Genomic DNA, 60,948 nt, shown 5'->3' with positions numbered 1-60,948 from the left:
GTAATATATGTGGATAGTTTAAATTGATAAATCATAAACAAAAGGCCTGAAAGCTGCAGCTAGCACATCTCACCTTCCGTTTCCCTACTACTGCACTGTTTATTTTCTAGTATTAGTACAATGCAGGTTAATACTCAATACCAGCAAACATATCTGCACGTGCACACACACAAACAGATAGATAGTAACTTGGTAACAGATGGTAACATCTAGTGGCAGTTGACAAAACTGCATCACTCAGTGTGTCACATGCTCAGTATGTAGCTTTCAGTAACTGATACAGTCCATTGAAGACTTTACAGAAAACACTGGTAGCAGCAGTGTTATTAACTGTTAACCCCTTCATATCAAACACCACCAATCTGTTTATGGTTAGTATAGGGTTAGTTAGCAGCCATTACTTTATTTAAGAGAATTAAGCTATGTAAGGTAGACTTTCAAAATATCATCACCACTACTTTGCTTTGACTAACAGATGGTGTCAGAATGGCACAGATACTTGTTTTTTTTCTGCTTTATCTTTATTTATATTAATAATATCATTATCATTTAACATGGACTCCTAGACATATCATCATTTAATTTTTATACCATTTTAATTAGACGCTTCAGAATGAAATGTTGGATTTCATGTTACACATATGATTTAAATTAAACAATGTCTTCTTGGTCGGAGTCAGGAAGCACAAAAGCTGCAATCTCATAATGTGGTTGAACACTGCAGCCTTCAGGAAGACATTTGTATTGCATATGCATTACAGTAAACTTGATGATATCTGTGTACTGTAAAAGTTTTAGTCTACAAGTGCAGGTATAATCAGATATTAGATTTCCTGGGAACCCAAATTATCCAAGAGTGAATCCTGAGTGTTGTAATTTACCACAAAAAGTAAGGTATGTTGTTGTAAATCTCCAATGCAAGGAATATCCTCAGCACTTTATTTTTTCCCAATTATGATAAGAGGCAAACAGCAACAAATGCAATCATCTACAATAAATGTGAATCCCAAATAAATAACTGACGATCTGGGTAACATGGCCCTAATGTTACAAATTAATGGTTATTCTCCCTAAAGAAAGGAAGCACTAATGATGAACCAAGGATGTGATACCTTATCTATCCTAAGGAAACTGAAGGGTAGTAAAAGTTACTTTCTTTCAGGGTTACATGCATGTTCTGATAAATGACAGACATTACAGCAAACCATATTAAACACGATTTATCCCTGCACTCCTTTTATTTCTTTTTTTTTAAATTTCTTAATTCAAGTTTAATAGTTTGTTTCTGTCCTGTAAGGGATTTTTTCTGAAATAGTGTGCAAGCTAAATGCTGATGTAAATCACAAAGTATGCTTGGCTTTGTACATCCCTCGAATTTGTCTTGTAAAGTTTAAGCTATGTCAAAGTGTCTCATATGCCACGTAAATAAAATGCAAATAACACAAGAAAGAATAAACTGAGAAGCACATGTTTTTATTTGTAGGAGGTTTTGTTTTTTCAAGCCTGACTCTCTGAGGGTGTGAGTAGCAAGATGTTTGCGAAAGCTCCCAGACCCAAGCAAATTAGGTACAGAGATGGTCTGTTTAGTCAGTGAGTGAGAAAATCAGTATGGCTGTCAGACTTATGGTATTCTACCGCTACGTTAGCTACGTTAGCTACATTAGCTACATTTCAAATTTATACAGCATAATAATAATAACAGGCCTAACTGATGGTGTTAACATGACATGTACTGTTGTAATATAGCACAGCTAGTACAGTAACATACAACTAATAAAACTTAAACACACCTAGAAATAATTGCTTGTGAAAGAGCATTACTTTAGCAGTCACTGCATTCAGGTTTAATTAAAAATATATTTTTCTTTAGCAGTTAAAATAGCAAGCTAGGGCCCTAAAAGACACAATGATACAGATCAATATGCTAAGCTAATAAGCTAATATGCTATGCTACCGTTAACTTTCTAGACACAATAAAATGGAATTAAGAAAAAGCACGGATAATAACTCGATACATATAGCGTTGTCTGTTTTAGCGTTGCTCACTTCATTGGATCAGTGGTCCTTCTTCCCTTCATTGTTTTGGTTCTCAGGCTTATCGAAATCTTCGGTGACCGAACCCAGATCTTTTTCCTGAAATACATTCATTTGTTAGAAACAGCTGGGCTAAGAGCTGATCTGACTGAGATTAAAAGTGACAGGACTCGATGTTTTTCACAAGACTTACCTCAGCTGCCTCTTTTCCAATAGAGCATGTCAGCCATTTAATGTATTCCTCTCGCACCTGGTAAAGACAGTTTCAGTACAGTATAATAGCTCCATACTGAAGAGTCCATGTAAAGCTTTACAACCATAATCATTGTTACACTGTGAACATTGTACTTCTTAAAATTTGTAAAACACAGTAAAGGAGAAACCAGCAGATCTTTTTTTTTTAGCGAATAACCACAAACTTACTTTATGCTCCCTTCATTGTGTTACTATTGGCCTAGTGTGAACATTTAAATGAGAGGTTGTGAAAGAGCAAAATGTAATAAGAGCATAGCTCAAGATAAGGTCTACCTCCTTGTTTAGCAGACAGTGTACGATGTACAGGAATGTGCCCTGCTGGGAGTTGAGGATGATGAAGAGGACCTGGAAGAAAAGGTTTGACTGGTACAGGCCCAGAATCCATGTACAGCCCAGTATGACAAACTGTGCCACGATTTTGAAAATAATCAACCTGAAAAACAAAGAGCACAATATATTTTTTTTACCATTATTTGTGTTTACATTCATACACAGAAAACATGTCCTTATTTTCTGTGTTTCATCTTATTTCAGCTCATTTATCCAAAGCCATCCTTCACCTTAACATTACAATGAGTTCCACTATAAAGACATGTACGTAAGTCACAAATTGTGCATTAGCACTTACATGCAGGTGCCACTTTCATTGTCACCTCAGTGAAAACAGTACATGAATGTTCAAACCTGGTGTCTTTGGATTGAGAAACATCACTCTTCATGTTGGCCAAAGTGGGTCTCAGACTCCAGAGAGTAGCAAGGAACAATAACCAGTTGATCTTTGAAAAATAAACAAACAGCAATATTTGCTAGGTGTACAAAGTAAAAAGAAGCCTGCCACAGACTAGATAACACAGACTTTTAATTATAGATTATTGCTTCAGTTCCATTACAATAAGTTGTCAATCCAATTTGGCACGACAGTGCTTTAAATATAATCCTATACCCAATCCTACATTTCATGGGCCAAATACAAACCATTTGTCCAACAGAAGTTAAATGTCCAAGGCCTAACATGACAGCTAACTACAGTCATGTAGTTATACATATACACATGAGGATGTTAAACACTCAATACGCAGCTGCAAATACTCAATGTACTCACTGCTAGGATAGCAATAATAGGTCCCGTTAAAGCCCAGTTGAAATTCCGCTTTGTAGAGAGAAAGCATCTGCAAAAGAATCATGTAAACAAGTAAATAAATAATCAATCAAGCAAACCTGTTCTAGAAAAACATTGATCACATGGGAAAATGTGAAAATAATTATGTGTTACGCACACATTTGAGGTAACACCATATCCATCAGAGTAAATTAGTGCAGAAACACCCACTATTACAAATGGAACACCATAGCCAACAAGGTAGAGAATTGGCCTGGGGAGGCCATCTCGTCGGATGACTTGCACCTGGGAGAGCTTCCGTACTAACAAGTGGAGCTGTAGTGCCTCCAGCAACATCCACACAAAACTGGCAACAATTAAGAAGTGGAGAAGCCCTGCCATGACAGTGCAGGCCAGCTGTAGAGACAGATAAATACATTTAAGCTTTATGGACAATTGGAACACAATAGATAATCTTTTGATAATTCTTGGAGTTTAGCCACATTGTACCTTATTATCAGTGTATTTGTCATTCCACAACAAGAGCAGTTGTGAAAAAAACAGGTTGAGGCAGAGGTGGAGACGGGCTGTGTTGTTAATTTTGGGATTCCAGCTGCACAGAAGGAAGGTAAAGATGGCCAAAGCCAAGAAGAATAGTCCAATAATCACACATACCCGGTTCAGCCACTCTAAAAAAGGATTTGATGGTGTAGGCTGAAAATGAGACATATGAAGATTGTGATTAAAATGACCTTACTGCATATTTTTCTTAGTATGCAAGTAACTATTCAGGTCCCTTCACAGTTGGCTTTGGGACAAACCGCTGACAACCCTTTAGCTCCCAGACACACAGATTTACTAGACCACAATTACTTCTGGAAAGAATGTTATAAACTGGCTAAATCAACCTGTACCAAGTTTTTATACACTAGCTAAGGAGATTGTTTGTGGCCAAGGGAGTTTCCACAAAGTACCGTATTCAATTTCTAAAATTTTTATAACAGTTTTTGGGTTTACAAGAATTTTTCCCTACGTATTGCCATTCTGAGTCACTCAGTGTTTGCTAATAGAAAAAAAGAGTTATTTTATCAAATTAAATTACTTCTACAACACAATGAAGTGAAGAAAAGACAAAGTCTGTGCATCCACCACTCAAAATCAAATTAATAATAAGTTCATCAAAAAAGAAGAAGAAAAAAATATATACCTCCCCAATCTGCATGATCAGGGCGAATGTAGAAAGGTGAGAACAGCTGCAGATTGTATAGTTTTCATTAGAGAATGCAACCCAGCAGCCTTCCTCTGACCAGCTCATAGACTTTCCTTCTACAGTTTCTGTGGTTTTCCAGTAAACACAACTGACTGTTCCTGTTTCTGGTACTTCCTGAAAAAGCAAAGAAATGGTAAATGGTAAATGGCCTGTATTTATATAGCGCTTTACTAGTCCCTAAGGACCCCAAAGCGCTTTACATATCCAGTCATCCACCCATTCACACACAAAGAAGAAACATTAAAAGTCTGTATCCCTCTGCATTAATAGATGTAGAGTTGAGATTCTGCAGCTGTACCTTCCTATGGTAGATAGTAAAGTTGACAGGCTCTGTGAGGTTAGTGTTATTAACTGGTATTATGGCTGTGATAACATCCGAACACATATCTGTCTTTTTCTCTGTTTGGAAATACTGATGACTGAGAAGACTCTCCATCCCATTCAGTGTCATAAAAGCAGCTGTTGCAGATCCTGGGAGTTTTCGCATCACAAAAGAAATTGAAAACCATTTGTTAAATAAAAACAGTTTGGATTTGTCAATATATTTAATTTTTAAAATACTCTCTCACCATTGTTAGCACGAGCTATAGCCTGCAAGTTGAAGTCCATGGTATTTCCATTAGCAGAGAGGGAGGTATTCCAGTTATCCTTACTCCCTGGACCAATGGCCAGCAGGCTCAGATCTTACAAATAGATAACAATCAGTCAATTCATACCAACAGTAATTTTAAATATAGTCAAGCTACAAAATATTAGAATTTAACTTACCCACTGTCGAAGAGTGCACTTCCTTTTTGGTTTGGTTTTCGGTATGTGGAGTCATTGCAACAACGATATACTCTGAAAGGTCAAGAATTGCGTTGCCCGTCTCCCGATCTCCTTCACTACTCACCTTGCTTTGTGCGGCTCGTGGTCCAACACCGGACACGGCCTGCAAAAATGTAAATCATTTTAATCAGTGAAACACATAAATGTAAATACAGACATGGAATATGGTATGTTTTCTTTGGCTGGACATTAAGTACCATAGATGCAGCAAAGCTGTTGGCTACCGTCTGCAAACACATTATGAAGAAAAGAGAGAAAGGCGTTAGATAAAATGTACTGTGGTTTACTCAGTACATCACATAACATATTATTTTTAGTTACAAATATCTGAATATATAACAAAGCACACTCTGGCTTACAAGCATTACTTTTGAACTACATACCGCTTCTGGTATGAAGGCACCTGTATTGTTTTTCAGGTCATCTTGCATATTGCTGATGAACGATATTTCTTTTGTCAGACCCTGCATTGAATGTGCAGTATTAGTATTCATTTATTACAAAGCACTGTCTGGTAATTGTCATGGTTTAATTTCCTGTTGCTTTATTTGAATGGAGCTAAACATTGGTTTAAACATTGTTATGCATTGGTGACAAAAAAATAAGGCACCTTTAAAAGGTAAATATTTCGATGGGTCTCACCTCTTTGACTGGAACTTTATTTAGAGCATCTTCAACGCCTGTCAGTAAATTAAAAATGTGAACATCAAATGCTCCCTCAAACCAAATAAATAACCTTAAAACAATTCAAAATTATGGTTGAAACTGACTCACTTTGACAATATGTGACATTCAATATCCAGGCAACGATTCCAGTTGTGGGGAACAATCCATCGGGGCAGGAACAGTAAAAGGTACCCGGTACATTAGTGCACACAGTCATTTTACCACATATACCGGGTGTCTCAGTGCATTCGTCAATATCTGCAGTATAGAGAGCACACACACACACACACACACACACACACACACATGCAAGGCAATCTGTTTTTAATTGATCATTTGATCAAACTGCTGCATTTAATCATATTTGAGCTGCTATATGTCAAAACACCAAACAAGAGCACAAACCTCTGCATGGGTTATCATAGCTGGCTATAAAGCCTGGGTTGTTAATCCGATAACCAGGGATACAGGTGCACAAGTAAGATCCAATTGAATTTGAGCAGTTACAATCTGGTCCGCAGATGTCTATACATGTACGACACACTGGTAGGATACACTCATTAATATCTGTTGAAGTACATGAATTAAAAAAATATATGTTATCAACAAAAGAAGCCATATATTCTTTTCTGAGAAACAAAAATTACATCAGCGGATGCCTGGACATGTTTCTATGACAACAATAAACGCATATTTGGAGGAATCTTGGCTAGTCTGTCCGATTAGGTAATAATGGAAAAGAGGCTATGCTGTTAGTTTCAAATCTAACAAGGACAGGTTGTGCAGTTAAATTGTGCTAGCAATGCCAAATCTGGATAGTATGTTTTCATGTTTTATTTATAATAGATTAAATTTAATCTTTGCATAGTTTCCACATTTTGTGACAATGTGTTCCGTCTTTCCTTTTTAAAAAAAAAAAAAAAAAAAAAAAAAGTCTGTATGATTTTAGCCAAGCCATGACATTGCCAGTGCTTCATTGAACACTTTGATAATTCATCATTAATTCATCCTTCTGACACTAAAACAGCAATGACCCTGTGATTTAATGTATTTTGTCAGCCTAGGCCTTTCTTTACTCAGTATAACAATCTTGTGACATTGTAGTGGTCACATAAATACTTTTGAAATAGCAGGGAGACACAGAGACAGAGAGAGAGAGCAAACACAAGTGACTTCAAATATAAATAAATCAATTTTCACATACCAATACAGACGTTGGTCTCATTGGGTTGCTTAGTTTTATCCTTTGGTTCAAAACCCACCTTACAGCTACAGGAGTAATTTCCAGGCAGGTTTTCGCAGATAGAATATGGACCACATATCATTGAGTTGTAACACTCATCAACATCTGAAGTTAGAAAGTTACAGCTAGTTCTTATCACACTGCATTTTAAAGTTGTAAAAGTACAAACCACCCTTTCACAGAAACTCATACAACTCTTAATATATTATGCATACAAATATTCTGTTGTCACATTCAGTAATTAACAGTAATATGAACAGTCCAATGAAGTTCACTTGATAGAATATTGTAACGTGCAATACAGACCTTGGCAAATAGGGGACATCTTATAATCAGCCCTAAATCCTTTAGAGCAGTTGCACACAAAACTTCCTATGGTGTTGTAGCAGGTCCCGTATGGCCCACAGACACCACTAAGACATTCATCAATATCTACACAAAGAACAATTAAAAAGTGAATATAAAACAAACTAAACAGGATTATTTCTGTGTTTGTTTGTTTGATTTGTACCTTCACAGCTAGTGGCCAGTTTAAGTTTTGGTATTGGCTTTGATAGTTGAAATCCTTCCCAACAGTTACAACTGTATGACCCAACTGTATTGTAACAGTTGGTATTATGACCACAAATTTCTTTAGTCCTTGTGCACTCATCGATATCTGGTAAGATGATATACAATTAGCAAATTGCAAACTTTAAAAACATATTAGTCCAGATGATGCACTTGCTTCTGAGTGTCTGTTTATAAATAACAGCTTTTACAATTACTGGTGTAAACATTATAGGTCTAGATTTCTGTAACGATCTTGAAAATTATGTATTTTCATATTGATCGTAATATAAAAAATATATATAAATATTGCTGTTTTGAAAATAACATCTTGTTTTTAATGTACTATAATTTCTTACCAATACAGCCATATGATGTTGAAGTAGGCGGGTTGTCTGGAGGCATTTCATATCCATCATTGCAAATGCATCCCCCACCTGCTGTGCAATTACCCAATGGTCCACAAGACTTTTCAGTACACTTACTATGATCTAAATAGATATAAAATCATGGTACATGTTCAATATTATGAATAACATAATATTCCCAATAAATAATATATTTTTTATTTTATATATTAGGATAAATAATAATATTATATATATTATTTATATTAAGAAAAAAATCATGAATGCAGCATGCATTGCTCATAAAAATGAATGAGTATGATATTGTAACAGACATGTTACTTGCTTGTGCGAAGCACAAAACAGTTCATAGCTGGCAAGTTGTTTCACATCTTTACTAGTTTTCAAAATACTGCGGCCTAATCAAATGAAGTTTAGTGTAGCCATCTTTTTAAGAATGCAAATGATGTTTTTTCCCATACAGCACCAATACAAACACCTACATCAAAGAATACGTCTGTTTTAATCTAATATTTGATTTTTCTGTTCTATTCTGTGTAACTTGTTTTTTTTATTTATTGTTATTTCAGTATTATATTTGCTTAAAAAATATTGTGTAACTGCATCTCAGTGGAAAGATGCCTATTACTTTGTCAATGTAGTTTACTCCCAGACTCTTTTAGGTTGTATCCATCACAAAATATTTTTTGTGAGTGAAGAAATTCATCAACACAAGGCATACACTCACAAGACAAAGATAATAAGTAATTGAATAAGTCTTTGAAAATGCTTAAATCTTTTTGGAGCATCAAACAAGTTAATAAAAGTAAAAACTTATTTTAACACAGATTAATAAAATATAAAATTCTGAAATAATCAGTTAATTTATTAAGAGAAAAAAAAGTAATCCAAACCTTCCTGGCCCTATTTGAAGCATTTCCTCCCTTTATTAAGTCATGAATTCACAGGTATTAACAGTTAACCGGATCTTTTGTAAAAGCTAAGTTCAGTTCCATTAGCTATGCCTGGATCCAATTACTGCCAGAACTCTTGAACCATAAAATCACTTGTCTTACAAAGTGAAATAGGCTAAAAACTCTCTAAAAGCTACATATCATGCAGCTAAGAAACAATGTAATTGACATGTATCAGCCTGGAAAGGTTTACAAAGACATTTCTAAGACTTTGGAACTTAAGTGACAGCCATTATCTAGAAACCTTCCCTGGAAAAATCCAGGGTGCCAAAATTACTCCAAGAGAGCATCAACAGCTCATCGTGGGGTTCACAAGTGAAAACACAACAACATCTAAAGACCTGCACTACACACTTAATTTCAGTTAAGGTCCCAGTCATGATCCAACAATAAGAAAGAGACTGAGCAAAAATGTGAGAGTTTCAAGGAGAAAACCACTACTGAGCAAAACAGAAAGGTTCGTCTTACATTTGTTAAAAACATTTTTGATTAACCCTCGAAGTCTTTGAGGAAATATTCTGTTGACTGATGAGACAAATGTTGAACGTTTTGTAAGGTTTGAGGCTTATTCTAGCATAAAACTAACACAGAATTCAGAAAATGTGATCCTAGTTTGAGTCAAATACAGTGGTGGTAGTGTGGTGGTCCGGGAGTTGCAGCAGGACAATAATCCAAAAAACACCACCAAAATCACCTCTGAATGGCTCAAAACATACCAAAACCAATGGAATGGGTGAATCAAAGTCCAGAATCAGACTGAGATGCTTTTGGTGACCTAAACAGGTTTTAGCTGAAAACCATCTACAGTGTAGCTGAATTAAAACTTGCAGTTCTTGATGCCAAAGGGGGCAAAACCAGTTATTACATTTAGGAGGCATTGGCTTTTTTACACACGGCCATGCTGGTTTTGACAGCATTATTTTGTAATTTAAATCATCATCATCATTTTCAGATGCATTTTGGGCTTATATTATCATTATCATTATTATTATTATTATTATTATTATTATTATTATTATTATTATTATTATTATAAAGACGTTTTGCATTATTTGCCTATCAAATATCACTAATGGCAGTTCTGGCGTTACATAAAGTTTGAAAATGTTTCTTAATTGTCCAAATGAGAATTGATGTTTCGAAACTTTTATTTCGTATTTTGTGTATTTTGTAAGTAACGTTTGCTCGTAAGATGTTGCCTGTAAAATACAAATTTAAACACATCATGTACATTTCACACAATTCTTTAAACCAATAAAACTTCAAATTAAAATTATACACACAAAAAATGTTTATACTCACAAGTTACATATACCATGTCGGGAGCTGGGAGTTTATCCTCTGGTTTATACACATAGAATTCTCCTGGACAGAGGGCCACACTCACTAAAAAACTTTTTTGATTACACCCTTTTGCAGTCCCATTTGTCGGATACAGAGACAAATTAGTTGGTAAGGGAAATGGTATAAAAATGGGGACAAGTGTAGCACCAGTTTGGACTGTTAGACAGGATGTAATAACTGTGTCTCCACCGATCCCCGTAAAGCGCAACCATTTGCCAAGAAAATCGGTATCTTTTTGGGAATAACCAGTAAAAGGGGTAGATGCAAAGGCTCGGTTCCGCCATGGTTCATTTATCTCAATGTATCCATCACAAGAACCTGCAAATAACAAGCAAGCATTGGTATCATAGTAGTTATTTTACACGTTTTTGGAGGATTTGCTGTGGGTTTTTTAGTATTTGCTGTAGCAGAAAATCTTACATACCAGGAGGAAAATCACAAGAGACAGGTATGATAAACAAACCTACCAAAGGGAAAAATACTGGTGAATGAACTAGTTTTCATTGCTTTAAAAGGTGATTTTTCAACAGCTAAAACCAAAAACTAAAACTTTTGCGATTAAAGTATTGTAAACATTGACTGAAATTTACACATATCTTTGTGAAATGCTACCTAAAGTCATAGTAACTGTTTATAATTTACCATTATTTGATTAGAAATATGTGTCTTTGAATCCAGAATCTAAACTAAAAATTTGTTCCATCTTAATAATCTAGTTTTCTCATTAAAATTAGCACTGACATCAATTTAATACCTTTAAAATTATTTTCTCTGTCAAATTCACTTACCCAGAAAAAGTGACAAGACACAGTCCATAGTGACAAGTCAAGTCTCCAGATCTGTTCTGAATGTTCACATTGTAAAACATGAACAACACCCAAATATTGCTTTTAAAAGCATTATGTGAATGCAAAAACCAATGCAAATTCACCAACTTGTGTTGACTATGTTAAGGACCTAGGAAAGAAACATACACTGTTGACTGCGAGATTTTTATGTTGTCTTTTTCACGTTTGTGAAAAAGTGTTTTCAGGTTTGTGAAGCATTTATTCTTTTCTTTAGTTCCTTTCTCAGATCTCAAAGACAATGAACACAGTTATACTTAAAATTCCCAAAACGAATCCTGTAAAATCTGGACCAAATCAATTTAGAGACTAAGGACTTTTAAAGGACACTTCAAAATTGATCAAATAGCTATTTCATTTGTGAAATTAAAAAAATAGGGGCTGTCCTGCTTGTCCTACTTTTTTTTCTGTAGGCCATCTCGTATTTCTGATCTATTGAATATTTGTCCTTTCACACAAAAAAAAACATTTCAAGCTTTCAGTCAAAACCTGCATCAGAGCTCACTCCTACTTCGAAACGAACCGTTTCAGTGTTTTGTGTATTCTAATTCATATGTACACGATCAGTGCCTGCATTTGCTTTACATTACCAACTACTCCTCCTTCAGGCTGCCCTCCACCAGTGCCCTACTGTTTGCTCTCATCAAGCTGCAGTAATCATGGCACCTGCATGAAAAATGTAGCCATACTGTGCTTCAGGGGGGCTGTATTTCAGGCCTGTAAAAAGGGCAAGACTCCTTCCTTTCCTCATGCCAAAAAGGCACCCATTTGTAAACCTTATTATGAGACATTGATAATTAGTGACCAACTTTCTTCCTCCTAAATTCTAAATTAAAGTAAATAATGTATTTACTTTAAAGTCATTTAAACAGTGACAAAAAAACAGAACTTTGGGTGTCAGGTGACTTTATTGAGTCAAATTAAGCAGTATGTAAATCCCACAAGCAACCACTTTAATAGCATTAACAGCAGTTTATTGTGTCTTGTAAAACTGTGCATTACAAGCCACTTGTACAATAGTTGACTCCAACCACTGAATCAATCATTGGTCAATTGCTGATCAATCGTCATCAAGCAACTTTAAATAAGCAAAACTAAAACTTAAGTAAGCAAATGTTTTCTTAACAACTAGATTTATTAAGGAAAAAATGCTGTCCTGACCCTGTGTGGAAAAAGTTATTGTCCTCTAGCCCTAATAACTGGTTGTGAAACCCAAGATCTGATGTATGATTTGGGCGCACCTATATCTGGCCATAACCTTTTCAAAGTAAAGTTGAAAATTTGGGAGAAACACTTGGGACATTTAATCAGCAAGTAGTAGTTTAAAACACTTTCTAAATAAGTTTAAACAAGTATTACATAAAATGCACTATTTTTTCATGACAGAAAGAACTTATAAGGTTGATTCACAGTACAAATTCAAATATTTGACAAGAAAGTAAACAGTTGCCAGCAGAAAAGTATATAAATCTTCCATTTCCATCTTTTCCTTCACTTATTTATCAACATCACCCTCTGTGCTCTTGAGGGATGTCCAAGTCCTCGGACACTGATGGTGCATTTCTCTGTCAAAAAGTAGTGCAGATACTTTAGAAAAACTAAAAAAATTGTTACAAAAGGTTTAAATCTATTACAAGCAAAGCAACGCTTTATGCGGTCACATTTGCAACACAGGTTAGCTTTTAAATTTAAAAAGTCTTATTGGTCAAGTGACTGCTATGCGAAACTTACCACTGAGCCGCCTTCTCTGGTCTTGTTGAAAGAACAGGTCAGCCATTTGACATACTCATCTCTAATCTAGAATATGAAATAAATGCACATTTTGAAAAATAAATGAAATAACTCTCACTATAAAACTCATAAAAAATACTACCAATATGTTTTAACTAGAGATGATGTTAAATCACAGAGCTGGTCATTATTAAACAGGTGTTTAATGTGGTGCATTCCCTATAGATAGATCCATAAAGCCACAGAGCCATTGCTAGTGGGGCAGAGATTAGCTTTTATTTAACTACATTTTAACTTAATTTTTTTTCTCTTATAAAGAATACATCTATTCGCTTCCGCTTATCCTTTTCAAGGTCGCGGGGTGCGCTGGAGACTATCCCAGCTGTCGTAGGGCCAGAGGCAGGGGTACACCCTGGACAGGTCGCAGGCTGTCGCAGGGCACAAAGAGACAGACAACCATTCACACTCACATTCACTCCCGCATTCACACCTATGGGCAATTTAGATTACTCAATTAACCTATTCCCACTAAGTGCATGTCTTTGGATGGTGGGAGGAAGCCGGAGTACCCGGAGAGAACCCACGCAAACAGGGGGAGAACATGCAAACTCCACACAGAAAGACCCCGGCCTGATGGTAGAATTGAACTCAGGAATAATATAAAGAATGAATTATAAAAAGTTTGACATACAGTATGTAAGAAAAGTGTTAAGAAACACTGGTATAACGAGTCTACCTCCTTGTTGAGGACACAGTGGACAATGTAGAGAAAAGTACCCTGCTGGGAGTTCAGAACTATAAAAGCAACCTGAAAGAACAGGTTCGTCTGGTACAGGCCAAGAATCCAGGTACAGCCAAGTATAACAAACTGGGCCAGTATCTTGAACAAAATCAACCTGCAAACAGAACAACAGAAGGTTTTTACAGTTCTTTACAAAACATTGGAGCAGGATGTTAAATAAAAAAGTCAGTATGCTAAATGAATTCATTTCTCTACTGTAACTGCACTTATAGTCAAACAGGAAGACATGTTTAGTCTCTAGAGATGAACTGATTGTCTGGCAAGGGAAAGGTATCTCCCGATTTCCAGTCTTCTCTGGTCCAGAAGGGGGACTGGCTGGTCGGCGTCTTGCGCATACATTTCATGAGCAAATTGTTACAAACTACTACTTCTACACACTCACAGTGCACAAATAAAAAATGATTTACTTGCACATGGAAACGCATGCAAATAGTTGTGCGCACACTCACAGGCGCATGCCAACAAGTTGTCAGCATGGAAACTCCCCACCACGAGTGAAGACACAAAGTTCGCCAAAGTAAACGACCACAGAAAATGTTTGTTATGACAAACCTGATCAAACACTTAACTCTGTACTTTTTAAAAATTAGCCAACAAATGAAAAGTGAGTCAAGCTAAACTATTCAGAGCTCAGAACCAACCACAAGTAAGAGAGTCAGGCAAGAGCTGTGAAAGGAAAATTACAGACAGGTGAGAAAAAAGGGGAAAGGGTTGATGTCCTCTCATCCGGGGAATTCATAAGTATACGGGAAAATGATGCAAGTGTCTGATATAAAGGTATACAGCAGCTCATTTCTATTCAATTATTAGCATGCTTGAAAGAGAAAATCCTGTAACTTACTGAGTTTGGAGCAAAAGTTTATTTATCTATTTATTTATTTTTTATTATGCAAATAATATTTTGCATTGAAAAAAGTTGATTATTCTTTTTATATAATGTCAGTTGTAGTTGAAATAGGGAAAAATCTGTGTTGTCATTTAGCAAATAATCAGAATCAGAATGGAAATCGCACTTAGTCTGGAGTCTCTACTGAGTGACATTTTTTTTTAAAAGCTGCACAAAAATCTTAATGATTACTCAGAATTTGAACTTGCTTTTTAAACAAACCTCAAACTTACTTTGTATCTTTGGACTGAGAGATATCACTTTTTATGTTAGCCAAGGTGGGCCGCAGACTCCATAAAGTTGCACCAAACAGGTAGCAATTCATCTGATAAAATAATCAGATTTGTAATTTAACTTTGAGACAAATTATCATTATAAGAAAAAAATGTAATGTGTAATACAGTTCTAACACAAAAATAGACACACAGCAAGGATCGCTATCACTGGCCCTGTTAAAGCCCATTTGAAGTTTCGTTTTTCTGACAGCCAGCATCTGCAATTCAAACGCACATCAGAGACCATTATCCAGTCTTGTACATTTAGTAATAAAAGGATTTAATGCATAAATCGGTGCATTGCACTGTGTCTGACTTACACATTAGCCTCAGTACGTCCATATCCACCAGAATACATCAGTGCCGAAACACCCACAATCACAAATGGAACACCATAGCCAATCAGATAGAGAAGAGGCCTGGGGAGGCCATCTCTTTGAATGACTTTCACCTGGGAGAGCTTCCGTACCAACAAGTGGAGCTGTAGTGCCTCCAGCAACATCCACACAAAACTGGCAACAATAAAGAAGTGGAGAAGCCCTGCCATGACAGTGCAGGCCAGCTGTAGAGACAGATAAATATGTTTAAGCTTTATGGACAATTGGAACACAATAGATAATCTTTTGATAATTCTTGGAGTTTAGCCACATTGTACCTTATTATCAGTGTATTTGTCATTCCACAACAAGAGCAGTTGTGAAAAAAACAGGTTGAGGCAGAGGTGGAGACGGGCTGTGTTGTTAATTTTGGGATTCCAGCTGCACAGAAGGAAGGTAAAGATGGCCAAAGCCAAGAAGAATAGTCCAATAATCACACATATCCGGTTCAGCCACTCTAAGAAGTCATTCTGTGGCACAGGCTGAAAATGAGATACATGGATACTGATGAAAATGGATGTAAATTTGGCTATAACTGTGCTTGACTTATTGGCTTATTGAAATGCTTTAAAGCTGACAAATGTCTAAGATCCAGGAGATTTTTTAAGAGCAATTTTTGTTGAGATATCATCTGAATTTCAGGAGCGCCCCCTCTGGCCTCAGGCTATAAAAGCCCCCCTTCTCCAATACCTGCTGTTCTCATTTTCATGCCCCCCCCCCCCCCCCTTCCTTTTTTCTTTCCTCTCTTCTCCTGTCCTCTCCTCTCTTCCTTTCCTCCCTTTATTTCTCGTTAGTACAGGGGCCTTCAAGGCCTTCCCCAAACCGCAGCACTAATCACACTCCTTCATCCCTCATTGCTCATCGTTACCAAGGGAGTGGTCCCTGCTAGTGAAATGTTGTGTCTCTTTCTAATTCTGCATATGCCAAGAAGTGTGGGATAAACTGTCTAAAACTGGGTGTGTAAAGTGTACTATACTTGTTGACAAAGCAGTTTGACAGAATACCAAATTAAAGTTCTACAGAAATTTTGACTGATTACAAAAAAAAATTTCTTCCACTTAAAATGTAAAAAGGGATTTAACCGCTTATATACACTGCATGTTTCCATTTGTCAAATTGTGGAGTTTTAATCAAATCTGAAAAATGTACAAGTATGTTAAGTCCTGTAAGTAATAAGACTTCAACCTTACCAACATGTAACTGACATACCTCCCCAATCTGCATTATGAGAGCAAAGGTAGAAAGGTGTGAGCAGCTACAAACAGTGTAGTTTTTGTGAGAGTATGCAACCCAGCAACCCTCTTCTGACCAACGCATCGTCTCTCCATTTTGTCCACCTTCGGCTTCTCCGGCTTCCCAGTACACACAAGTGACCATTCCATTATCTGGTACTTCCTAAAAAAAAAAAAAAAATAGGCAAAGGCAAGAATAAAAAGTCTGATTCTTTTTCAATACATGCAGTGGTGTGAAAAGTGTTTGCCCCCTTCCTGATTTCCTGGTGTCTTGCATATTAAACACAAATGTTAATATTGGACAAAGAGAGAAAGACATCATACCACGATCTAAAGAAACAACGGAGAAACAAAGTCACTGATAGCTATGAGTCTGGAAAGCTTCCTGGCTTCCTCCTGGAGTGACTGGGCTACCAAAATTACTCCAAGAGCACATTCACAACTCATCCAGGATGTCACAAAAGAACCCAGAACAACATTAAAGAACTGCAAGCTTCATGTCTCAGTTAAGGTCAGAGTTCATGCTTCAAGAATAAGAAAGAGACTCGGCAAAAATGTCATCCACAGAGGAGTTCAAGAAATAAAACAGTTCTGACCAAAAGGCCCATCTCACCTTTGCCAAAAGCCCATTTTGATGATCTTGAAGACTTTTTGGAAAATATTTTGTGTACTAATGAGATTTGAGTTCCATTACATCTGGGGTTGTTGTGGTGCCTTAGGATCTGAAAAACCATGAATTCTGCTGTTTACCAAAATATCCTGAAGGAGAATATCGTCCATCTGTTCAAGACCTCACTCTGAGGCACGCTGATGATGATTCAAAATTATCCAAAACACATCAGCAAGTCCACCTCCAGCTTAAGAAAAACTAAATTAAGACTTTGGAGTGGCCAAGTCCAATTCCTGACCTTAATCAGATTGAGACGCTGTCGATCAAAAACCCTCCAATGTGGCTGAATGAAAACAATTCTGCAAAGACGAGTGGGCCAAAATTCCTCCACGGAGCTGTAAAAGACTCATTGCCACGTATTGCAACACTTGACTACAGTTGTTGCTGTTAAGGGTGACCCAGCCAGTTATTAGGGTTAGGGGGCAATTACTTTTTTTTCCCTTAATGACAAATACCTACACTTAGACACTGCATTTTGAGTTTACTTGCATTATCTTTGTCTATTATTTATATTTGTTTGATGATCTGAAACATTTAAGTGACAAACATACTAAAAATCCAGGAAAACAGGAAGGGGGCAAACACTTTCACAACACTCTATATGTACAATCTTGATGCTACACCTTGTGTTGAATTGTAAAGTTGACAGGCTCTGTCAGGTTGGTGGTGTTTATTCCTGGTATTATGGCAGTTAAAACATCTGAGTACATCTCTGTCAAATTCTTGGTTTTGAAGTATTGATGACTGAGAATGCTCTCCATCCCATCTAGCGTCAGAAAGGCGGCTGATACAGAACCTGGAAGTGGTCACATCACAAAAAAACCCAACAACAACAACCACATTCATCTTGATGCACCTGTGTCAGTCAACATTTTAAAAAAAAGCTCTTACCATTGTTGGCCCTAGCTAGATCCTCCAAGTTGATTTTCATTTCGTATTCCTTGGCAGAGAGGGATGAACTCTTGCTATCATAGCTCAATGAACCAATGGCCACTAGACTCAAATCTTGAACACAGATATGCATTCATTATGTTTGTATTTACTAAGAACTCAAATTTGACCTATTAGCGTAAAGTTGAGCTTGGTCTTACCCACTGTTGAAGTGTGCATTTCCTTTTTTATTTTCGTCTCAGTCGACGGAGTCATTGCAACAACGAGCTGCTCTGAGAGGCCAAGAATAACACTACCAGTCTCCCCGTCTCCTTCACTGCTTGTGCTGGTAAGTGTTCCAACACCTGAAACCATCTACAGAAGACTTGAGTTATTGTAATGAACAAATAAACAAGCAAATGAAATGAATAAACTGGAAATATAAAGCTATGACTCTGCTTTTTAGTACCATAGATGTAGAAAAGCAGTTTGCAACTGTCTGCAAAGATGTCAAGAACGGAGAAAATTGCGTTAGATAAAAAATAACTGCCGGGTTTTCTGTGCATCACGTTACATCCTATTTGTTGTGTAGCATTTACAAGTTAACGTTTTTAACTACGTACCACATCCGGTAAAAGGACACCTGTATTGTTCTTCAGGTCTTCACCCAAGTTTTCAAGGAAAGCTCTCTCTTTTGTCTTATCCTGAAATTAACGTTTGGGTTTAGTTTATGTTTGCTACACGATTGCATCTTTAAAAAACGGGGATTTATGTTTTGTATAACTGTCTAATTACAGTCGAATGTATTACTGTGAAAAAGGGATCTTTATCAAAGAACTAACTTACAATCAAAATCATGAAACATAACGGGTTATTAATGAACTTTGTTATGCATTAAAAAGTTAGCCAGTTAGCCTCTAAAACATAAATCACCACGAGTCTTACCTTATTAGGTTTGATTTCATCTAGAATGTCTTCAAGGCCTGTCAGTAAATTAAAAAAATACATTTAAATTCTAAACACTTTTGAAAATCTAAAATGTCTTTGAAGTCAGCTTTGCTCACTTTTACAAAAAGTGATGCCCGCCTTCCAAATTACACCAGTTGATGGGTAGAATCCATCAGGGCAGGAACAATAGAAGGTGCCTGGTGCATTAGTACACACAGTTTGGTTACCACACAGTCCAGGAGTTTCACTGCACTCATCTATATCTAAAGCGGTGAGAGAAACACAAGGGGCTGTTTTTCTTGCTTGTTTGTTTTTTGTAAATTATATATTTATTTGCTTTTGGAAACAAAAGAGCATAGGAATAGCACATACCATTGCATGGGTTAGCAATGCTGGCTATAACATGTGGATTGTCCACTCGATAACCAGTAAGGCAGGTACAGTTGTAAGATCCAATTGAATTTGTGCAGTTACAGTTTGCTCCACAGATGTTCAACACATGGTCAGCACACTCATCAATATCTGTAACACACATTTAATCAAATTCAAGCTGCAGGTCAAAAAATACTACGGCAGGTTGTGAGACTGAACCTGTTTCTTTTGTATATATTCTGCATTTTTTCATATTAAACTGCAGTCTCTTTGCCTATATCTACAGTTTTCAGCTAGTGCCTTTGTAAATATGTTGTAAATACCAGTGCATATGTTGGTCATGCTGGGTTCTTTGGATTGATCAGTTGGTGCGTAACCTGGTATACACCCACAGGTATAAGCTCCAGGTGTGTTTGTGCAGATAGAATCAGGGCCACAGATAGATGAGGTTAGACACTCATCATTATCTGAAAAGAAGACAGTCAGTGTAAACAAATTCAATTTATGTTCTTTGTGTACTGAAAATTACACTTAATATGCTTTTCTAATTATGTTAATCACTCAAAGAACTTTATGCTACAAGCTATATTCACTCAAACACACAAAAGGATTTTCCTACCAAACACATGACATAAATAATAATACAGACCTTGGCAAACAGGGGTTGCATCTGATTGAATGTGAAAGCCTTCATTGCAGTTGCACACATAGCTTCCAATTGTATTGGTGCAGGACCCATATTGCCCGCAGATATTGGCAAGACATTCATCAATATCTAAACATACCACAGTTACCAAGTTAAAATCTGCATTAAAAATAGATTTTGTTATTTTGTGTTTTTATTGGTACCTGTGCATCCATTGGACGTTCCAGGTGGCAGTGTTGGATCTGCTACACTGAAACCATTCAAACAGGTGCATATATATGACCCGACGGTGTTCTTACAATTTGAGTTAGGACCACAAATCCCTGTAGTCTTCTGGCACTCATCAATATCTGACAAAAAGAATAATAACAAACCAGCTGCAAACTTTAACAGTATTGACATTTAGTGAAGTTTATTTTCTTTTGTTTTTAGTTATTTATTGTTACTTTAGTTTGTTTGTGAAGTTTATTTAGAACAAACATTAGTGTAAATCTTTGTATTATTATCATTCAGCATGGTTCCTATCTCCAAGAGAGAGGCCAGCCATCCTTTGGAGAAGGCTCATTTCTGCCACTTGTATCCACATTCTAAATTTTGTGGTCTCTACCCAGAGCTCTTTGATCAGCTTGATGGCCCCCCTTACCTACAGTGTCCTGGTAATGCTGTGAAAGTTCTGCCAGAGGTGGGAGTTGAAGATCTCTTTGATAGTGGCCTCTCCCAGACTTTCCCAGAGCACCTGCACAATGCAAATCAAATATGTACAATAATTATCACACATAATTTATTACTTTATGGTGATTTTAAATCACATATATTGGCTATTTATTTGTTCATACCAGGAGGAAACACAGTAATAACAGGTATCACAAGCAAACCTGAAACAAAGAAGATAAAAAGTTATAGAAATGTTTAATTAATCTTAAAAATTACTGTTAAATTGTTATACTATTGAAAAGTAATCATTCACGTTACCATCTCTATAATGTCACATACCAACTTCATTTTTACACTTGAATCAAACTGAGGAATGCCTCCAAGACTGTATAATTTTTCTTTTTTAGTAGAATACATTAAGGAACATGACAAAGGATATATTAATGTAGTGCACACGGCATGGAAAGATGTGCTGTGTTTGCAAGTTTAAGTATGCTCTCCAGGTGACAAAATAAATGCTAATCAAAATAGTCATAAAAATAACTACAACAATCCTCATCCACCTACATGGACTGAGTCTTATATAGTGCTTTTCTACTCTACCTGACAACTTAAAGCACTTTATACAACTTGCCTCATTTCCACATTCACACCTATTTATAAAAAAACAAGCATTCTGTTGATGTGTTATTGCTTTATATGTAACATACACACACATGAATACATGGTGGTTCCTCACTTGTTTCTACACATCCTAATCAATGTCCCCTCATCTTGGGTTCACAGTGTGTCTTCTTTCAAAACTTGGCAAAGTAATGACACAGCACAATAACTTGTACTTCCATAAAATTGTTTGATCTTGGAATCTGCAGTTGTTGAGAAATGATCCATAAAGCTTCTGGAATGAGCTTCCCAAAGCCCTGACCTCAAGTCTACTAAAAATATGTGGACTACGCTTTAAAGCCGGGTCCATGCAAATGCAAAAGAGTGGTCAAATATTTGCTATAATAATTTTTTTGAGGGTTACCAAAAGCGTATGTTCAGATGTATTTTTCTTTAGGACTGCCAACAGAACATTTATCAAAGGCAAAATACAATTTCAATCAAAAAGAGCTTTTTTCATTAAAAAAAAAATCTAGATTTTTTTCTGCTTTCAGGTTCTATTTTGAATTGAATGAAAATTACATACCAAGTAGAAGTGACAAAGCAAAGTAATTCATCATCATACGAAACATCGTGTGTCAATGACATCTGCTCGTCAGTCCTGAACACACTGTGAAATTTGAATTGCTTCCCAAAAAAGTTAATCCTGCCTTAAACATGCAAAGAGATAATGCAAATACAAATTGAAGATGATAAAAAAAATACAGTCACTGTGCACCATTTGTAGCAGACATGTTCAAGGATTGCAATTAAAATAGCCCATTATTTAATCACTGCTTATCTTATGCACTGTATCGTGCATACATATATATACACTGTGTATCTGTTTCCCTTTATCATAGCTTTTCGATCTAATCTTGGTCAAATCCATAGTCTTCTTCCTTGCTAACAAGTTTATTATATGACCTTATTATATGACCAGCGACAAGTCGAAGTTAAACAGTCAAATGTGTGATAAAGGATAAACAAGTGCCTATAAGTAATTATTATTAGTCAGTTCAGATTGTTCATCAAATTTTCTCTTTCTTATTAGTGTTTGTAGCATTTAATGTCATGTTTCCTTGGCAGTGCTGTTTTTGTGAGTCAATCAATGTGGATAATGGAAAGTAAAGGCAACAATCAATACTACTTTACTAGTTGACAAGATAAATTTTAAAAAATACACTTCTCTTTTTGTTTTGTTACTTCTGGGAGGGTTTTGATAAGTCATATAGGACAAATTTGTACACGTGTTCTAAGGCCCATGTCAAGGTATGTTCTTGTTATGGTCAGAGCCTGCAATTCAAGCACATGTGACACATTCTTGGGTTTCTTTTGTCTCTAATATTGTGTGTGTGTGTGTGTGTGTGTGTGTGTGTGTGTGTGTGTGTGTGTGTGTGTGTGTGTGTGTGTGTGTGTGTGTGTGTGTGTAATGTATATCTAATATAAATGAAACAGGGTTGAATTAAACTGCTCCACAGAGCAGGCTATCATTGTAATCACTCGCTAAATCCTCTGTTACACACTAAATGCTATTGACATACAGGTACTATGAGGGATATTTTATGTCTCTTTAATTGCTTCTCACACAGGCAAATTGCATTTATTCACAAAATGAATATTTAAAACTAATAAAACCCTAAAACACACATTTTACTAGTTTATTAGTGCAGATTGTGGATATCATCTTACACACGTGTTTGAAAATGTTGCGTTAAAGGTAGTGCCACTTTCTGGAAATATTTTCCTCGGTGGATGAGTAGTGGGGTGGTAGAAAGAAACTCTTAAACAAGATAAACTGGTGAATACAAGGGAACAAGCGGAACCCTTCAAAGGGACTGGTAGGAACCAATGTCTACAGTAAATGTTTCCTATTGACCATAGAGGCAAACGGAACAAGTGCAATTGGAGTGCACACAGCGGTAAGACGGTATATAATCATTTATGAGCCGATATTTCATATTTAGTCTTTTTAATTTCCAATATTTTTTGCATTGGTCGAAGATGGATAGGTCTCATGAGTTTACAGTGTTCCTGCTTGTTTTCACAGTTAGCTACAGACCGCAGCTACAGCTGCTTGCAAAATGTGGTGCTGCTAAAGCTAACGTACAAAGATATAAACATCAGTTACACCTCGTTTCGTATAACTTTAGCCTAATTTAACTTTAGTCAGTCTTTCTTGTAATATTACAAATGAGTCATGGAAGGGGGATAGGTTTCCTTTATTCTGCCGCGTTTGTTTTAATCCTAAAATTGTCATAACTTGCTGAAAACGCTTATAAAGCATTATTTGAATGTCTTCGTGCAGGGATATCGTACCTTCACAGACCTTTTCGGTTCTCTGTTTCTCAGCTGGATAATCTGAGTTAAAAATGAACACAAACTGACTGAATTATATATTATTATGTATTATCTTATTAGTATCATTACTCTGTTTTCGTAACGGTGTGTCCACCTCGCCTAAAGCAGCTGTTGATGTGGTGTCGTAAATCCAGAGACTGACAACCAACCATGACATCACTGGTAAGCTTTCATTTGACAACACAAAAGTATGTCTTTATTTTCTTTTGATAATTTGATCCACTCTTGTGCTATGTTTAATGCCGTGAATCTACAGTGTTGTGCAAAAGTCTTGAGCCATCCCTCATTTCTCCATGTTTTTTTTTCCAAGTAGCCAGAATTAATTGTATTTTTAAGTGGTCTTTGGAAACAGTTCTCCAGGCTTTCTGACGGAGTTTTCTTTGGCTGCTTCGTAAACTCATTTTCAGTCCAGTCCTTGCACCTAATTATTTTCAGAGGAGTTGCTTTTCGTTTTTTGTTTTTTTGTTGGTCGGTTTGTTTGTCAACCACTTAACACTGACCTATTATTCAAGCATGAAAGAGGCAGGTAACACAAAAGATTATCCAGTGTTGTACCTCATTACAGTTCGGCTCATTTCAGTTTGGCTAATTCCAGTTTCCCTTTTTTTTTCTCTCTCTTTTTTCTCTTTCTAAAAACTACATTGACAGCAGATGCAAAAAAAATATTCACTTTTTCCAGTGCTTTTCTCGCTTTTATTTGTCTCCATAGTCTTCCTTGAAAATGCTTTGATCCTTTGTGGTCTTCTTTACATTGTCCAATCAGGTTGGCAATGATTTTAAGTGTCTGATTAGGTTTGTTGTCAAAAAATGAGCTTTGGACGTTCTTCTGGAAGCCTGGGGAACTATTACAGAAGACATCTTGGAAGAAATGACAAGAAAGCTTGGATAAGAGAGTTCAGGCTGTGTTGAAGAATTAAGCAAATTATACTAAATATTGACTTTAAAGTTTGTTACAATTGTACAAACTCCATTTTTACCTTATATGTGGTTTGAGTAAGTTATTGCATTTCCATTTTATTTGTAAATATAAAGGAAGAGACTCAAGACTTTTGAGCTGTACTGGTCCGACATGGCTTTCATGGTGTGCACATTATTCAAATGTGACAGGCTTCCAACAAGAACACTTTTTCTCTTACAGGGAAGCAGCAGCAGCACCTCAACCACAGAATACATCGTGCGTGTCCCCAAGTGAGTAACACATGTAAATATCCAAAGAGATTTGTGTGCACAGGACTTGCCTTATGTCACTGTTTTGCATGTGTTCATGTGTGTTTTGGTCATTCTAGGTGTCACTTGAAGACGTGCATGTGCATGACTATTAGAAGATGATTGTGACGCAAATGAATTGAGCTCAGTTATATTCTTCTTTTTTTTTTCTTTGCATAGAAACACTAGCAAGAAGTACAATATAATGGCTTTCAATGCAGGGGACAGAGTCAACTGTTCAACATGGACACAGGTGGGCTTCATACTTTAACTACACCTCACAGACAAAGCTTAGGTTTTCAGTATGACAGAGCTAGAGTTGATATGAGAAAGGAATATCAGCCAGTCTTATTCGCCTTAAACAAAAAAAAAAGAGCGAGAAAGATGTGATAAATTTAGGAATGAGTAGGCTGGGGTTTGTTTTTTTTTCACTTTTCCATTGCTCTTTCTCCTTTCCCCAGGCTCGTATGGAAAGAGATATGAGTGCTCGGAAGATATATGGGGAGGAAGAGACCCCTGAAGGCGCAGCAGGTAGTGAGTTTGGCAAAAAGCAGCGCGAGGAAGCTCGTCGGAAGAAGTTTGGTATCGTCACGCGTGAATTCAAAGTGGAGGACCAGCCCTGGATTCTCAAGGTTAATGGTAAAGCTGGCAAGAGGTGAGTAGAGAGACTCCCTCTGAGTTACTCTCCAAAAGTGTTGGTAATGCAAGATAAAATTATGTATTATAAGAGTTATTATTTAGAGAAATCTCGGTGACTTGATGTCTGTAAAGAATGTTTTTTTTTTGTTTTTTTTTAAGGTTCAAAGGTATAAAGAAGGGTGGCGTTACAGAAAATGCATCCTACTACATCTTCACGCAGTGTCCCGATGGAGCTTTCGAGGCTTTTCCTGTTCACGGCTGGTACAACTTTACACCACAGGCCAAACACCGAACTCTGACTGCTGAGGAGGCTGAGGAGGAGTGGGGCAGGTGAAAGGGAAAGGACGGGGGTGGTTTGGGATTAAAAGTGATGAAGAAAAATGAGTACTTAAAAAATAAGTACTCAGTTGACCCTAGATGTTAATTGTTTGATTTTAAGACAGTCACCCTCTGTTTTTCTAGGCGGAACAAGGTGGTGAATCACTTTAGCATCATGCTTCAGAGACGTCTTCGAGAGCAGGAGCGGGGTGAGGAAGACGAAGACGAAGGAGAAAAATCTGGGAAGAAGAAAAAGAAGGGGGGCGGAAGAGGGGGTGACCTGCGCATTCATGACCTGGAGGACGAGCTGGAGATGAGCAGTGATGACAGTGACAGCAGTATGGGGGACGGTAAGGAGAAAGACACAACAAGAAGAAGAGACTATTGTAAAACGTCTCCGGCTTTCATCTTTTGATTTTTTTCCTTCAAACACTTTGGCTTTGTTGGACAGATGGAGAGAGCAAGCCAAAGGTAAAAAAAGATGCTGGGAAAGGAAAAGCAAAGAGAAAGAAGCAAAAGAGTAAAGACAACGAGGCTCTGGAAGACAGCGATGACGGAGACTACGAGGGCCTAGAAGTGGATTATATGTCAGATGAAAGCAGGTCAGATCCGTTACACGGTAGCACACAAAGACTCACACTGTATCAACAATGTTTGGTTTTTTTTTGTTGTTTGTTGTTTTATTTATTCATTTATTTTGTGTTTCAAATTTAGCTCAGAAGAAGAACCGGAAAAGGGAAAGCCTGTCAAAGCAGAGGAACACCCTAAAGGTCAGATCAATTTATTGTTAAAAATACTCAATAAAAGTGAAGCTATAAAACACAGTAAATGTAAATGGACGTGTACTTGGATGTTCACACAGTCTCACACACATTCATACAAACCCTAAAGGAACACAATCTGATGGATGCATCACAGGCGACTCACGGTTTCAACATGCTGATTGGTAGACGCACCATTCTATCTTTTGCGGCACAGGCACCCCCAAACATATGATTTTATGCATACAGTGTCAAAAAATTTATTTTAGGCATTGAAAAGTTAGGTGAGTGGAAGGTGACCTGAGTAGACACAATCTTGAAAATGACTTAGGTCTCATATAACTTAGCTCCGCATCTGGACGAACGTTATGGCCAGATACCTGCCAGAAGTGTCTAGTTTTTCACTAATCAATGTATTTAGATTGTTTCTGAATATTTATCCTTTTGTAGGGATTGATGAAGAATCTGAAAGTGAGGAAGAGAGTGAGGAGGAGAAACAGAATGATGAGGAAGCAAAAGAGGAGGAAGAGGAGGAGGAAGGGAAGAAAACCCCAGTTCAAATGGAGAAGAAGAAGAAAAAAGGTAAAAATTTTTTTAAAAAAAAGTCACAACACGTACTGTTGAATGGAGTATTTTAAAATATGTGAGCAATGTGTGTGTATGAGTAGTCAGATTTATGTTCTTGTGCTTCACAGACAGCAGTGGAGAATCAGACAGCTCAGATGACAGTGACATCGAAGGAGAGACGGCCTCTGCTCTGTTCATGGCGGTTAGTGTGCGTAACTGAACAAATTCACATTTATTTCTTTTTAAGCCAAATTAGTTTGTAATATATTTTCCTATCATTATCATAATTAACATCAGTGCCGTTGTTGCTTAATAAAACAATGGCTCGACCAGTGTGCGACCAGTTTTGTAATGCTGAAGCTTTGGAGTATTTCATATTAGTGCGGATTGTTATTCTATATTGGAATTTTTCATTCTTTGTTTGCATTCTCATCAATTATCGTCTTTTCCTTCCTATCTCAGAAGAAACGCACACCTCCTAAACGTGCTGGTGGCCGTGGCTCTGCAGGCAGCTCCAGGACTGGTAGCCGTCCTGGAACTCCATCCTTAGACTCTGCCTCCACCTCGAACACACTCCGTGCTGCCGCCAGCAAGCTGGAGCAAGGTGATTTCTCAGAAAGCCCACACAAATGCTCATACGTTCACAGTATAGTGTACATACGTAGATATATGCAGGACCTTCACAAGTAGCTTTCTACTCTCAAATCTTCTCTTTTTGTTATTCCATTCCAAACAAACTTGTCTTCTCTGTCTTGTCTCCAGGTAAGAGACAAGGTCCTAGCATCGACTCACCTGCTGCCAAAAAGCTTAAGATGGAACCCAGCACCCAGAGCCCTGTTCCCTCTGGGAAGAGCACACCTCAACCCCAATCAGGCAAATCCACCCCAAGCTCAAGGTAAGGTCCAGGTTTTTTTTTTTTCTTCAATACAGTTTCATAGACACACAGTTATTTCTTCCTGCTTGTCTTACGATTCAGAAGGCTAACATAAATACACCAATAGATATATAATGTAAATATGAGTGTTAAACTGTATTCTTTACTTTTCATTCACCCCACAGTGATGTGCAGCTGACAGAGGAAGCAGTCCGCCGCTACCTGATCCGTAAACCAATGACCACTAAAGACTTGTTGAAGAAGTTCCAGACTAAGCGCACCGGCCTGAGCAGTGAGCAGACTGTCAACGTGCTGGCACAGATCCTTAAGCGCCTCAATCCAGAGCGCAAGAACATAAACGACAAAATGCACTTCTACCTCACTGAATAACCAAAGGAACAGAGGGATGTTGTGGTTGTAGAAGTGGTGAAGTGCTAAAACTGACCCTCTTTTGTTCAAAGGTTATAGTGTTTTCAATAAAACCCATGGAAGAATAGTCTGTACAGGTTGTTCTGTGATATGCCACAGCACAGGAAGCTAGACCCGCCTTCAGCAGAAGTCACCTTAAAGCGGACTTATTTTGTCAGTTTTCTTTTCTGTATTTTTATTCTTGAACTCTAAAACAGTAAAATTGCTTTGCAAGATTTCCAGTTCAAAATATATACGTGTAGATTTTTTTATCTTCCACTTTGCTGTAGTGCAGTTTATCCTTTGTTTTAGCTGCCTACCACTTCCTTGTAAGCTAACTTTGTTTTGATTGGCTGCCCCTCCTAAAAAAAAAAAAAAAAAAAGTTGTTTTACAGGGTTCTCATTTACATCAAAAATCCCAGAGAAGAAAAAAATGTGTATATAACAGAAAATAAGGAATAGTACAATAGGTTCCCTTTAAGTAACAGACTTGTCCATGAAATTATGTTGAATGAAAAATTTTGTTTTGACCTGATAGTTAAAACCTGATAGTTCTGTTTTGTTTGTTTTTTTGTTTGTTTTTAATTCCTTGCATAGAAATTTTTTTCTAATAAAACTATTCTTATGTAAGGATTTGAGTTTTTGTACCTCCTTCAATGTTAAAAAAAACCTTTTGTCCTTTAAGGACAAAACTGGGCAGTTTTATTTCTTTGTCAGTTTATCAAATCACTTGTTCCTGAAAGTACTTTAATATAAACAGATTTATTAAACACACTTCACATTAAACATCTAAATATGTATGTGTGTTGCTTAGAGTGAAAATAATTCAAAGAAAGCATTAAAAAGAAATGGCAGCAACTAACATTCACTTCTTACTTTGGGTGCTTGTTGTTCATGAAGTATAGTTGGGCACAGAACACGCATCGATTGTTTATTTTGTCCTCCCTCTGTAAAGACAAAGATTACCCTGAAATAGGGTGCATGCAAATATTTTTGAAAGCTCATTTGCATAACTATCAGGAAGCTAAGACTGTCTTTTGCAAAACCTTAGTTTGCTGCTTTGTTTACTGTCCTGGGATAACATTTATCACGTAAAAGGAAGCTACTATTTTGACACAACTGGTAGGCAGCAAGTAACTTTATTATTTTAATGATGAAAAAGTACAGCACTTAAAATGCCAATACTGTTAAAGGGATGTAAAAGTGATTTGTGTGCAGTGTTGTCTGAGGTTTCTCATCTTCCTCGTCTTTGTGAGTTTACATAGATTGTAGTGCGATTTGAAGCAAAAACACTTCTATTGTACACCAATTTCAAACCTTTTATTTCAAAAAGTCTTGAAAGAGTAGTTGTCAAACAATTAAATGAACATTTTTCAAACGAATTGTTTACTTTAAAATCTTTTAGTCAGGATTTAGAGTGCAGAATGGCACAGAAACTGCACCAGTTAAAGTCTTATGACCTCTTGACTATTAACTGCTTGGCCTGCAAGACCTTATTGCAGCATTCAATATCACTGACCAAATATGTTACAGCAGAGATTAGAACACACTGTTGGTATCAAGAGTACTGTAGTGAATCACATGTATCACACATGTAGATTATAGTTTTTTCATGTGAACGAGGAGCCTCTTTTCACACACAAAAGCTATTCAGGGAGTTCAACAGGGTTCTGTGATGGGACCAGTACTTTTTTATATTATACATGCTTTCATTAGGTAATATTTTTAGAAAACATTGGGTACATTTTCTTTGCTATGGAGATGATACCCAGTTTTATCTATCTATGAACCTATGTGATCTGGCTCCATTTATCTTAATGACCTCATAGTAGCATTTCACTCCAATAGAGCACTTCACTCTCAGACTGCAGGCTTACTTGTGGGCCCTAGGACATTTGAAAATAGAATGGGAGGCAGAACCTTCAGCTATCAGACCTCTCTTCTGGGAGACCAGGGGCCCGTTCTTCGTACGTCGCTTACTACATCCAAGATCAAATGACACATCCAAGATCAAATCATCGCGCTAACTCTGAGCTCGCTATTCCGGTTCCCCGAACACACCTGTTGTTGACGATTAGTATAGCTGGATGAAGTAATGTGAGATCACTGGGTGGCCCAACAGGGGCTACGCATCGATAGTAGAAACATTGATCGGCAACCCTTTGATTGGTCGGCGAAAATGTCGAAGGAGCGCGCTCGGTATTCTTCGGCAGCAGAGCAAGAACTCTTGAGTGAGGGATTTTAGGAGTTTCAGAGTCTAATTAAAACGCAAGGGAACACTGCAAAGGCTGCAAAAGCAAGGAGAGAGGGCTGGCAGAAAGTTGCTGACAAATTAAACTCGTAAGTAATTTAATAATAACAATAATAATGGAGTGGATCTATATAGCGCTCTTCAAGGCACCCAAAGCGTTTTACAATGCCACTATTCAGTCACTCTCACATTCACACACTGGTAGCTGTCACAGCTGCCCTGGGACAGACTGACAGAAGCCAGGCTGCCATATCGCGCCATCGGCCCCTCTGGCCAACACCAGTAGGTGGTAGGGTAGATTTATCATATCACACCATATTATCCAATATTATATTACATTATATTATATTATGTTATATTATATCCCCTTTCACATTAGAGCCACAACAGGACCCACTAGAACATGGGAACAAGTAAAAGTGAAATATAAGAATATTCTACAGAATGGTAATATTGATCACTTATATTGCTTTTCGTCTCTTGGACAGAGACCCTGAAATAATCTGTTTGTTTGTTTATAACAGCAACCAAGAAAAGGGCAGCGCAAAAAAAGACAGGTGGTGGTCCTGCACCCCCTCGTCAACAAGTTGGTTAAGTGAATAATACCCTCACGGGAAAATCGATATCTCTCTATGAGCACACTGTCGCGCTGAGCTAAAGGATCCTGTCTGTCCCGCAATATACGCTGGATTCTGAGGACTCTCCTTATCAATCTTGCACCTTCCGCAATGGGTGGCTCGCGTATACGGACCGGACATGGCTGCGACAGGCTTCCCAAATCCACCTTCGCTTTTATAGCCGTGGTCTCCCATCTTGATTACACGAAGTAAATTGCAATTACTACTCTGAAATATGAATTACATCTGTAATAATCACATACATGTAATAGAATGTTAATAGTACATTTCCCTTTTTTAGGAAATGACCTGTATGTATCTGTGTGACATCAATAAAAGGATCAAGTGCTGCATTATCTTTAGTTACATTGATGTTATTTATTTATGGTACAACAGTGGTAAAATATCGCTGTTGCTTTCGTATACATGAAGCGGAAATACCTGAGTGGCCGCGATCTAATCCTGTTTACATAAAGTAAACCTGCTCCCGAGCAGGTTTACGCTTACGGCTCTGTTGCTATGACAGCAAGTCCCGGATGGGCTTCGAAGAACCGAACGATCCAGGATCACGCGAAATCGTCAACAGTCAAATCCAGCTAACTTACTTAGCGAGGTACGAAGAACAGGCCCCAGCTCCCAGTTTGGAAGTTTAGAAACTTTCATTTCTGACAAAACATATAGGTATGTCTAGATTAGGTGACCCCCTGAATCCTCCTTTAGTTGTGTTGTAATAGGTCTAGGCTGCTGGGAGGCTTCCCTCGATCTATTGAGTGCTTCTTCTTCAAGCTGCTCTTTTCACTTGTCTGTCTTTATACATCACTTCTGTATTTAGTCATTAGCAATTCTTAAACTCTGCCCATCACTCCTGTAGTTTACCTTTTGTCCTCTTTCTCTTCGCTCTCTTCTTTTTTTCTCTCACCCCCACCCAGTGACAGTAGATGGCTGCACCTCCCTGAGCCTGGTTGTGCTTGAATTTGTCCCTAAGTCACCAAGTGCTTGCTCATAGAGGGTTGTGTGATTGTTAGGGTTTCATTCTAATACTGTATCTTGCAAAATTAAGTGCCTTGAGGTGACTGTTGTTGTGAATTGGCACAATATAAATACAATTTAATTGAAATATATTTGCATTGCACCAGCTCAAACCAGGATAGACTCTACAATATCAGAGCAAGAACCCCCAAAATCACAAAGCACCCTATGAACCGGCACTTGGCAACAGTCGAGAGAAGGAACTCCCTTTCATTAGGTTTATATGTGAGACAGAATCACACTCAGAGAAGAACAAACATCTGCCTTGGCCAGCTGGGAAAGAGAAGAAAGACCATGAACAACAAAAGACAAAATAAAACCTGAAGGATGGTATAGATAAAAGATACAACATGCAACAGAGCATTCAAAAAAAAAAATCACATGGGTATGGAAGAAGTGGTCAGGGCATCCCGGGAAGCTCCTCCACAGCCTGCGTCTAGAGCCCCTGTTTGAAAAATATAAACATGATAATTAGCACATCACAGACATCGTCTTTAAAGACGCATTTTACCTTTTAATCCCAGGCCCAGAAGTTCTGTAACCACCATGTCTTTGAATGAGACCTAATCCCCATTCCTCTCTGCAATATACTATTATATTGACTCCCCGACTGTGGTGTCATCAGTGTGTTGAAACCCAACTCATATGCAGTCATTACAATAAAATAAATAATTTAGTACAGTCTTCTTTACCTGTGTTAAAAGACTAAAGAAGTACATAAGGAGTATTTGTCTAAACTAGGGTTGCCCAGGAAGTCATGTTTAAGTACTTTATGTCTTGATCCCTTTCATTTAGGATCAACGAATAGAGTGCGGTTCCTTCTGCAATGAATTTGCCTTATCAGAGAAGATGTGCTGCTGCCATCTAGTGGCAGCAGCACAAAAAAGTTGATCAGAATCAGAATACTTTATTGATCCCTAGGGGAAATTATAAACAATATAAACATTAAAGTGCATTTTTAGGCAAACCATTGAGCAGAAGGACACACTGTTTTCAATTAGAACATTAGATGTTAGTGTAGTGATGTCAGTACTTAAAGAATTGGAGTAAAGTGCTGTTGTTTCACAGCACTTCACTCCAAGTGTTGTCCAGCTGCGTATTTGTGTAATTTGTTCCTAATTATATTCATTAATAAACCATTTTTTGAGTTCTCACACAGTGTTCAGTTAAAAGTTTTTAAACATTCAAGATCATAATTTTATTTGCTAAGGTACATTGGAAATGTTTCACAAAGAGACTGTATTATACAGAATTAGAAAAGCGCAACAAAGTGATGAAATTATTGTATAAATACACAAATCTGAAACAACATTTTAAAGGTGAACCGAAAACAACATTCAGATACGTTTAAATCCGACGTCTTCGGCAAGATCCAGTGCAAATTTAGAAGAATGCCATTTAAATTGAATCAATTTATAGTCTTTTTCAACAGCATGACCAGAAGAGCGTCACGTCCAATAAACATTCTAAACACACACATTTATAGTCGCTAATAAACTTGAAAGATCTTAGCCTTGATATCTCCATGAGTATCACTGGCAGAAACCTCAAAGTTGGACTTGATGATCTGCTGCTGTTATTAGAGCTTATCCTGGAAGGTTACGACAGATGACAGAAATGCGTCGCTGTCGAGGCACTCTCTGCCCGTTGAACACAGACTCCTCATTTTTCAGGATCTCATGAGTGAACTTATATCTGGCCTGGTCCCTGCACAGGTGTAAAAAGGACAGGGTGAACCTTTGTTAATTGCAAACTGCCACAGCTGCTTCTTTACTATAACCATTCAGCCTTGTGTATTAATCAAAATCTCAAACACGTCATATTTAGGAAACATTAAGACAGATATGAGGCAAATGCAGCACCTCAGTATGTAGAGGGAGCGTCGGGAAAGCAGCAGATCCAGCCATTCACTGGGTGTGTCCTCCTTCACTAAGCGCATAATACTGTCAGACAACAGACTCAACCCTGCAATGGTGCTTCCACAGAACTGGAAAAAGTTAGAGAGTAAGATCACCATGTGTGCAACTTTTTTTTTTTAGAAAGCCACTGTGCAAAAATCCTGGCAAACCCACCTTGACACTGTCGATGTGGGGCTTGATGTAGCCAGTCTTGTCCAAATCTATAACGTGCACAGGGCCGAGGAGCTGGCTACATTCAGGAAATGCTGTAGATCGGACCCGATTCAAGATCTCCTCACATGCCGCGCCCCACCTCAGACGCTCAGTCTCTCTGTACCCGTGGATTGCCTAAATGTGCAGGAAAAACAAAGTCGGTCTCACAGCCTGTGTTACTCTGAAGAGAAAACAGTTCAACTACACTGATCAGTGACAGTGTTAGGTGTGAATACAGCTATAGCTCTGTGATGCAGTTAAAAACGAACTACTGTACTTTATGTTGTTTATCACTGAGGTCATAGGGGGGGTGTTGGACTGCATTACTGTCAGAAGTGTGTCTAATATTTTATCCTGCCTCATAAACGTTGTTGGGTTAGACAAACTATCAGAATCACTTCTAATCACAGTGCAGTAAACCACCTTCACCTACACCTTTTTAAATATTCAATACATTCAACTTTCCTAAAGTTTCAGTCAACAATGAACCTGACTTACATCGTCCCAGTGATCAAATTCGTAGCGTTTCTTCTTCAGGCCTGGGTCCAGCTCCCGCAGAAAAGCAGCCTCTTCTGCCTCAGTGATGAAGTCCGTCCTCACCTCCACCTGCGAGCGCAGCTTCTGCACCAGCTCCGGGCTGGAGCCCACCATTGGAGCTTCATCCCCGAGAGGTAACAGGCCACTGGTGGCCCCGGAGCTCAGACAGCGCGGGTTACCGGTGCAAAGAGCTGGCTTGTGGATTTGCTTTAACACAGCCAACAACACTTTCATCGTCCCTGTCGATGTATTATTAGTTAGTGTCCTTATAAAGCCCCCGTTTACCTTCAGCGGCGTTTCGGTCTTGTTGACATAAGTCAAGCAGATATGGGAGGCGCCATGTTGGAAACGCAAAGCATTGTGGGGCTCGAAGTCTTTTCTTTTTCAGTAAAACGCCGGAAAAACAAAATGTTTGACCTCCGTCATCTCAAAGATAATGCCACCCGTACCATGCAAACCATATAAAAGGATAAGAATGAAAATAAATTTACAAAAAATAGTATTACAAATTAGAGTTACAAAAAACCCTATAAAACATTATACAAAAGATATTCTATACAGATTTCTTTTTAAATATTTTATTTATTTATTTATTTTAATGGCGAACTGCTATGGTACCATGAGTGTTTGGATTTTTTCCCCTTATTAATAAACACCTTTATTACGAAACTGAAGTTTGGTGTTTATTGTGTTATCTTTAATATTTAATATTTAAATTTGTTTGATGATCTGAAACATTTAAGTGTGAGAAACATACAAAAATAAATAAATCAGGAAGATGGAAAACACTTTACACATCACTGTATGTCCTTTAACCTGGGATAAACAGATTTCTAAGTCTGTGGAGGGAAAATAGTATGGTCAACAGTATCAGATCCTGTGGTCTGGTCTCATATATATGTGACCCATATGTCTAACACGCCTTCATGTACATTAATTCCAGCCACAGTTAAGGCTCAGTGAGAGCAAACTCTCTTACAGGTTTAATAAATACAGGGAACCATATGCTGCAATTTATCCATGTGAACACTGGAGGGAACTGAATGCCCATGATTACAAACTGAATCAGCTTAATCAGCACATTTCAACTAGTAAAAATGTTTAAGCCTCCACACAGGAGGTGGTGTTTTTCCCAATTTGTTCATCACTAACTGTATCAATAGTGTTTGACAAAATATACACAAAGATCTTTTTTTGTAATTGCCAGGCTTTAAATCTCTTAACCTGCTGCACAGGATTTTCATGACAACTTATGCAGAAACTGGATTAAGAAAAAAAAAAGCTAACATAGAAAGTAATAAAAATGTATAAAAAGAGTTTATACAATTTCATTAATCCACTGAGTGACTCTGAATCTGTGCGAAATTTTGAAAGCTGTAAAAATGAAGAATGTGAAAAAAAAAAAAACAGGAGAAAGGAGGGAGTTCATAGAGGAGATGATGACTTCATCCTCACTGGATAATCCCAAGGAGAAAAAAAAATGCTTACTTGGCCTACTTACCACTAAGGTTAGCACATCCACTCTCCTGCTCCCTCTTTTGGTTTGTATCCAGGCAAACTCTTATAGAAGGAAAGTGAGGTATTTCCTTTACCCCCACAAGAAGTACATTGCTTTTACATTGAAGTTAAATTGTGATTTAAATATGCAAAGATAAAGTGAAAAAGATGTTTCCATGTAGAGGACCACCTGCTTTACTCTACTTATAACTACCTTAATAATTCTGGATGTTTAAAAATGTAAAACGTGAGCTTCTTCTAGCACTGATAAACTTTAGTCCACCATCCTTCCTCCTACAGAGACAGATATGTGTGCACGTGATTCCAAACATCCGCATGAATCCCCTGCATAAAAAAGGTTAATTTGAGCTCCTTCTGTGAGCCTATAGTATTGGTCTCAGTCAGTGAACATCCACAATAACACACATATCTCCTCCTCATACAACTGATGTGATTCCCACTTCGTTGTTGGATGCCATGTTGCTGCCCCCAGCATTACATTCATCCAGCCATGACAAGCGTTATGAAGAGTGGGTTCATATTTCAATTCCCAGTTGGTGGACTCATTTAAAGGCTCTGTGATTCACTGAATTATCATGGGTCAGATTCTCCTGGAGGCATCACTATGCCTTCTGTTGAATCAGCCCCCCCCCCCCACACACAGTTTTCTGAGGCTGAACACCTGAGTACTCAAATACCTCAGAATTCAGGTTATGTAAAGATGATGATGCTGTAACAACAGGAAAATAACACGTTTGACCCTTAGAGCAATCTGTCGTTTTTTGTTTGCTGTGTATAATGTGAGCCAGTGTTACAGAGGTTTACATGAAAATCTGCGACTGGTCTGTGGAGTGCCGGGTTCAGCAGGGGCGGAGTGCTCTACATGCATCCAGCGATTGAATTATTCAGTCTTATGAATCATTGAGTCACGACACTCCTTTTTAGGTCCTCGCCTCTGAGCTGCAGCCTCACAGCTACCCGCTATTTGAACATCTGACAGAGGAAGAAAAACAACAGAGAACTATTCAGACATGTTCAATCTCTACGGATGGGATAGACTAGCTTTTGTGTGTGTTGCATTTACATCCATGATTCCATCATTTTTTAACAGGTTGACGAGTAATTCTGTCCTGATTATTCATCTTCCTTCTTTGACTAAAGTCAAACTTAATTTGGTTCTCTAGCCAGTTATGCAGAAACATTATTTTTTTTTCAAAGATGTCCGTGTTGTCCGTATTTGTGTATATTCTACAGTGCTGTGCAATTTGTATATGCACAAACATACATGAAAATAAAGTATAACAAGTAAAAACATTGTTTCTGTAATTCCAACACCTCCTGCTTTGCAATTTTTTTCTTCTTTTGTGCTTTTGCAAGAGGCTGCTAATAACAAAGAGTCTAAAAAGATGCAATTTAAAATTTGTTCATCCCTTGAGTTGAGGTGACATTTTGATGCTTGGATAATTCTGGGGTCAGTGTTCACAGAAAACAAACAACAACAATAAAAATTCCTCTAAAATGGTGCGGTACAAGGATTGGACTGACAATAAGTAAAAAGCAGCCATTGTCCAAAGAAAAACTTTGATCATAACAAAACCTGGAGAACTATTGCTGCAGACCAAGACAAATTCAAGACAGTATTAAAAGAAATGAGGCATATGTTGAGACTTTTGCACAGATTTTTGACCCCAAACTGAATTTAAAACACTACCTGAAGTTCTAAAAAAGCAGTCAGCATACTGCACTGACAATTACAAGCACTTAACAGGAAAAGTATGCGGGATAGTTGTGATATTTAACTTGATGGATTAAAAAACAATGCCCCTATGACAGATATGAACAATGTCAGCATCTTTACCATTGCACCTTCTTATGAAATTAATTATTACTGTGAACATCATATGAACTAAAGTCTGGGTTGCCCAAAACATCTTTCTTCCACTAAATGAGAGAGGTAAGTAAAAACGTGTGGTTTCAGTCATAGAAGTAAAATCACAATAAATACAGCCTGTTTATCATTTACCGCAGTCTTTTTTATAGAGACAGTTCATGTGCTCTGGTGAGGTAACAATGTTTTGTGCATGGGTGGCCTTGGTGTTGTTGCTCCGCAGTGCTTCTTATGCCGGCTGTGTGGAATAACAGGTTTGGACAGAAGGAGCTGCTCCTTAAAGCCTCTGGCACTGAACAGCAATAGATAATTTCACAGATCAACACACACAAGTGTAAATACACACATTTATGAACAAACACACACAGCATGTAACAGTCTAGAGGTTTTGGAAAGACAATGTTTCAAAAACAAGATTCAAATGACAATCATTAGTAACGTTATTTAAATGCTAACGCACATAACTCACAAGAAGGAAACGTAACAGCCGACACAGAGTATAATTATCTTATTAGGTTAATAATGAATAATGAATACATCATTGTGTTAACTAATCCCAACTCTGCATTTTGTCACAAGATATAAGGCGTAACGTCTTTGCCAAACTCACTTTCTTGTGTTTATTTAGAACAATAGGTTTGTGGTTTTGAATCTTGGCCAGGGATTCATTCACTAAGGATCCCCAAGCTAGGCCCTGCATGCTACCCCAGCCTACCTTGGGCAAGGGGTACTCAAGGGACATTGCCTGGCTTAACAGGTTCCGTGTTAGGTGTTGAGAAACTGGGACACATTGATGAGAAGTGGGCACATATGTACAAGAACTGAGAAGATCAAATTGATGGAATGCAACTAAGTGAGCTGACCCAGTGAGATCAAGGATTCAGATAGAGGAAGTTCAGCATGAAGAACATGTGCGGGAGGATGTTAGTCAATTAAGTGAGGTGCAGAAGGGCATCATGATGGACAGGTGCAGAATGAAAAAAAAAAGTACAACAAGATGTTCATAGCAGAGGCTGAGGCATAGCTCTGGGCACTAGACTGAAGAGATATACCAGACAAGCAGAGGCCAAGAGAATAAACGCTCTTCAAAAATCCATTGAGGGTGTGCTCTCAGGTAAAAGGGTAGAATAGCACCAAGGCAGACCCAACAAGAGCTAAAAATGACAAATACTGGAAAAACATCTGTGAGAAGGAGGTGTCACACAACAAGTGGTTGGCGCCCCTAAGAGCAGACCACAGCAACCTCCAACAACAAGTCTCCAGAATAAAGAAAGGACCTGACATGATCCGTACCTACTGGCTGAAGAAGCTAACAGATCTCCATGATCACTGAGCACAAATATATGGTCTGCTAACAGCAGGTTCTCATCCACACAGAGCAGAACAGTTCTGATCATGAAGGATCCCAACAACTACTTGGCCATTACCAACCTCTCCACTACATTGAAGCTCTTCTCAGGCATCGTAGCAACCAAGATGAGTAGGCACATGAGTAATACATGAGCACAGCTCAGAAGGGCATTGCAAGTAACACCAAAAGGCCAAAGCACCAGCTCCTGGCTGACAGACTCTAAGGCAGTATCAGGCAGACCAACTTGGGCACTGCCCAGAGTGACTACAAGAAAGCCCACAACTCAGTGCCCCTGCACATGGCTACTGGAGTGCTTGGCGTTAAAAAAAAGAAAAACTTTGCTGTATTATTTTATCTGGTTACTTTTAAAAGAATCCAAAGATGATTTGTTTGTCTTTTCTTTTAAAATACACTAGAGCTAATCATTAATAAAAAAAAAAAATTGATGCAAAATAGAGAATTACAACATATTTTTTTCTTTTGAAACTGTCACTCTCCTGTACTACTTACATATATTTTAAGTAAAAATATGAACCTGTGTGTATTTGAGGTCGGACTCAAATACACACAAATGGCCTAATTCTAGAAAAAATGAAATAGTAAAATTTGAGAAATTATAAATTTGGAAGTACTACAATTAACTTTTCTTCTTCTGCTATGATAATGTTTCAGCACTTCCTTCATGATACAACAAAGGTGTTTCACATAGATCTTTATCTTTGTGTATTTGTGAAAATCACTTTACTCCCAATCGCCTAAATCATAACTATCATGAATAACCTCATAAAGTAAAGTAAATACCTCCCCCCACAAAAGGATACTGCAACAGACAGAAAGAAAATGGTAGAAACAAGCAAACAAAGCAACAAAAAAAACAAGAAGTTAATTGAAGAATTACGCTGAACTGCAGTTAGCTGAGTATAATCACTAAGACTATGGTGTAAGGTAGTAGAAAAATAGCCCGAAACAGCTTCAATTGCTAGAAAATGGGTATGTAATGGATTGTGGCTAAATAAATGAAGGTAATGGATTGCAATTTGTATATACGCACACAAACATGAACCATGTTGTCTGAAGTGGCATCTCCCTGTGAGTCAGACCTACAATGAACTTGCGCAATCGTGCAGGTTTGTAACACTGGGGCTTTGTTTCTGATTTCACGTTGTTCTCCACGGTGCTGAATTGTGGTGCTGTCCATTGTCCTGAAGTGATGCCAAGGATAGCAGTCATCAGGTTTTTCTTAGTCGAATTGAAATTGTATTGAAATACAATTGTATTGCCAAAGTTGTATCAAAGTAAAATACCAACAAAACAAAAGAACAGTAAAAAAAAATGTATCTACCAGAATATCGATGCTTCTGATCAGCATTTAAATTTTGTATCCTGCATGCCCTTGAGGAGGGGTCAGTATCTCTCATGGCCGAATTCTTTGCTTAAGTGCACACAGAGCAAAACGATCCCCTTCTGACATATTTGAGGCGTTTAAGGTGGCAAAGTATCGACTGGCTTTCACACGTGCCGCACGCCTCTGCTGATTCGATTTGTTAGATTTGCCAGGCACCCTTAAATCTCTATATGCTAGATGATTTCCCATTCACTGACACGGCTATGTGTGGAGTCAATCAATTAGCTCACATACAAGGGGATGTTGTCCTGGACCAGACTTTGGGCTTTCTCTCTTCTTCTTAGGGGCTTAATATAATGTGGCACCAGCATTTTGCTGAAGGTGTATATTGGGTGATTACATATGACAACAGCTCTTTGCCACCGTTCTCCCGCGTCCACTTGGAGGTTTGCTTTCAAAACGATGTGTTTTAGGTAAAAAAAAAAAAAAAAAACAAAACAAAAGAAAAAGAAAAAAAGAAAGAAATGCTTTAAGGTGGAATGGTGGTGTGTGCAGAAATGTTGTCACTATGAAATAAATCACATCATCTCTCGGCGCCGTCCATCCACCTCCCCTGTCTCCCCTCTGTGTTGTCACTGAAAATATTTGCTGTTTTGCTTGGGCCTTAGCGCAGACCATATGGTCACACCTTCAGCAGGCACCGGTGTTTTCGGTGGAGCGATGATGAAAGCCTCGAGGAGAGGAGAGTGAGGGAGCGATGAGGGCAGGAAAGAAGATCCTAGACTCAGTTTCAGGGAGGAAGGGAGGGAGTGAGGAGTGCTCTCTTCGTCCATTAATTTCCAAATGTCTGTTGCTAAGAATAGCCTGCCCCCCCCCTCCCGCGCGCGCGCACACACACACGCACACACCACCTTCCCTAACAAACACACGCAGGATCGCGCGTACACACATTGACGCGCCTTTACTGACGAGCCCGTGTGCGCGCAGTCATTGTCAGCTTGGGTTGCAGCTGTATCTTTGCAAGAGCTGCATAATGCCCCCCCCCCCCCCCCCCCCCAGCATCCTTCCCACCCCGTCGCCATACGTACATTTGCGCGCGCACAGTTCCCCTCCGCCGCACACACGCTCCTAATAAAAAAGTCCCTACAATACTTATTTTGAAGAAGACAGACAAGAGTGTCCGCCTCAGTTTGACAACAGCGGGATATCTGTGTTTCAGTTCAGCCGGACAGGGCTATGTAGCCCGAATCACCTTAAAAGAAACAGGCGAGTAGGCGATGCCTCCATCCCTGACACAGGTCTGGAAGTTGGACGCGCTGCGTGCGTCATGTGCTCTGGCTGCAGAACTGAGCAGACTCCCATTCTAGTTCACACAAGCTGAGAGACACCGCGAGGAGCGATTTATTTCATTTATAGACAGACTCGGGCCCGAATCCCAGGGAAACAGTCAGTCCCCTCCCTTTCATCCTGTCACCATCCATTCACCGATCCATCGATCCATCCTGTCCGTTCGTCCCTCTCTCCCTCCCCTTGGGGGCTGCCGGACGAGCAGAGAAGAGAAGAGGCCTTGAGGAACGGACTACTCCAATGAGAGAGAGAGAGGGAGAGAGCGAGAGGTACGAAGGACGCTCTGCCAGGACATTTGAGCTCATCGGTGCGGACGAAGGTAGACTTTTTTCTTTAAAGGCGGGAATGGTGATGGACTTTCGTACTGCTACACCTAGAATGGCCAAACCAAGATCATGAGAGGGTGTAAAGCGGCGGAGAAGCGACCGTCTTACCCTTGTCTTTGACGCCGTCGCTCGCGTGTCCCTTGCTCGGCTTCTGGATGGCCACGCAGGTGAGGGATAGAAGATGATGGGTGCTGATGAAATCGTTTGAGAAAATTATTCCACCTAAGACAGCATTGACACCGATGATTCACGGAAAAACGGTATTTGTTCTGTCTCATTGCTGCCTTCTGAAATTTCACATTCTGAAATAAGGCTCGTGAATAGCAAATGTCACATTTTTCCGGTCCAAAGGTTTGTGGAGTGTACTGGTAAAACAACTGTAAGGTGGCTGGAGCCACGTTATTACCACACACTGTACCAAACATTGCGGATGTTTCAGAAATAAATAAATAATAGTAGCTTTTCCATTTCAATGCCTTTAAGTCTGTGGAAACGCGACTGTTTCCAAAATGCCGACCTGAACGCCAGTGACTGTCGTGGATAGCTGTAAGCTGTTTTATTATTTATTTATTTTTATTTTAACAATCTTATTTATCGAGGCCTGTGTTATACTCGGGCGTTAACGTTGTCAGAGCAAAGACATGAAACGTCCAGCAAGGTGCAGGAAGCTCGGGTGCGCTCTGAGGCAGGCTTGTACCGTAGGCAACATGAAACATTCATGTTAACTCGCTACAGTCTCACCATGATTTCATGTTGGGAGCGAACCCTGCTTTATATGGACATAAGAGTGGACAAAGACTGAGAAACCCCACAGCACTACCCTACAGTGCAACCAGTCAGCCAACCGACCACACATTTAATTTCCTCACACCCACAATTGGCCGTTGGCAGAGACGCACAGAAAAGGAGACAGTACATGGGCGTCCTCGTCTGCTAAAACCAAGCGCTGCAAAACTGCTCGCCGGGTGCAGGTGTTCAGCATAAGCTTACAAGACAACCCGTTGTGCATATGAGACGTTCTGATCCAGATGGGATGTAATGTTGTGTGGTTGCACAGCTGAGCATTGGTCTCCTTCTCCGCTGCTTCGTGAAGATTGGCTTTTGGTGTCCAGAGAATGGCGCGGTTCGGAGACGAGGTACCAGCCAGGTATGGCGGAGGACCTGGCGGAGGAGGCCCGGGAGGCCGAGGTGGTAGCAGGCAAGGAGGACCCCATGGACACGGCCACGGACACGGTCATGGGCATGGTCACGGGCATGGCCACGGCCCACCTGGAGGGCCCGGGGCCCAGAGAATGTACAAGCAGTCTATGGCGCAGAGAGCCCGGACAATGGCACTGTATAACCCCATCCCCGTACGCCAGAACTGCTTCACTGTCAACCGTTCGCTGTTCATTTTCAGCGAGGACAACTTCGTGAGAAAATACGCCAAAAAGATCACCGAATGGCCATATCCTTTACCATGTGTGCAGTGGGTAAACGCCTTTATAGGCCTTACCTACAGGTAGGCCTGTGTGCAGACAGCTGTTTTTAATAATGTTTCACTTTTTCCCCGTTAAATGAGCTGCAGACTTTACGTTATGTCCCAGTATCAAACAAGCAGATCCATCCGTGCAAGTCACGAATGAGGTATAGGCTACAGTAGGTGACAGAGGAGTTGCTGGGTGTTTAATTAATAGTCAATTAACGAGGGTGGTTCTGTAACAGTGGACCATTCTGATCACCATTAATCACATTTGTTTGCATTTTCACATCGCAATCCCGCGAGACTTGTTTGATATACGCTTCCTAAGTGGTGTGTGTGTGTGTGTGTGTGGTTTGAGTTTGTGGTGGAGGTATAGGGGGCGCATCTGGTTGCTGATGTCAGCATGTGCAGTATAGTCACAATGCCCAGCCAGGGTATACAGAAACAGGAGGAAGGAGCAGAGGAGGTGTGTACGTGTGTTCTTGTGGCAACGCACACAAGTTCCCATATCAGCACGATGCAGGTGTCCTATATGATGTGTATGTGTGTGTGTGGCAGAGAGACAGAGGGAGAGAGGGGGGTGGTGGTAGTGGTGGTGGGGGGGGGGGGGGGGGGGGGGGGGGTAATAACTCAAGTATGCCAGTGTGAATATAGAAACTTGCAAATTTTGTGGATGCTCATCTTAATCACAGAAGATGCAGGTGTCACTGAATGAATGTGTCATCATTTCACACTGTGTGCGTGCGTGTGTGTGTGCTTGTGTAGGCCTACTCCAACCACTAAGTGTGACAGTGTTGCATTTCCAGCAATCCCCTGCATTTTCACATTTCTGAAACCAGCAGGTTTCCTAGGGAGAGAAAATGAAAAGTGATTTCGGTATTTTCATTTCCAGGATTTGTGTATGCAGGCATGAATGCATGCAAATGTGGAAGTGAGTTTCTGTGCAACTGTTAATGACAAGAGGGAAAATTGGAGTAATGATTATATTGATCTATGCTGATGCTTGAGCCATGACATAACTACACACACTAATTGGGTTGTTCCCGTGCATAGATACTTAGAGCGCCTCTGAATCATGTCTTAGTGACTAAATGACAGATGTGTTGCTGAGCAAACGCAAGAGTGTGCAGGGATTTTGAGGTTATATGTGTATGTATACATTACCACCGAATCAACAGTTAAACATACAGTCAACTTGCTTACTGAGAGCATGAATTGTTTTTATTAACAACCACTTGTGCTTTTCCTATTATAGCAAATTGTCTGAAGAAGTCACTTTACAAACTGTCGTATCCGTTACCAGATAGCTTCACATTATGAAATAAAATATAGTTTCTTTTCTTTTCAGTTTGTTTGGATTTTTTTCTTCCGAGCATATTTGGTAGTGCCTGCAAAGATAACGCTAATGAAGACAGGGCATTGTTCACTTTTTGCTTATTTGATCTAATATTTCTTGTCTTTTATTCCTTCATCAGACTTTGTAGCAGACTGTAGAGATAGACCAAATGAGAAGAGTGGTATTCACTGTCACATGCAAAACCACATACACATACATACGCTCTTAGGCCACAAGGACACCCCAATCCTAATTATGTAAATAGCTGTACAGCCAATGATAGAAGCTGATTTTTCTCAGTTTTATGTAATTCTGTGTGCCATGGTTGAAGTTTTTGCCTCCCTCTGTAGTTGTTTTGCATTCCTTTGTGGTCACGTTGGATCTCTTTGAAACCATTTAGAATCATTTTGCATGTCTTTGTCCACATTTTGTGTCTTGTGTGATTCATTTGCATTTTGTGCATTTTTCTTGTTGTTTTAAAATTTGAGCTATATTTGAGTTTTTAACAAAAAGCTAGCTTTTTCTTATAAAAAAAAAGGGAAGGGGTTGAGAGACATGATGATGTCACATGCAAAACCACCACCCAGTGTAAGGTTGGTGCCACAGCTTCCATAAATTAAATTAACTAAATATTTTTTAATGTCTCTCTAATGTTAATCCATCAGTATGCGTAAACTATTTAATCCAAATCATATTTTTATTGCTAAAATATAATTATTGTTGTTGCCTGTGAATTTTCAAATGCGTTGTTTTATAGAAAAGCAGAAGAAATAGTGAAACACACATTTTTTTTTATTAAGATGCCAAACTACAGTTACCTACCTTTCTGAACAACAACCAAAAAAAGTTTTATTATACATGATTAATTTCTGACTTTCATAAGAAGTCCAGTGTGGCGGCTCAAATTTGTGTATAAATATAAAGGCACTTTTTTGTTTGCCTAATAACTAACAATACAGCTTTTAGACTTTTTTTTCACCTACTTCTAAAACAGATGTGGTTTTTAAGACAGGCAGCCCAATAAATCAGTCAAGCACTTTTTAAATGGTTTTGTTTTTGTTACGGCAGCATTGGGGTGTTGGTTTACCTCCCGATAATTACTTACTTATTGTTAATTATGAGGTGTAACTATTACCTGTTTTCTCTGGAAGCTCCTGTTTCCCCTTCTGTCTGCAAACATTTTAAATTACAGAGCTTTACCTGGGCATAAGGTTGCTCAATACATACACAACATTAAATTAAATCTACTACATAAAACAACAGTGAATGCTGCTCATGAAATGTAATTGATGGATTTGAACCTGCAATACATGCAAGTGTTGCATGCTGAGTTATTTGGTAGATTTAACTGACTGTTTTTTTTCTGAGTGCAGACTGAAACAGCTTTTTGATTCACCAGACGTGTGAGTCTCAGTGGACTCACTAACAGGTCGAACCGTGACCTGCGGCTTTATTTAGTTGTGAACTGAGCCCGTGGGAGTGCCACATAAATAACTGTGCTCTCACGTGCACATTTACATACACTAGGCTAATATTTGGTCATTTAAATAGAAATAGCATCATGGGGTGCAGTCTCAATACTGCGTCATTTCATTTTTATAAAAAACAAACAAACTGTGAATAGTTTAGAAGTAGTGCTCAGATGCGATTTAATCCTAGCTTTTTCCCTTTTGTTACAACAATATTTATCTGAAAAATAATTGGCGCTTTGATGATATGCTGAAAAGAGGGATATCTAATATGTCGGTCCGTAAGTGTTCAATTTGAAATATGTGAAGTGTGAAGGTCATAGCATATGATTCACATCATTTATAGTCATAAATTCAACGACCCCTCACGGACCCTATGGATAGGGGCATTGTCATCCTGGAAGAGATCACACCCAACAGGATAGAAATATTTCATCCCAGGACAACGGTGATCACTCACAACTTCAGAGTGATTTGCAGTGATCTCCCTCTAAGGGAGGTCTCAAACAAGCCAGAAAAAGCCTCCCGTAACATACCAGTCTTACCAGATCCCCTCACTGTTCTACAGTTTCCCTTTAATTCGTCACCAATCTATAAATTAAACTAATTTTCTAAACAATAAATGCATTTAGAGATATACATTTTAGCATTAACTATATTTTACAAATAATGTCAATTACTATCAAACAAACAAATCACAAGTGACAAAATTCTTTCTACCAAATTTATGTAAAAAATGTGTCATCTTTCAGAGCTCCAGACTTCAGTCCATAGGTTGGTTCCACTGGGCAAGTGTCGGAACTTAGGAGCCACAGGACACAGGAACTCTTTGGTTGCTAATTAAATGACTGCTGTGGGTTATATGTTGATAGGAAAGTGTGAGCTACTTAACAGTGAATAGTTATTTCCAGTAATGGCAAACCCCACACACACTTTGCTTAGACTTTTAGGGGCTGATTGACATCATACACACGCTTATAACCATTTTTGAAAATAATTGGTATCATTGAGTATCTTTGGCAGCACAATGTCTGCAGTTTTAACAAGGTAATGTGTGCAGTCACAGTGAGTCAGCTAGCTAGAAGTGAGTAAGGCTAGTTAGAATAAAAAGTTAGTGTAAAAAGTTGGTACCAGAACAAAGGTAACCGTTAAAACTGAGCTGGCAACAATTCAGTGTCAAAGACTTAAATGTTATCTTGTGGAGGCTCTTTCTGGTGTGTCATAACAGTTAAGAGCTGAAACAATAGTAATGAAATTACATTTTAGTCGTATTCATCAATAAACAATCCTGTATTTGAACAAGTATTATGAATTATTCTGTCGCAATAATGTCTGTACCTGAAATTACTGCACAATGCATGTTAGAGCATATAGCAGAGGGAAGCTGAAACTAAAAGGGTCATCTAATAGGAATGACCTTGTCCAAGGGTGTCAGGTGTCACCCAATGAGATTCTGTAAACCCTGCAAATGCATTTTCATGTAATTCATTTTTTTCTGTTTAAGTAATGTGTCGTGCTGGGTCAGCTTAGGTAATCTACATCTATGCATTACACACAAATTTTTTAACATGTGCAGACAAACACATACACACTGACGCAGCTTTACAAGTAGACACTGCATGTACACCATATGGTGCCATTGCATCATCATCGTCAATTGTTTTTTTGTTGTTTTTTTGTAAATAGAGAAGTCTATATGCAGTATATTCTATCTATAGCAACACTGTTCTCATGAAATGGAACACAAATTATGCCTTTTAATAATCTTAATGTGGGCGTGAGGGAGATTTAAGAATTTCTGGTGGCCTCTTAATATTTTGTTGCTATATATAATGTGTAAAACTCAGTATTCAGAACTCTGTAACCTGACACGTTGCCTGGGCATCCAGTGCCATTGAAGATTTTCTTCAAACATTCTGCATACGCTGTAGGTGCCATTATCAGTCGTGCTTATGTTTATTATATATGTTTACACCTATTTTTCTAATGATGGTTCCTTAATTTCCTTGCACAAATGGTGAAATATTCAACATCCAAAAGCTTTATTTATATACAAATACATTTATCAGATTTTTAATAGTATTAATAGAAACAATAAATTTTTTCAGGGTCTGTATATGCTGTAAGGCAATGGTGTGCTTGTGCTCTGTGTTCATGCCAGTACACTAAAGGGCATTTTTTAAATCATATTATAGTTTTGTATTTGATGCTAGACATGGATAATGCTTTGGAACTGGAGACAACAATGACTGACCATTAAAGATGGGCAAATTTGGCCTTTTTGTGGGGTGTGTGTGTGTGTGTGTGGGGGGGGGGGGGGGGGGGGGGGTCATTCTTAAAAAGCTTTTATTAAGACATGACTAATACTTTGGTATCAATTCAACAGGAAAATTCAGGAAACAGTGTATTTGTTTTTCTGTGGTATTAAAAGTGTAACAGATGCTGTAAAGACCATAGATACTGGGTGGCTGAGGCTGGTGCGATGAAGATTATTGGAAGTAATTTTTTAACAGTGCAATATGAGATAGTTGCACCATTGGTTTTGTTTTTGCAGAACACTTAATTCGTTCAAATTTTAGTCAAATTTAATGAGCTTTATTGGCTTTTGTGTTTCTTTAATGACAGAGGTTGATAATTGATAAAAAAGTACATTTTTAAATAGTCTTATAGCCGAAGCTTTAAATTGTGTTTTTGCAGACAGTTACCATTGTGGTACCTAAAGGAAAATTCTAATAACAAGCAAATAAAAATGATTACCTACATCATTTAAAAGGTTATTAAAATATAAGAAATAGAGTGTGGAAGTGCTTTAAATTTTTCATACTTTTGTAGGATAGGCTGATTGAAGTTTCCTACATTCGCTGACATATGCTGTTTGGTATGATATTTTATTAATTGCCTTTTGGGAAACCCACTGGGATTTTTCAGGAGTGTCTGTCTGAGACATACAGAGAAAAGCAGGAAATTGTACTTACTGTTTATACAGTGTCAATGTGGTCCAGGGAATATGGAGCTTTTTTCCACAAACAAAAAACAAAGTTATTTTTTGTCAGTCGAAAGTCAAAATTTGGGGCTAAATTTTTAAACTTTCAGGTAATTATCTCAAAAATGTGATTTATTAAGTCAATCTAATAATAATAATAATAATAATAGCTTAATTCGGACTCCTGGATGGCCATTTTTAGTAGCTGCAACACGCTTTCTTTGTGAACATGAACATTTTGTAAGCCGATAATCATTGCAGAATCATAACTCTTTACTAGCTTTCCTCCAGACTGCTACTGTTAGCTGATAGCTAAAAACACCAGCTTAATTTTGTAGATACTGGACAGCCATCTCTTTGCTGCCTATTTGTTTCTCTTTCTGTCATTTGATACAGATGTACTTCTCATATGGGTTGTTTTTTTTTTTTCTTCTTTTTTTAAAAAAATCCAGTGTGGTTATGTCCAAGAGTTCGTCTTTCACATCAGGCCAGACTAAAAATAACAGGAGCTGCTTGAAAAGAGCACTTTTCACTGATGATACACTGCCCTCCTTTCTTTAGCTCTCTTTCCTTTTATGTCCTCCAGTTCACATAGAGGTCTCATTGTAGCCACACTGCTAACAAAAAACTAAAATAGCAAGTCTTTGTTAAGAATGTGTTTTTCAAATGTCTTAACCTGTTGTGTTAGGTGAGGGTTACAGTGTTAAGATGAGGTAAAAGGCTGTTTCAGCTCTCCAAAATAACCCTTTTTTTGGACTCTTGCACTTTTGTTGTAATCAGCAGTATTTTTTGCTCTGCCTTGTCGGCTGGTTGGTTGGGGGGACATGACTTGGAAAGCATACTTAATTTTGGGTGTAATTAAAGATGTTACTTTTTTAAGGATCCTTATTTTAGAACTGCAAACACATGTACGGTGTATTGGCAGCAATAAGAGGTAGTTTAAATCACACCTACACATACTTACAAATACAAAATTGAATATGTGAATCCCAAAAGTGAAAATCAAACATTTGGTTCACCAGAGAGATTGACAATGGGAAGACAGAAGCAGAGAGAGGAGGGTGGAAGTCAGTAAGCCTAATGAGAAACAATGGAGAGAGACAACCAAACTGCCTGTCTGCATATAAATCATTTAACACAAAGTGCTGGAGAGACAAACACTCTGGGACGGCCTGCTTGAATGCAACCTGGACTTCAACGCAAACTTGCTTTTGTCACTCAGACAAGCAGTGCACTGAGCAGCTACATGCCGAAAGCTAACATTGCCCTTATCTTAACCAAAACACCAAGTCTTGACCATAAATGGTATGTGGGAACCTTTTTGTCCTCACGACATCCCTAAATGTTGAGTAACATGCACACAATGAAAGCTAATGCCAATCCTTCCCTCTCTTTTCCTTCGTCTTTTTCTTTTACTCTTTTTCTCACTCACTTTGATTAATAGGATGTGATGTTTTGTCATCTCCTCTCACGTTTCACTACCTTTACTTTTCTCATTTGCTCAATTCCTGTCCATCATGCTTTCCTTCTCCTTCTCACAGTCCTACCATCATTGTTCCTCTCATTCCTCCCACTGCTCTTTGCCTAACTGGCTGCTTGAGCCTTTTGCTATGTTAGTCTAAAAATGTTAACGTTTTGACAGCTGCAACTTCATTCTCATTAAGTTTACTTATCTCTTACTGTTCCCGTTCAGCTCATGCACATGTATACCCTTCTTCATACCTTTATGAATCAATCGATATTTTTGGAATATTTATAAAACAGTGGTTTAAACGGGTGTGCTCTGCTGATATTGATCATCTGCAGGACATGATATATGGTTTTTCATAGAAGTAGGGAACACTGAGTTCTCTGTGAGGTCTCTCTGTCTTTTTCCATTGTCTACTCTTTTCAAGCTGAAGACAACAGATAGCACAGTCATTTTTGGAACAAAATTGTTGTACAAAATACTTAATTTCTTTTTATGAACTGTTCTTTTTGCGGGGTGAAATATTGTGCACCACACATTTTCAGTCACTTAAAACATGGGTGCACAAGTTTGAATTTATTTTGGATTTTCTCTAATCCACAAAGGGTCAAAAGTATATGTACAGGCTCCAATATATGCATATAGTCACTTAAATCTTTTGATAATTGGTACTGAAGTTTCTACGATGTCTTTCAACTTGACAAGGCCAAGGCCTATTAACTTCTCATTAGTGATCATGATTGACTACAACTGGCAGTTTGCTCCTTGGAGCATAAAAGGGATTTGCTTAACAGCACTAACTGGATTGTCCAAAACTCAGATAAATGAAAAAGTTCAAGGAAGTCAGTGACAATCTGTGACACAGAATGGTAGAGTTACACAACTAAACAACTGCAGATTCAAGATCATAAGTTCAAACAATTGGACACAAGTTGTGCCACCACTTTCCTCAATGTCTGTAAGAAGACCCAAACTGTCACAGTCAGATGAGAGAAAATTGTTTAAAGAGCAGCCCAGGAACCACCACGGCTCAAGCTTGTCTGAAACTGGAAACAGCTGAAACACCAGTTTGAAACTCAGAGAAGTGAGTTTTACATTGCCACGGACTGAAAGGGTGCCCACCAAGTAAGAAGCCGCTGCTCCAAGATCAACACCTTGAAGCTCAACTGAGATTTGTAGCTGTCCACGTGGACAGGTCAAATGTCTTCTAGAGAAAATTCTTTAGTCCGCCGAGACAAACATTGAGGCAAAATTACAAAAGTTTGGAGGAATAAAGGCGAAACATTCCTAATCTAAGAATTCTGTACCAAATGGTAGTAACAGCATCATGCTCTGGGACTGCTTTGCTGCCAGTGGTACTAGTGCATTGCATAAAGTGGATAGAATAATGGAGGAAGAGGACTACCTTCAAATTCTTGAACTTCTCTTCAGATCAACAGTTGAAACTTGGACAATAGTGATTGTTTCAAAATGACAATAAGCACAAAAAGACATCAAACTTGGTTTTGGAATGAATAAAGCAGGCTAACATTAAGCATCTGGAATGGACTTCCCAAAGCCCCAACCTCAACTCTATTGAAAATGTATAGACTACATTTAAAAGCTGCCAAGAAACTCATTTAAATGCCAGTTATGCCAAAAAGAAACATCAAATATCCAACCAGAATTATGCCAGGAGCTTGTTGGTGGCTACCAAAGGCTTTTGGTCAAAGTGCAAGTAGCTACAAGACAGTTAACCAAATATCATTGGAGGCGTATGTTTATATTTGAGCCTGTGTGCATAAGTTTGACCTTGTGTGGATTAGAGATAATACATTAGAACTCGTGCAAGCAATTCTTGTTTTTTTTCTTAAAGTTGTTAAAGATCTATGCTGTGCGTCATTCCACACTCAAAAAAGAACAGCTCATAAACTCATCAGAAGATCTAGCTTACCATGCCCTTACTTCAAGTAAGCTAAATGGGGTGACAGATCACAGAGAGTAAATGATGCATGTAAGCTACATTATTTCTCATATGGTACCAGTGAGTGCTATTTTAATATATTGTCAATGAGCAATTGGAGCAAAATCAAAATCATTGTGTTGTTTAGCAGCTAGCTGTGTGACAGAGATTTGGTTCTTTAAGTGAAATCCCCCAGTGCTAAACACCATCATGTTTTTGATTTAGATTTTTTTTTACCTCTTCGGTCATATTGTATCACTAGTGCTCGGCTTTAAATGTATTAAAAGACACAGACAATTCATAAAAACTACAGCTCACTTGTTAGCTAATGTATCTTATGAGCCTACAGTTGATGCTAGCTGTTTAAAACACATGCAATGAGCTGAAAATACTATCAGAACGCTTACACCCACTAATGACAATGACAGCCAATAATACATTATTTTTTAAGTAGACAATATTTCTTTCACTGGTGTAGACTGGACTCTCTCTCTCTCTCTCTCTCTCTCTCTCTCTCTCTCTCTCTCTCTTTGTGTCACCCACTATGTGCAGAGATGCACCTAGGCCAACTCTGCTGTTCCATCAGTGCCTCACAATTAGTGATACCACTACATTAATAGAGTGCTAAACCTCCCCAGCCCCCCATTAGTTAAGGTACTTCCTTAACTGCTCAATGGGGTCAAGATCTTGTGGCTGTGCTGGTCACTCTGTTATTGCAGCATATCAGCTGAATGCCTCTACTCTAAATACTTTTCGCATAGATTGGTACTGTGCTTTAGTTAATTGTATACGATTCATATTTTGCTGAACAAATCTTCTACTTTACCATTTGAAAAACAAAACCACACTATCTAATTTCAGTTTCATGAAATCCTGTTTTTTTGTTTGTTTGCCCCCCTCCCCCAATCAAAACAAGAATGAACAGCTGACCAACTATGAATCTGGACAGCCATCCTTTATCATAATATTTATCTATGAATGTGAATGAATGATCCTAAGCCTGTTGGTCACAAATCTGTTTGCCTATCCATGTTAACTGTATGCAGATAAAATTGATTCTCTTTTTCTTTCTCTTTTGCTTTTCATCCCCGTCTCCTTTCCCTTCAGATTTTTCTTATTTCCTTTTCTCTCAGCTCTGCGTTCGGGCTCTGCTGAATAATTCAGTCGCAAGTTCGGACGTGTGCGCGTGTGTGTCTCTCTGAGAATGTGTCTATGTCTGCGAGTGTGTGTGTGTATGTGTGGAGGGGCACAGTGACGTGGGGAAGAGCTATTTTTGGGATTTGGATACGTGAATAGAGAGAAAATAGAGAGAGAGAGTCTGTGATGGATTGATTTTTTCATGCTCATGTTTTTTGGTCACGTGTAGCAGCTGATACTACACAAACCCTGCTGGAAACCTGCACTCTACCTGCAGGGCGTGCTGGCATACGCTCAAGCTTGCACATTCGTGAGCACGCTTTGGTTGTGAAAAGCAAGTCAGTTCTCACTGTTAAATCAGCAAGTGCCATTCGATACACAAACAAACTTCTCATTAACATAATGTAAAAGAAAAAAAAGGGAAAAAAAGAAAAGAAAGTCAAATGCTGCACTTTACATAGAGCGCAGACACACATACACACACAGCACCGTCAGCATCTTGTACGAAGTGACAACTCGGCTGTGTGTGGGTGATGAGGGAGAGGAGGCAGTGGCAGGGGTGAGATGCGGGCACAACATATGCTGTATGGAATAAACACGGAGGGAGAGTGGGCGGCTGTGAGGCCTTTACACACTGAATGATGCTAAGTGAGAGTAAGAGAGGCCAAGCAGGGCTAAACAGGCCTTTGGGTGCTCCCATTCGTTTGGCAAAGCAATCAAAGCTGTGTCAAATGTAAAATGTAAAACCTTTATTTTTGGTGCTGGTTGGACCAGCAGCATGAATTTGCTTTAATTCTGGAGGCATATTGTCTCATGTAAAGAGGCTTTGCAGTTAAGGAGGGAGTGTCACGGAGGAGCAGGGAGGACTCGGCACAGACTGAAATCTCAGAAAAACAGGTTTATTTACACACTCCAGGTGCACTATATACAGGTGAAGGAGAGGGGGGCCAGGGTCGGGAAAAGCGTCCAGAGTCACCAAACCAAGCACGAGAAATCTGCATACAGAGAACAAGAGTTAGCACGGAACTTTCACGGACAGAGCTCAAAACTGGCTGAGGCTAAAGTAGCACTGACGAGCGTTATTCAATAGTCCAGCGGCGAGGTGCTCTCAGTCACTGCCTTAAGTAGCGGGAGCAAACAAGGTGAGGAGCCACAGGTGATTGCCTACAGGTGGTGGAGGCCGGGAGCTCACAATGAGCTCCGCCCAGGCAGCGAGCAGAGAGAGAGGAGAGAGAAAAAAGACAAAACATAACATGTAGCCACACAGGGCCAGCCGAGCAGGCACGGGGACCATGACAGGGAGATACTGAAGGGATTATTTAAAATTACAAACTAATTTAAAGACCATTTAGTTTTTATTATTGCTGGATAATTCTTTAAAAAAAAAGCAAAACCCCCCCAAAAAACTTTAATCCATTCCTGTTTTTTTTGTTGTTTTTTTTACCCAAATCTTCCTAAAAGCAAAACTGAAAGCCCAGATTTGAATTGCTAAAAGAAACATTAACTGCAGTTCATAAGAATCTATTGAAATCGCATAATGGTGGACTAAAATGGAGCACTTCAGCCGTGTCTCTTATCTTTAGGGCAGCTGATTATCAAAATAATTAGATCGGTTTTAACCACACTGCTTAATCCTATTCATTTGACCAAATCAGTGCTTCTGAGAGAAAAGTGATAAGCAAGTGAAGAAATGAGGAAATGATTTGAGCTGTTTTGCCACTGCTGCATAATGGAACAGGACCCAGAGAGAGAGAGAGAGAAGGGGACGGAGGGGAAAGAAGTGAGGGATATAAATAAACTGACAGAGAGAAAAGGGAAGGCTGCTAAGTTACGGTTCAACATCTTCCTGTTTGTCTTCTTGAAAACAACACAAACTCTTTTTGGCACATTTTTGAAAGCCAAATATGTGTTTGCAACACTGGTATTCATAAGTTACTTTGGATGTTTGTCAGCAAGAAAACAAACAACAAATGGTGAATGTAGGATACCTAAAACATGGGCCTCTTTCACATAATGAGAGAAAGAGGCACAGTGCTCATCGTACCCCTCATTTATTCTTTTTTTGTATTTAAGAGTAAAAGTCAAATAAGCCACTATAAACAGTGAAAATATTATGTTTACAAACATTATAAACATTGCATGCTTTATCAGACATAAAATGAATGCCAGAATTCAAAACAAAAAACAGGCCCATGCTATCACACTTCCTTATCTTAATGGGGAGGCTGGCACCTTCCTAAAGGGTAGCAGCTGGTCTGGACTCCACTGGCAGACAAAAATAGCGTAGTGAAGTGATGTCTAGTGTTGGTGTATGTGTGTCCATGCATCATGTGTGCTTGAATGTCAGTATGGAAAAGATTAGATCAGTGGAGGGAGGGGCAGAAGTGTTTAGGTATTGTGATAGCAACACTGTGTGTGCTTTCAAATAATTACAATGATCTAATCTGCACATGTGCTCATTTGGCGCCAATTATTTTTCACAGTATTGTATGCCACTGTGCATCTGTGTACGTACAGTACAGTATGTGTGTGTGTGTGTGTGTGTGTGTGTTAGTAAGTGTGATTTCTGCCACTAACCTAGTTCCAAAAGGGCATACAGAAACGAAATACTGCAATACTCTCACACCCCTTTGTTATTCTTTTGCTGTATTCCTGTCCTGCACTCTTAGTCTCTGCCCCCAACCCCCCCACCCCCAACCATGTTGTTGTTTCCCTCCCCCTAATATTCCCTGCCTCCTTCTCTCCCTTTTATTCCCCACCACTCACTCCTTTCAATCATGTCTGTGCCCACAGGACAATTTCTTTCTTTCTCTCTCCTTTTTTTTACTCTCCCTCTCTTTCATTTTAACTCTCCATATATTTTCCTCCTCCCTAACATGCTGGCTCTCGATGTCTGTGTCCTCATGCTGACGCAGCATCTCTCTTTCCTTGTCTCTCCCTCTCATTCGATACTGAATGGAGATGGCATGATACAGATAGGGATGACTGATGGGCGTGCTCGGTAAGACAAAGGTGGACTGACGAGGGATAGGAAGACGGTGGGAGAAACTAAGCGAAAAGAAGGGAAAGCAAAAGGGAAGAGGACAAGAAAACAATTTGGGAGATGACTGGAAGCGGGGATAGTCGTATGTGAGCACAGACTTGTGTGAGAGAGGAGGCTTAACAGAGTAAGCTGGAAGGAAATATAGGCAAGGGTTTTACTGAGGAAGAGAGGAGGCAGGAGAAAGCAAACATAAGGCCTCTGTGGAATACTGTGAGTCTCGAGCCACGCCTCATTTCTTTATGGGAAATGGGTGCAGTGATTTATTGAAATCATGTACGAACATATATGGTCATACAGTAGACGACACAAAAATAGAGTTTGTACAATTCTAACAAGCGTGAAAGTCAATATTTGGTATAACCACCTTTATATTGTATTGGCAGTGTGTTTGAGATATTTTCCCGGTGTAATTCCATTCATTTTGACAAGATCTGCAGCACTACTTGTTGGCATGTAGCTCCAAACCATGACAGAGCCTCCACCATGTAGTCGTAGTAGCTGTAGACACTGTTTTACCTCTTTATGGAAGTCCTCTCTAAATGTTAATGATTACTTGCAGCAAAACAATTGTCTCAATATGGCAATTTTTTTTCACAGATTCTGTTAAAAACAATGTTATTGAAGATATATAGATGTGTGTGTGTGTGTGTGTGTGTGTGTGTGTGTGTGTGTGTGTGTGTGTGTGTGTGTGTGTGTGTGTGTGTGTGTGTAATTTGGCCTCACTTGTGGCCTCACTTACCTTTACTTGGCGAGACATCTTTGTCTGCAACCTACTGCTGTCCCTATTACAGTGTACATACACATACACATGCTGAATGTCAGTAAATCACAGCCCAGTTTATCTATTGCTTTTATTGCAATCAATAAAATATGAAATTTCTCTCTCTCTCTCTCTCTCTCTCTCTCTCTCTCTCTCTCTCTCTCTCTCTCTATATATATATATATATATATATATATATATATAGCAATTTAAATATTTATATATAGCAATTTATATATATATATATATATATATATATATATATTTATATATATATAGCAATTTAAATATTTATATATAGCAATTTATATATATATATATATATATATATATATATATATATATATATATATATATATATATATATATATATAGTAATGTAAAGTGTTAAATTAACACTGTCCAAATACGTTAACAGATGGACAGGACTGATAACGTTTTCCTCCAACATTAGCGTTATTATTTTATATTTTGCCCTGCCGTAATGATAACAGAAGACTAATGTGGCTAATAGATATAAAGGTTCAGGTTCTCTCTCTTTCCCCTTTTCACTCAGCTACATTCATGCACTGTCATGGATTAACACATTTACATGTGTATACATACATTTATATGCATAGCTGGGAGCAAGGAGGCTAATTGAACAGCGCCTTGGGTTTTCTGGTAATGTGTGAAAAGTGGTCAAGCACATGCACACGATCTCAGCACACATAGACACTCACATACATTAAACACATGATGAATGTTCTATAAATAGCTTCTTCGCCCTTTCTGTCTTTTCATTGTTCAGTTTTCCCCTCCCACCCCTGCCATGGGAATGGCTGCTCCCAAAGGAAGCATGAAAGTAGGAAAAAAAGGTGACGAAGAAAGGGAAGGAATAGATTTCGACCATGTGTTTTGTGTATATTTATACACAGTGTGATTTTTCTACTTTAGTTACTTCTTTTGGTCCTCTGATCACTTTTTTTCTTAGTCTGTTTACTTGATTCCTTTAAATGTAATAATTTATCCCATGATTTTAATGAGATAGAGGCACTAACTAGGGAAGACTCGGCCTGTGTGTGCATTTGTGTGTCTGGATGTGTGGGCGTGTTTGTGTGTTAGAGAAAAAAGAACGATTTAGATATATGTAATAAGGTACTCCCTCTCTCTCTCTCCCTATCTCTGGCTCAATTTCTGTACTAGCTGCCGGATGCTACATACTGAGAGCCAAATGGTGATGCCACAATAAGCCTCAGTCAGTGCCCAGGCATGTTATCATCAGTGATGGGAATAACGGCGTTACAAGTAACGGCGTTACTAACTAATCTAACTGATTACTATTTCTATAGTTACAACGCCGATACCGTTACTAACAAGAAAATGCAGTGCGGTCGCGTTACTATTTTTCAACAAACAGACGGCTGAAGCTGTGTTCAGCTTACTGCATCTTATATCAGTTGCATGGAAATAGCTGTAAGTAATCTGGGCGCTACAGCTTTAAGCAGCTGCGCGTGCTCCCGCGGGCGGCAATCACTTTCTGACCGACGATCACTTTTTGGTACAACAGCTGGAGCTAAGGGGGCAAAACAATCGCATGAGTGCTTCTGTTTGACTCAGGAACACTAAAGTAGTCGTGGTAAGCCAATCACATGACCACTTTAAGATGACAAAGCAACAAGGTGATATATACCAGTGTTTAAATTGTGTTGATAGGCCACGTAAAACCAGAGTCATGATAAACAATATATGCTGAGTTTTTTCCTCAATAGTTTCGTCACGTTTACTGTCTAAGGACAGCGCTAGCAAGCACTCTCTGCTTATGACCCCCAAAAAACAAACAAAAAAACGCCCTTTCGTGTTGGTGGAAAAATGTACCTTGTCGACCAATCAAAAAAAGGTATGGCAACGTGACTTTTGGTTGTTTAGGAAGAGGGGGAAGTTTTAGGAGTGACTAGGAGTGACAGGCGGCAAGAAAGAGAGAGAGAGAGAAAGAAAAAGAGAGAGAGCCAGCTTTGAGATGTGAGCGATTTGTGACATTTAGCATGTTTGGAGTGTGTAGTTAATGTGTTGTCTTGTGTAGTTAGTGTGTAGTGTTGTGGATAGTTTGGTGTTGTGTGTCAGAACAATGAGGCGACTGCTGTCTCCAGGTAAAAAACAAACAAACAGGAGTGATACACCTGCTGCTGTCAGGCCTGCAGGGATCAGGCTGTGATGTTCTCCTTTATAGTGGACAGAAATTATTTTTTTGGAGTGGCACAAATAATTTGTGTGGCATCTTATTGAATGCAGAACAGCTGATTGTTGTGTAAATAGTTTGAAATGGTAATAAAAACCATTTAAAGGTAAAAGGTAAATGGCTGCAAATAACTTGTTG

At 38.6% G+C, this 60,948-nt stretch overlaps 5 protein-coding genes across 21 annotated transcripts in view; 2 read left to right on the top strand and 3 right to left on the bottom strand.

The window, feature by feature from the left end:
- Positions 1-814: 814 nt before the first annotated feature.
- On the bottom strand, positions 815-11,464 carry LOC147332417 (adhesion G protein-coupled receptor E3-like). The gene is made up of 23 exons (XM_086288942.1): positions 11,398-11,464; positions 11,034-11,072; positions 10,568-10,927; positions 8,304-8,435; positions 7,907-8,053; positions 7,702-7,827; positions 7,357-7,500; positions 6,558-6,719; positions 6,261-6,410; positions 6,129-6,166; positions 5,870-5,950; positions 5,684-5,713; positions 5,427-5,589; positions 5,228-5,341; positions 4,957-5,129; positions 4,596-4,772; positions 3,899-4,102; positions 3,567-3,805; positions 3,392-3,458; positions 2,974-3,065; positions 2,563-2,722; positions 2,228-2,284; positions 815-2,133 (listed from the first exon to the last, which is right to left on the bottom strand). The coding sequence occupies exons 1-23, from the start codon at positions 11,423-11,425 to the stop codon at positions 2,056-2,058; spliced, it is 2,961 nt and encodes a 986-aa protein (XP_086145068.1). The 5' UTR covers positions 11,426-11,464; the 3' UTR covers positions 815-2,055.
- Positions 11,465-12,383: 919 nt separating this feature from the next.
- On the bottom strand, positions 12,384-20,080 carry LOC147332416 (putative adhesion G protein-coupled receptor E4P). Of its 4 annotated transcripts, none has more exons than XM_086288932.1 (17): positions 19,941-20,080; positions 19,618-19,767; positions 19,362-19,508; positions 19,243-19,280; positions 18,921-19,001; positions 18,767-18,796; positions 18,519-18,672; positions 18,319-18,432; positions 18,051-18,223; positions 16,735-16,920; positions 15,804-16,007; positions 15,469-15,710; positions 15,300-15,366; positions 15,107-15,198; positions 13,922-14,081; positions 13,186-13,251; positions 12,384-13,019 (listed from the first exon to the last, which is right to left on the bottom strand). In XM_086288932.1, exons 1-17 carry the CDS (start codon positions 19,957-19,959, stop codon positions 12,963-12,965), a joined length of 1,980 nt encoding a protein of 659 aa, XP_086145058.1. In that variant the 5' UTR covers positions 19,960-20,080; the 3' UTR covers positions 12,384-12,962. The 4 variants fall into 4 exon arrangements, with proteins under 4 accessions (XP_086145058.1, XP_086145059.1, XP_086145060.1 ...); XM_086288933.1 differs by having other exon boundaries at positions 19,243-19,271; XM_086288934.1 differs by lacking the exon at positions 18,767-18,796.
- Positions 20,081-23,418: 3,338 nt separating this feature from the next.
- On the top strand, positions 23,419-28,781 carry gtf2f1 (general transcription factor IIF, polypeptide 1). Of its 4 annotated transcripts, none has more exons than XM_086288940.1 (14): positions 23,419-23,481; positions 24,029-24,082; positions 25,059-25,108; positions 25,307-25,379; positions 25,588-25,781; positions 25,925-26,095; positions 26,228-26,433; positions 26,535-26,685; positions 26,798-26,853; positions 27,295-27,426; positions 27,540-27,613; positions 27,874-28,015; positions 28,174-28,306; positions 28,471-28,781. In XM_086288940.1, exons 2-14 carry the CDS (start codon positions 24,071-24,073, stop codon positions 28,673-28,675), a joined length of 1,599 nt encoding a protein of 532 aa, XP_086145066.1. In that variant the 5' UTR covers positions 23,419-23,481; positions 24,029-24,070; the 3' UTR covers positions 28,676-28,781. The 4 variants fall into 4 exon arrangements, with proteins under 4 accessions (XP_086145066.1, XP_086145063.1, XP_086145064.1 ...); XM_086288937.1 differs by having other exon boundaries at positions 27,540-27,619; XM_086288938.1 differs by having other exon boundaries at positions 23,426-23,481; positions 24,026-24,082; positions 27,540-27,619.
- Positions 28,782-33,773: 4,992 nt separating this feature from the next.
- On the bottom strand, positions 33,774-35,639 carry alkbh7 (alkB homolog 7, RNA demethylase). The gene is made up of 4 exons (XM_086288941.1): positions 35,200-35,639; positions 34,663-34,836; positions 34,453-34,577; positions 33,774-34,297 (listed from the first exon to the last, which is right to left on the bottom strand). The coding sequence occupies exons 1-4, from the start codon at positions 35,470-35,472 to the stop codon at positions 34,177-34,179; spliced, it is 693 nt and encodes a 230-aa protein (XP_086145067.1). The 5' UTR covers positions 35,473-35,639; the 3' UTR covers positions 33,774-34,176.
- A 6,919-nt stretch (positions 35,640-42,558) lies between these two features.
- Positions 42,559-60,948, top strand: part of cacna1aa (calcium channel, voltage-dependent, P/Q type, alpha 1A subunit, a) — a 90,088-nt gene continuing 71,698 nt past the window's right edge. For 9 of the 11 annotated variants that reach the window (XM_086288931.1, XM_086288927.1, XM_086288926.1 and 6 more), the window contains exon 1: positions 42,562-44,439. In XM_086288931.1, the coding sequence (XP_086145057.1) occupies positions 44,108-44,439 (332 nt within the window). In that variant the 5' untranslated portion in view covers positions 42,562-44,107. Of the gene's footprint in view, positions 44,440-60,948 lie in introns of all 11 variants that reach the window. The other 2 variants (XM_086288929.1, XM_086288925.1) reach the window with 2 other exon arrangements.

This window comes from Aulonocara sp. 'chitande type north' Nkhata Bay, linkage group LG4, assembly GCF_057382095.1.
Source record: "Aulonocara sp. 'chitande type north' Nkhata Bay isolate Kocher_YH1m ecotype deep benthic linkage group LG4, A_spYH_male_GT1.1, whole genome shotgun sequence".
Lineage (NCBI taxonomy): Eukaryota > Metazoa > Chordata > Actinopteri > Cichliformes > Cichlidae > Aulonocara > Aulonocara sp. 'chitande type north' Nkhata Bay.
Note: the sequence above shows the minus strand (reverse complement) of the source record. Positions and strands in the feature narration are given on the sequence as shown.

Coding starts and splice junctions, on each gene's coding strand:
- LOC147332417 (XM_086288942.1), bottom strand. CDS start 11,425: ATGGACTGTGTCTTGTCACTTTTTCTGG. Junction 7,501..7,701: donor GATGTCCCCTATTTGCCAAG/GTCTGTATTGCA, acceptor TTCTAACTTCAG/ATGTTGATGAGTGTTACAAC. Junction 4,773..4,956: donor TTACTATCTACCATAGGAAG/GTACAGCTGCAG, acceptor TTGCTTTTTCAG/GAAGTACCAGAAACAGGAAC.
- LOC147332416 (XM_086288932.1), bottom strand. Junction 18,673..18,766: donor ACTGCTTTTCTACATCTATG/GTACTAAAAAGC, acceptor AGTCTTCTGTAG/ATGGTTTCAGGTGTTGGAAC. Junction 16,008..16,734: donor TCATAATGCAGATTGGGGAG/GTATGTCAGTTA, acceptor TCTCATTTTCAG/CCTGTGCCACAGAATGACTT.
- gtf2f1 (XM_086288937.1), top strand. Junction 26,686..26,797: donor TATATGTCAGATGAAAGCAG/GTCAGATCCGTT, acceptor TTTCAAATTTAG/CTCAGAAGAAGAACCGGAAA. Junction 27,427..27,539: donor GGAGAAGAAGAAGAAAAAAG/GTAAAAATTTTT, acceptor TGTGCTTCACAG/ACAGCAGTGGAGAATCAGAC.
- alkbh7 (XM_086288941.1), bottom strand. CDS start 35,472: ATGAAAGTGTTGTTGGCTGTGTTAAAGCAAATCCACAAGCCAGCTCTT. Junction 34,578..34,662: donor CCCACATCGACAGTGTCAAG/GTGGGTTTGCCA, acceptor AACTTTTTCCAG/TTCTGTGGAAGCACCATTGC. Junction 34,298..34,452: donor CGCTCCCTCTACATACTGAG/GTGCTGCATTTG, acceptor ACACCTGTGCAG/GGACCAGGCCAGATATAAGT.